At 43.3% G+C, this 72,089-nt stretch overlaps 2 protein-coding genes across 2 annotated transcripts; one reads left to right on the forward strand and one right to left on the reverse strand.

The window, feature by feature from the left end:
- Nucleotides 1–3,702: 3,702 nt before the first annotated feature.
- Nucleotides 3,703–11,564, reverse strand: LOC137323194 (angiopoietin-related protein 5-like). The gene is made up of 6 exons (XM_067986702.1): nucleotides 11,466–11,564; nucleotides 10,684–10,700; nucleotides 8,932–9,104; nucleotides 7,484–7,572; nucleotides 6,550–6,646; nucleotides 3,703–3,935 (listed from the first exon to the last, which is right to left on the reverse strand). The coding sequence occupies exons 1-6, from the start codon at nucleotides 11,562–11,564 to the stop codon at nucleotides 3,703–3,705; spliced, it is 708 nt and encodes a 235-aa protein (XP_067842803.1).
- A 12,459-nt stretch (nucleotides 11,565–24,023) lies between these two features.
- LOC137322540 (neurite extension and migration factor-like) lies at nucleotides 24,024–51,531 on the forward strand. Its single transcript, XM_067985462.1, has 2 exons — nucleotides 24,024–24,171; nucleotides 47,790–51,531. Exon 2 carries the CDS (start codon nucleotides 47,991–47,993, stop codon nucleotides 51,495–51,497), a length of 3,507 nt encoding a protein of 1,168 aa, XP_067841563.1. The 5' UTR covers nucleotides 24,024–24,171; nucleotides 47,790–47,990; the 3' UTR covers nucleotides 51,498–51,531.
- The last annotated feature ends 20,558 nt before the right edge of the window (nucleotides 51,532–72,089 follow it).

A 72,089-nucleotide genomic window follows, 5' to 3' on the forward strand; every position in this document is an offset into this window, starting at 1 on the left:
GGGTGGGTTGGAGCCGGGCTCCGGACCCGCTCCGGGATTCCCCAATTTTACGAGTCCCCCGCCCCCAACGCACCCGCTTGGCCATCCTAAAATCGACCCCATTGTGTCCTCATCGCAACTTGCTTTTCCACCTATCTTTGTATCATCAGCAAATATGGCCACAAGACACTCTCTTCCTTCATCCAAGTCATTGATATATATTGTAAATAGTTGAGGCCCCAGCACTGATCCCTGCGACACCCCACTAGTTACAGATTGCCATTTTGAGAAAGACCCTTTTATCCCGACTCTATGTTTTCTGTTAGTTAGCCAATCCTCTATCCATGCCAGTATATTACACCCAACACCATGAGCTCTTACCTTGTGCAGTAATCTTTTATGTGGCACCTTATCGGATGCCTTTTGGAAATCCAAATATACTGCATCCATTGGTTGCCCTTTATCCACCCTGCCCATTACTTCCTCAAAGAACTCTAATAAATTTGTCAGACATGATTTCTCCTTCATAAAACCATGTTGACTCTCCTTGATTGTATTATGAGTCTCCAAATTTCCTGCTACTATTTCCTTAATCATGGATTCTAGCATTTTCCCAATGACAGATGTTAGGCTAACTGATCTATAGTTACCTGCTCTCTGTCTCACTCCCTTCTTGAATAGGGGTGTTACGTTTGCGGTTTTCCAATCCACTGGGACCTTTCCAGAATCTAGTGAATTCTGGAAGATTACAACCAATGCTTCCACTAGCTCTGTAGCCACTTCCTTTAAGACCCTCGGATGCAAGCCATCAGGTCCAGAGGACTTGTCAGCCTTTAGACCCATTAGTTTACCTAGTACTTTTTCTCTAATGACAGTGATTGTTTTTAGTTCCTCCCTCCCCTTTGCCCCTTGATTTTCTACTATTATTGGTATGTTATTAGTGTCTTCTACACCCCACCCGATTCTAATCTCCACTGAAGTCAATGGTCAATAATATTGGCCTTCCACACAATCACGTGGGTTTCCCGCCCAACAAATTAGGTTCAATTTCCTCCCATTAATTCTGTTTCTCTCTCCACAGATGCTGCTTAACGTGCTAACTGTTTCTAGCATTTTCTGTTTTTTTTCAGATTTCCAGCATCTACAGTGTTTTGTTTTTGCATTGGTATTGAGGGAGTTATTTAACAGATCTCCTTTTCTTTAAGGAGCTTCCTGTTCTACTGAACTCCTGGAAAGAGTTTTTTTTTTACAATCAGTTTCTCTTTGATATTGGAAATAATAACTGGACTGCTTATCTCCTCACAGAAATATTTCCTTCATAAACTCATGCACAACTCAAAAAAAACTGGCACAACCCCCCCCCCCCCAGCTAACTAGCAAGTTAAACAACAACCAAAACCTCGAAGAAGCCCTGTGTATAAGCCTAGGACCAGGCCGCTGCTTCACAGTGACTGAATAAGTTAAGTTGTATTTTATTACATGGGATTCCTAGATTTTCACTAGTGTTTCAAAATACATTTCACAATTTGGACCCTTTGTCTGTGAAAAATGGAACCTAACATCCTTACCTGTATTGTGAAAACAAGTGGTTATTCTGAGACTGCAGTGGGACGTGAGCTCGTTGTAAATTCAGATACAGGGACAGTCAATACATCCTGCAGTTATATTGCAGGGAAAAACTGAAGTAAAGAAAATGCATTTTTCACAGTGGCATAAGATAATTGCATTAGTTAAAATAATTAAGTGTTAATTATCCTGGGTACGTTGTTGAAACTCACCTAGATATCAAGGCTTCTAAACATACTCTCAAAGGCACAGGGAGTTGGCACTCACCTATGACAGTTATCTAAGTTACAGAAACCAAAAAATCTAAAGGAAGAAGAGTAGAAGAGACTCAAGATATAACAGTCTGATCTGAACCATCAGGAAAAATGCATCCAAAATAACTTCAACAATGGTATAGGAAAAATGCATCCAAATAATTTCACTAAAAAACATGTGCTCTTTTATGTTTGACTTACCTAAGCAGTTTACGTTTAATGGTACTTCCACTCAAACATTGGGAGATTCAGCAGGAATACTAAAGGCCCTGATCAGTATGTAGCATGCATGTGAAATGAGGTGAAATAACCTAGGCGTATCGTGTAAAGGAAAATATTAACAGGGTAGCTTAAAATTGGAACTGGATGGGAGCGACCACTGCCCAATTTTCCAGTCTCCAAGACCAAATCCCATTTGTAGTACTAATATTTCCAGGCAGGACATTTACCTTAATATGTAGCATAATGGATAAAGTATATACAACTGTAAACAAGACAGTATTTTAGATGGGTTAAAAAAAGGTGACCTATTCTGTGGGCTGTATTGTATCAATGAATGACTAGAATTCAAGAACATAAACAGAGCTTGAGATATTTAATCTTTTCTAATTTTATAAAGTCTCAGAATTTAGATTTACAATCCTAATCATTCACCTGCATTTATTGTATAGTATGTTGTTATTAATAAATTTCTGGTAAAATGATCAGGTATGAAAGGATTTAAAAAACTACAGTGTAATGAATGAATATGATTAAGATTGCTATTGGTCAGCAGTATATTGGTTTACAATGTGAAATATATATGAAGCATAGGAAACCAACCACCTAAGAAGTGGCATTAAAAATGAAAGGAGGAATTAAAGCTGTTAAAGATTGTGTTAATATGAATACAATAATATTGTCCCTAAGTATTAACTTTACAATTTCAGAATCTTAGTCAATGGCAGGTTGATCATCCCTATAAATGTGAACTGGATGGCAGGAGATTCATTGAAACTGACTTGATCTTGAGCGGTACCCCATTTTGTCTCCATGGGGTAAATTTTAACGTCGAGCTGGGAAGAGAGCGAGGTGGGGGCAGTTTCCAGATGGGAAACCTGGAAGTATGAGTTTCCCGGGCGTCCTTACAATTTTGAGGTAAGAACATCTTTCAGTTTTTTTCAGTAGGTTTCCCGTCCAACAGCCAGCCAGATTGACAGGCTGGCTCTCAGTTGGACAGGAGAGTAGCCAGGGAGTGGATGCCACTAGGTAAGTCTTGGGGGGGGGGGGGGGGGGGAGATTGGTCATCACGGTGGGGGTGGGGGGAGGTGGGCAGTCATCGGGGTTGGCGCTCATCAGGGGGGTCGGTCATCAGGGGCTCAGTCATGTGGGGTCGGATATCGGGGGGGGGTCAGTCATCAGGGGCTCTGTCATGGGGGGGGGGGTCGGACATCACGGGGGGTTGGAGCTCGTGGGGGGTAGGTTGGAGCTTGTGGAGGGATCAGAGATTTTGGGGTGGGGTCAGACTTGGAGGGGGTGGCCGGCTGATCACGTGTGTCGGATCGCAGCAGGTAAGCTTGTTGGGCCTGGTGGAAACACTCCTGCTCCTCCTGCAATAAAGCACTTATCTGTTGATCCGGATCTTCTCTCCTCCTCTTATGTGGTGTGAAGCAGAAGGCCCAGGAATCCCGGCCCCCAGGAGTTAAAAATAAAAATGTTGTTAAAATGGAGGTCCGTAGCCTCCTTAAAAGATTTCACTGACCGACCCGTCTCCTGAGAGCAAGTTGGTCGCCCACCCCTCGACTTGCCTCCATTAAAACCGGAAGTAGGCAGGTTGGAGGAAAGTTGGGGTCGGGTTTTACTTTTTTACAATTTTTACCTTACCACCCACCCCCAACCCACCGGTTCTTGGGGTTAAAGTCTCCTAAAGAATATGGGAAGTATATGATTTTTCTGTCACTGGGTAAGCCCCATTCAGGTTGGCCAGGTCACATTGATTGTACCACCTGCCAGTTTTATTCTGATGAACACTGCAGCTGTCCACAGAACTTCCTTGTATATTACACTGCGGTTTGCAACCATCATTGTCACGATCAAATGTACTGAAGAGCATTCCATTCTCATTGTCCTGTGTTCCAAACCCTTGAAAAGCATCCCCTGGAAAATCAGGGAAAATATGTCATGAAGAATCCAATGAAGCTAAAAGCTTTGTGTGAAAATGTGGCTTCTTTGCATTGTTATTTTGTGCATATAATAGAGAATTAAATCTAATTCAAGAAATGAATACTGTATTTTTGAAAATCTGCTCACCCATATGGCCTACTACTAACATCTATGCACTTTATTACTAAAAAAATAAAAATAAAAAGTTGTTTGTAGGTGTATTGGAAAAGTGTACATGATCCCTTCTTGATTTGGAGCTTGTCTGTTGTGGTGCCATTCTACATGTACTTGTGACTGTGTCCTGAGTATCCATTATTCTACATGTTTTCCATTAATAATTTAGAGATAGAGGTTAACAGCATGCCTTTCACTTTTGTTACATATTCATGTTATATTATTTCTCTGAAGTAAGTATACCTAAACCACAACTCTAAAGAAATTAAAAAACAGCAAAAGAATGCTGCCATCATAAAATATATCAATCTTGTATTCCAGGGGTAATATCCCCTGATGAAAGGCTTGGTTACACAATTTACCAATAAACTAATACCATCCCCAAAGAATAGTTTAATTCTCACTTAAGAAGAAACCATCAAGTTTCCTTGCTCGGTAGTAATAATAGAAGTCACTGGATTCTGAGGTCCTCATACTCCATTAGGAGTTTCATTAAATTATACTGTTTGGCTACGTAAGAACAGTGATTAAACTTCAAAACTAATCCATTTGTTGTAAAGGTTTTGGGATGCCTTGAGAATGTGAAAGACTCTATGGGCATGATTTTAACAGTGAAAAATGGGTGGGGTGGGGGTAGGGGGGGCATTGAAAATTTCAACCATTTCAGACCTGCCCCCAACATTTCCGTTTTTCACCGGGGCGTGACGAGGGCTGGGCGACCAACCCTCTCCCAGGAGGCGGGTCGTGCCTTAAAACCTTTTGAGGAGGCTTCAGGCCTCCATTTCTCTAAGTTTCCAATTTCAACCCGGGGGGCTGGGATTCTTGGGTCTTCTCTTTTACAGACCCTAATCCCCGATCGCAGACCCCCGACCCCGATCATGGACCCGTGACCCCAATCCCCGATCCCCCCTCCCAACGATCGCCGACCCCCGACCCCGATCGCAGACCCACGACCCCGATCCCCGATCCTCCTCCCAATGATCGTGGACCCCCGCGATGACCCCAATCCCGATCCCTCCCCCCATGACTGATGACCCCATGCCAACTGATGCCACATGCCAACTTATGCCCATGCCCACCCATGCCCGTGTGCCCACCCATGCCCCTGTGCCCATCTGTGCCCACCCAACCCCCCATGCCCCCTATGCCTCCCCCCATCCATACAAGCAAAGACTTACCTGAAGACTTATCTGAACACATCCTCTCCCTGGCTGGTCTCCTGTCTGACTGAGACCAGCCTGTCTATCAGGCTGGCCAGTCGGGCGGCAAACCGACAAAAAAAAATAAAAGACGTCCCTACGTCAAAAAGCAAGGACATCTGGAAAACCCGCAATTTGACCCCCCCACCCCCTTCCCGACTTCCCTTCCCGGATCAAAATCATGCCCTGTATAAATGCAAGTTCTTTCTCATTGGGATCCAGTTTTGAGAACATGAAAATCAAAGCACAATATCAGACCCACGTTTTATTCCCTAAATCCTTCTGCTAACAAATCAATTAAAAATACACAAAAATCATTGTACTTTCCTAAAGGTACATTTGTTTTAATCTATAAAATGGATTCCTGATCTGGATTAGTTTGTTGTGAAGCACATATATTTTTTGGCTTTCTAGCTCATGAAATCCAGAATCAAGAGGAGATAAAAGCTTTGTCCAAGTCCCTGTTAGAAGATTAACATATATAAAAGTCTTGTGTTGGGGCAGTGTAGGGCATTGCTGGTACACTGAAGTAATAAGTAAGTGAAACTCTTGATGCAAAGTGGATGGAAGAAAGTCATCCTTTACCTTAATAAGCATCAATAAATAACAAATTAATATATCTAAATTATAAATGAGAATTGGTAAAACTGAATGATTCACATAACCATGTGACATACTTGTCACATTTACTTTGAGAATGCTACCATAGACAAGCACTTTTAATTCATAATTAACATAACAATAGTTCATTTTTATCATTTAATTCACAATTAAAAATTCACTCAATATCTTTGTTATAATGTTGTAATCAATTTAAATTTTAAATTTTCCCATACCCAACATTGACTACCAGGAATGCATGGGCACTCCTAGCATCTAGTGTTGGTATGGCATTAATGATGGCTATTATGTCATGTGATATTTCCTCATTATTAATGCATCACATGAATACACATGCCCATGTTTCACCTGATGTCTTCAATGATTGGCATCACTTCCAGTGGAAAATCCTAGAAGTGGGCAGGCTGTGGGGAGCCAGCAGAATGGCTTTCTGCCCAAATTTCCATTCCCATCCACTCCAGATCCAGCCAAAATCGGGAAGACACTGAACAAAAGGTTGGTCCTAATACAAGAAATACTGATTTCATACATATCAATAAATACAGTAGTCTAGCATCAGTACATCAAATATGGTTTCAGAGCATTTGTAGCACTGACTGACTGCTGCCACACACCATGTGACTGTACTGGTCTGGTAGGAAATTGCTTAATATTGGTTGCCAGAAAGTGTGAATTTAAAAGAAGGACTCTGCTCATCAGTGCCCTTACCTGTTAAAAGGTTCGTACATTCATTGCAAAGAGCTGGAGATACTACATCACCTATATTTAGAAAAATTAAAGGAGTTTTTACAATAAATACTATTCCACCTTCCAGTTTTATAATCCTGAACACTCTAATATTACCAAATTAAACAATCCCTTAAAATCCCCTGAACATTTACCTGAGGAAGGAGGAAGCCTCCGAAAGCTTGTGAATTTAAAATAAAATTGCTGGACTATAACTTGGTGTTGTAAAATTGTTTACAATTGTCAACCCCAGTCCATCACCGGCATCTCCACATCTTAAAATAACTTGGCTAGAACTACACTGATGACTCAGTTGGTAATTGCACTACCCTGAATGGAACAGAGCATTGTAAAGCAAAAAGGTCTCCATGTCGATCTCCAGTCTGTGCTACAGATGGCCTCATTACTTCTGGGTTGGGGAGAGGGGCATCAACCAGTGTTCCCACTCTTGATTGCTGGAAAGTATAGATACTGGGCTCAAACAACAGTTGACACCAGGCTTACATATGAAAAAGCACCATTTGGCAAGGTATTTTAGTATAGCCAATATCACTGGCACATTATTGTAGCTTAGTCAACATGTTCAAGATGGGGGTGGAATTGTCCTTTTATTTTTAAAACTATGATGGCCTACTAGTGTGGGAGGGGGAAATGTAAAATTTCTTTTGCGTACCATTTTATAAATGCACTTACGATTTTGCTACACCCAGAAATCCTCCCACTTGGCTGTGTTATTATCTACTTCACACTTATATAACCACAAAAATCGAACTAACTGTATCAAAATAAATAGAATATATGTAGTGGTAGTGATGTTATAAGGTTTGCAAGATAGTCCAAGGATTTTTGCTGATTTTCCATCATATTTCGAATAAGTTTTGTGTGTGAAACAATAGTTGCAAGCAGATTTCCTTTAAAAAAAAAGTAAGTTTATTTATTTATTCTTTACAGTAATTAACCTCTTGGACCTATTTCAAAACTACAGTTTCAGGAGAAACTTTTTTTACACAAAGGTTTCTGAGGCTGCGGAATGCATTACTAGAGTGTGAATATTGAAGAATAGGTTAGATAGGTGGTTGAACAAAAGGGGAAATAAAGGGTAATGGGAACAAGGCAGGCATGTGTGGAGTTTAAACACCAACACAATCTGGTTGGGCCAAACAGCCTGTTTCCGTGTTGTAATTTCTTTGTAATTCTATATAAATGGACTTAAGCCTACACCATACCATAGTCCACACTTCATGTAATATGTATGGAATATCAGTGGCATGACTCCACACGACAATTCTCCTACCTATGGAACTCTCTTCCATACAGTATTGTTGCCTGGAACTCTTCCGTAAGCAGAAATTCAAACCATCATCTGTTGAAGTAGGATTTCTCGAAGGCATGTTAGGTTATACAAAATCTGTGCACTGCATGCTGGTACTCCAGTACAATTTCTCTAAGTTTTTGTGTGCCCAGCAACCACTAGGGTCAATTCTGTCCTTCTTACAGCTGTCTCCAGCTGCAACCTTGTTTGCCACCTATGGCAAAAATGTTTTTTCTGACAGTGAGCACAGCAAAGCAAAGATAGAAAATTGTACAGGATTGTGACTTCTTGCCAGAAAATATGTTCATGTAGCTTTTAGCTTCGCAAGAATACAAGTTTCACTATAAGTCAAGGCCAGACCAATGTAGTACATCAAAAACAAATCGTTGAAATCTCAAACCATTTTTATTTATAGTATGGCTGAATTATCGTCTATATGTTTGCAACTCCAAAATTGGCTCATATTTTGGAGTCTTGAACATTTAAATTTAAAATATAAGCTTTAAATCCCAATTCAAATTTTCTGTATCGGAACCTATGTCAGAATATTGAGTCTGTTGTTGAACTGGGAAAAACTGAACTCTATAAATAAGTACAGTGATGTCTTATTAACCTAACCTTTGCTAATTCAATCAGTTAGCAAAAATTGACATCACATTGGTGTAATTTTCATGTGAACTATACTTGCTTATTCAACAGTTTAATATAAGCACTTTGCAGTCATCAAAAAGATTAGATTTAGCTATTACTGTACATTCATACATCACATACAGATTACATTTAAGGGGAAGATAAACACATGAGGGAGAAGGGAATAGAAGGATATGTTGATAGGTTTAGATGAAGAAGGGTGGGAGGAGGCTCACGTGGAGCATAAACACCGGCAAGGACCTGTAGGGCCGAATGGCCTGTTTCTGTGCTGTACGTTCTTTGTAATTCTTTGTAATGCATTACATACTGCACATATAAGATTTTTCTTCTTTTGACATTCTTCCTGACATCTCACATGGCATGACACAGTCCCTGGTTTTGTTTGGAACACTTGTGGGAATGTGGTGGCTTCTGGCTATGGAGTCAGCTTCATTTCTACATGGTTGATTGAAGTTTGCTACAGAGCTGTTTAAACATGAGGGGGAGAAAAAATTGGATAGGGGCCATTCTTGGGCGTAGGTAGCGTGATGTGCTATTATCCCATGCCCAGTGACCCCTGCGCAGGCAGGATGCAAGTTTCAGCCCACCTGAGGACTCACCTGCAAGTCAGGTCTTGCATGTGGAATCAATGCAATTCACACTTTTCACCACCAGGGGGAGCTCAATCTTTTAAAGGGAGGGTGTTTCTTAGAAATCTCTTAAAGGTAGTTGGTACCTGTTATTTGCTGAAAATAACAGTCTACTGTCTGAACGGAGATCAGACATCGCAGATGTAAAACACAGATGCAAATCCCATCCCTATATTTATACACTGATGAGTTATGTTAAAACATTGAATAAAGGTTGCACACCACTAAATCCCACATCCTCCAATCTGCACACCAGACCTCACCAATCTGCCAATTTGAGTTGGTACCAGGCTGGCGAGAGTGCGCGAATCAAGGTTCTCTTCTGATGCACTAGAGGCCTTGGTGCAAGAGGTGTACAGAAGGAGGACATTCCATATTCACAGTGGGGGCTGGGGGGGGGCAAGAGGCCCTCCAGACATATATCCAAAAGGCAGTGAGAGGCAGCGGGGAACGAGGTCAATGCCAGGCACACAGCATCATGAATATGGATGCAGTGCAGGAAGAAGTTCAATGCTTTGACATGAGTGGTCAAGGTGAATGAGGTCAACTGTCAAGTGGCGTCTCCTACCAACTGCACCACGCACTACACCCCCCATCACCCACATACCAATAAACTCTTTCCATCAGTACTCAACTCTTCCAACTCTTACCATTACACATTACCACTGTTGCAAGCCACCCACCCACAACTCACAGGCCACACACACTGGCAGCTAATCAACCATGACAGGCACATCACCCAGAAACATGTCCCGCTTTCTTGCAGGAGAAGGTGGCATGTATCAGGAGACAGCAAGTGGCACTGGCATTTAGCCCCTTGAGCCTGCTCCATCGTTCAATGAGATCATGGTGGACCTGTGACCTAACTCCATATATCCGCCTTAGCCCCATATCCCTTAATACCCTTGGTTCACAGAAACCTATCAATCTCAGATTTAACATTCACAAGTGAACTAGCATCAACTGCCATCTGCAGAAGAGTGTTCCAAACGTCTCCCACCCTTTGCATGTAGAAGCATTTCCTAACTTCACTCCTGCATGTCCTGACTCTAGGTGTTGGGCTATGTCCCCGCGTCCTAGTATTCAAGTCTAGGAAACCTCCAAAAACAGTTACAATTGTTTTGACAACCAGAAGCAATAATCCAGCCACTAACCTGTAAATCCTGCATGGTCCCTTTCAATAGCGCTGGCGGGGGGGGTCCTCCAGGCACCCTAAGACACATTCAGATGGTCGGTGTTAAGACTGTGCATTGAGTTAAGCGTTAAGTCCCAAAATGGTGTCTATCACTTTAAATCAGCGTCGCACACTGATTGAAACCATTTTCTCCCTACTTTACATGATTCCAGCATTCGTTATCTGCGCCTGCGCTAACTTCAATACCAAGATGGGCAAAACAATGGGCGCTACATGGCCCAATTTAGCGCCTGAAATGACTTCTCCAGTACCCTGTTTAGGAGAGAAATATTTAAATTGCTGTTATCTGCACAGTGGCTGATTCTCTACCTTAATAATAAGAAAGCTGGTCTTATGTTTGATCTTTCTAGTAATTTTCAAATTATATAAGCAAATGCACTTAACTTAAACTGTTTCATCACATTAGTTGGCAAGTAACAAATTTTAATACACACAAAACAGAGCAGCAAATTGTTGTACCACTCACCTCAATGGCACCCCAGATGCACCCTAAACATCACGGATGTTTGGGGCCAGTACCTCCAACAATTTAGCATTCTGTCATTACCGCAGTCTAGATTTGTATTCTAATTCTTGGAGTGGAGCATAAACCCACAATCTTCTGATTCAGAAGCAAGTGTACTGCTAGTTGAGCCAAGCTAACACTTAACTAAAAAATTGGAAAGATATCAAATAAAAAGGCAGAAACATCAGATAAAAGAATCGAAGAGAAAAAAGACTAAGATTAGTAGTAATTATGACTTAACTAAAGTGCAAGAAATAATCAGAAACAGAGCAATATGAAGGAAAGAATGTCTGTGCATGATACGTTTTTTAAAAAACTAGGTTGACATTTTTTTTAACTAGTGTAAGAATGTATTCGACCACCAATGTGAAATACCACTTACATATACCACTACTTAATCTGAAATATGAACTAAGAAAATTAAGTTTCATAACATCATCATTGTAAAGTTGAGGGTATTCATAAGCATAAAACTCAAGAACTGCTAAATGGCAGATTAAAGTTTTTGTTACCGTGGAATTAAGCGACACCGTGTTGATTCCCACAGATGAAGCTTCGGAGATGAAACAGATAAGGATTTGTATGATCATTGTAATCTCCCATGGCCTCATTTTTTTGAGCTCAATCATTAACTTTCTGCAGTAAAGTTCTGGTTCAAGCACAATTTTTCTGATAAAATGGTTGTTTGGCATCTGAGCAGGAGGGAATGTGGCCAACAGCAGATTTGCATCTGGCTGTAATAAGAAAAGTATTTGAATTGCATTATTTTTCAAACTAAGTACAAAATTAAATATACAACAACGCTGTGGAAATTTATACCTATAGATCTTTTACTTCTAATCACACCCATTCTGGACTTCTGCTTTCAAATTTGTACAGTAACAATACAAAGCAATAGGATATTGAATTCTCAAAACCTTAATAAGCAAAAAGGACTCTTTTTAATGTTGAAAACATTAAACACAGATGCTGAATTAACTCTTAATAGAGGTAGAATGAAACAACAACAGGGTTTTTTTAAACTTATTTCTTCCCCTTCTTTCAACAAGATTGTTACAATTCGGGCTTGCTCCCAATACTTTTTATTAGTTCTCACTGCAAAAGGCAGTGCTCGTACTTCCAAAGATCTGAAATTTATCCTTAACCATTTAGTATCTGGGATAAAGTATACCACATGTCAAATAAGTCTCCCTTTTATTGTAATCTTGCTACTGGATCGTACATAGCATTCTACTACATCTCAAAATTACTTCACATAAACAAGGAATATGCATGAATTGTTAAACAGTCCAATACAATGCTTTAAGTCTGGAAACAGTTCACAATAGGGTAATCAAACAAATTAGTGAGACAAGATCCTTTGGATTCTTCTTGCAGTCTTAAGATGAAGTACTTCTCAGTGAACTTATTCCTCGGCAAAAACAGAATAGTCTGAATGAATTACAGTAGCGCAAGAGTATGGCATCTAATGAACTGCTAACGTGAAATGTGCTGTTTTTTCTACTCATGGAAAGTTACTTTCCGCAGGGGTTCTCCCGTTTGTTTACATCATTTTTCCAGGGTTTCTGTCCTTTCAAATAGAATCATAGAAAGGTTACAGCACAGAAGGAGGCCATTTAGTCCATCGAGCCCCTGTCGGCTCTTTGTAAGAGCAATCCAGTTAGTCCCATTCCGCCGCTCTTTCCCTGTAGCCCTGCAATTTTTTTCCCTTCAAGTATTTATCCAATTTCTTTTTGAAAGCCACTCAGAGGGTGGTGAACCTGTGGAGTTCTCTACCACAGAAGGCAGTTGAGGGCAAGTCATTAGATGTATTCAAGAAGGAGATAGATATATTTCTTAATGCTAAAGGGTGTATAAAGAAATGTTATCTTGTGAAGTTTACTTTTTTTAATATTGGCACATAAAATTTATTGATTAGCACCACTTCCACGTCTTGGCCATTATTATGTCCCGAGTGTGAAGTGGCCCTTTCATTTGCTTTGTGATGAATACCAATAGATCACGGTACCCATTAAGCAAACGTGCAATGGGTGTATGCATGGTTGAAGGACTGTTTTGTGCAAGGGGCAGTGGGGGGTTGATGGTGGTGGTGGTTGTGCCAGCCGGCCTGTGTATTTCAACGTCTCTTTTTTGCCACTGTTACTAGGAGAAACCTGTGAGAGATGAGGGCATCCCTGGCACTAATATGTGTGGCTGGTTTGGCGATGGGTGCCTCATCTTTTTATTCCTCCTCCTCCTCCTCTTCTCAATGTTGTCACCATCAGAGGATGTTTGACAAGCACCTTTGTCCTCCTCCACCTCTAAACCTCTCTGCTGCACAATGATCCTTCCCCCAAAGCGTTGCTCCCAACTTCTGCCCCTTTCCCCTTCATTAGAATCTATTTCCTCTTTCCTCTATTGCCCTCCATTTACCTCCCACTTCATTGCCATCAATTTTCCCCAACCCTCTACTCTTCATTTCCCCATCCCTTTCATCTTTACTGCTATCCACTCCCCTCTCCTCATCCTATCCATTTCATGCATTCTTCTCTCTGCCCTCACCATAGAACCATAGAAAAGATACAGCACAGAAGGGAGCCATTCGGCCCATCATGTCCGTGCTGGCTCAAAGAACAACCAGGTGCACATTCTAATCCCACCTTCCAGCACCCAGTCCGTAGCCCTGCAGCTTACTGCACTTTAGGTGCAGGTCCAGGTACTTTTTAAAAGAGTTGAGGGACCCTGCCTCTACCACCAATTCGGGCAGCGAATTCCATACACCCACTACCCTCTGGGTAAAAAAGTTTTTCCTCATGTCCCTTCCAATCCTTCCGCCAATCAGCTTAAATCTATGTCCTCTAGTTCTTGAACTCTCTGCTAGGGGAAACAGGTACTTCCTGCCTACTCTATCTGGGCCCCTCATAATTTTGTACACCTCAATCAAGTCACCCCTCAGCCTCCTCTGCTCCAAGGAAAACAATCCCAGCCTATCCAATCTCTCCTCGTAGCTGCAATTTTCAAGCCTTGGCAACATTATTGTAAATATTCTCTGCACTCTCCAGAGCAATTACGTCCTTGTTATGTATTCTGCCCCTTCCCGTCCCCTTGCCATGCATGCATTTTGCCCCTTCCCTTGTCATGCATTCAGGTCCCTCTTGCCTTTTTTGCATTCAGCTCCCCTCCCTTATAGTTTGTCTCCATTCACCCCCTCGTACTTGAAGGAGAACAGGTTCAAACAAGTAAAAGGTAAACCAAGGACTGATATCAGGAAATTCCTCACACGAATACATGGAATAGACCTCCAGATAGAGTGGTGACTTGGAATCATTTAAGAAACAATTGGATGCTGAAATGGGGACTTTAGGATCTTCTGGATGGATGAACTAAGCTGGGCCAAACGGCCATCTTCATAACAAGATAGATGAATAAATGGCACAAATAGAGATAAATGAGTTTGATCTAGTAGCCATTACTGACACGTGGTTGCAGTGTGACAAAGGTTGGGAACTAAAAATTCCAGGGTAGTTGACTTTTGGAAAAGATAGGCAAAATGGAAAAGGAGTGGGGTAGCCTTGATAATAAAGGATGAGATAAAGAGAGTAGTGAGAAAGGATCTTAGCTCAGAAAATCAGGATGTAGAATCAGTATAGGTGGAGCTAAAAAATAACAAGGAGCAGAAAACACTGGTGGGAGTAGTTTATAGGCCCCCTAACAGTAGATATAGTGTTGGACAGAGTATAAATCAGGAAATTAGAGGAGTATGTAACAAGGGTAATGCAATAATCGTGGGGGATTTTAATCTTCATACAGACTGGGAAAACCAAAAGTAGTTCATGGAATGCATTCAAGACAGTTTTCTAGAACAATATGTCAAGGAACCAACCAGGGAACAGGTTATTTTAGATCAAGTATTGTGTTTTTTTTAATTTGTTCATGGGATGTGGGCATCGCTGGCAAGGCCAGCATTTATTGCCCATCCCTAATTGCCCTTGAGAAGATGGTGGTGAGCCCCCTTCTTGAACCGCTACGGTCCGTGTGGTGAAGGTTCTCCCACAGTACTGTTAGGAAGGGAGTTCCAGGATTTTGACCCAGCGACGATGATATATTTCCAAGTCAGGATGGTGTGTGACTTGGAGGGGAACGTGCAGGTGGTGGTGTTCCCATGTGCCTGCTGCTCTTGTCCTTCTAGGTGGTAGAGGTCGCAAGTTTGGGAGGTGCTGTTGAAGAAGCCTTGGCGAGTTGCTGCAGTGCATCCTGTGGATGGTACACACTGCAGCCACGGTACAGGCTGTTGCTTGACTAGTCTGTGGGACAGCACTCCCAATTTTGGTACAAGTCCCCAGATGTTACTGAGGAGGACTTTGCAGGGTTGACTGGGCTTGGTTTGCTTTTGTCATGTCTGGTGCCTGGTGGTCCGTCCGGTTTTATTCTTGTTATGACTTTTTTTAGTGAGATTGTATAACTGAGTGGCTTGTTAGGCCATTTCAGAGGGCAATTAAGAATCAACCACATTGCTGTGGGTCTGGAGTCACATATAGGCCAGACGGGGTGAGGACAGCAGGTTTCCTTCCCTAAAGGACATTAGTGAACCAGATGGGTTTTTACGACAATCTGGTAGTTTCATGGCCGTCTTTTTCACTGATATTAGTATTTTAATTCCAGATTTTATTTCATTAATTGAATTTAATTTAATTAAATTTAAATTCCCCAGCTACCATGGCAGGATTTGAACTCATGACTCCAGATTACTAATCCAGTAACATAACCCCTATGCTACCGTAATGAGACAGAGTTAATTAGTAACCTTATAGTTAAGGATCCTCTGGGGCAGAGTGATCATAATATGATAGAATTACATATTGAGTTTGTGAGTGATGGAGTTAAGTCCGAAACTAGGTTTTTAAATTTAAACAATGCCAATTACGTTGATATGAGGGATGAGTTGGCTAAGGTAGATTGGGAAATTAGATTTTTAAAAATGATGGTAGATAAGCAATGGTGAACATTTAAAGAAATAATTCATAATTCTCAATGAATATACATTCCCTTGAGGAATAAAACCTCCACGGGAAAAGTGATCCAACCAGGGCTAACTAGAGAAGTTAAGGATAGTATTAGCTTACAAAGTTGCTAAAAAGAGTAGTAAGCCTGAGGATTGGGAGGATTTTAGAAATCAGCAAAGGATGACCAAGAAATTGAAGATGAGGGAGAAAATTGAATAGGAGAGTAAACGCACAAGAAATATAAAAACAGCTTATATATAAGAGCTTCTACAAATATGTAAAAAGGAAGAGATCAACGAAAGTAAACATGGGTCCTTTACAGGCAGAAACAGGAGAAATTATAATGGGGAATAAGGAAATGGCAGAGACGTTAAATAAATGTTTTATATCTGTCTTCACAGTAGAAGACACAAAAAACATACCAGAAATAGTGGGGAACCAAGAGTCTAATGAGAGTGAGGAACTTAAAGTAATTAAGATTAAAGAAAAAGTGCTGGAGAAATTAATGGGACTAAAAGCCGACAAATCCCCTGGACCTGATGGCCTACATCCTAGGGTTTTAAAAGAGGTGGCTAGAGAGATAGTGGATGCATTGGTTTTGATCTTCCAGAATTCCTTAGATTCTAGAAGGGTCCCTGTGGATTGGAAGGTAGCAAATTTAACCCCGCTATTCAAGAAGGGAGAGAGAGAGAAAACAGGGAACTATAGACCAGTTAGCCTGACATCAGTAGGAGGGAAAATGCTAGAATCTATTATCAAGGACATGGTAACAGGGCACTTAGAAAATCATAATATGATTAGGGAGAGTCAACATGGTTTTATGAAAGGGAAATTGTGTTTGACAAATCTATTAGAGTTTTTTGAGGGTGTAACTAGCAGGGTAGATAAAGGGGAACCGGTAGATATCGTATATTGGGACTTTCAAAGGCATTCGATAAGGTGCCACACAAGAGATTATTACACAAGATTAGGGTTCATGGGATTGGGGGTAATATATTAGCATGGATAGAGGATTGGTTAACGAACAGAAAACAGAGAGTAGGAATAAACGGGTCATTTTCGGGTTGGCAGGTTGTGCCGCAAGAATCAGTGCTTGGGCCTCAGCTGTTTACGATATATATCAATGACTTAGATGAAGGGATCGAGTGTAATGTATCCAAGTTTGCTGACGATTCAAAGCTAGATGGGAAAGTAAGCTGTGAGGAGGACGCAATGAGGCTGCAAAGGGATATAGACAGGTTAAGTGAGTGGCGTGAAGGTGGCAGATGGAGTATAATGTGGGGAAATGTGAAATTATCCACTTTGGTAGGAAAAATGGAAAAGCAGATTATTTTTTAAAAGGAGAGACTAAGAAATGTTGGTATTCAGAGGGATTTGGATGTCCTTGTACACAAGTCACAGAAAGTTAACATGCAATTAGAAAGGCAAATGGTATGTTAGCCTTCCTTCCTTGAGTATCAGAGTAAGGATATCTTGCTGCAATTATATAGGGATCTGGTGAGACCACACCTGGAGTACTGTGTACAGTTTTGGTCTCCTTACCTAAGGAAGGATATACTGGCCTTAGAGGGGGGCAACAAAGGTTCACTAGATTGATTCCTGGGATGAGAGGGCTGTCCTACGAGGAGAGATTGAGTAGAATGGGCTGATACTCTCTGGAATTTAGAAGAATGAGAGGTGATCTCATTGAAACATATAAGATTCTAAGAGGGCTTGATAGGATAGATGCTGAGAGGCTGTTTCCCATCGCTGGAGAGTCTAGAACTAGGGGTCATAGTCTCAAGATCAGGGGTCAGCCATTTAGGACCGAGATGAGGAAAAATTTCTTCACTCAGAGGGTTTTGAATCTTTGGAATTCTCTATCCCAGAGGGCAGTGGGTGCTCAGTCATTGAGTATATTCAAGACCGAGATTGATAGATTTTTGGACACTAAGGGAATCAAGGGATATGGGGATAGGGCGGGAAAGTGGAGTTAAGGTCGAAGATCAGCCGTGATCTTATTGAATGGCGGAGCAGGCTCAAGGGGCCATATCGCCTACTCCTGCTCCTTTTTGTTATATTCTTTTCCACAGTTATTTTGTGATCTTGTGAAATGTCTATTGAGACAGATACTGTAACATAATTTTAAAAGTATTTGAAAAAGAAGAATATGAAAAGAAATGGGGGATAGGCTGAGAGTGGGAGTCGAAGAGCTCGCAGCAGCATAGATGCAATGGGCTGAATGGCCTTCTTCTGTGCTATAATTTCTATGGCAGGAGAGAGTGAAAAAACAATGAAAATAGCAAGCAGAAAGAAAAACAAAAACAGATAAAGCAAAGAATAGGGAACAGATCCTGCTCCTCATCTCATCAGCTGTTTTGCTGATATCTTGCGAGGTTTTGGAATGAGTTTGTCCCATTCATAAGAACATAAGAAATAGGAGCAGGAGTAGGCCAATCGGCCCCTCGAGCCTGCTCCGCCATTCAATAAGATCATGGCTGATCTGATCCTAACCTCAAATCTAAATTCATGTCCAATTTCCTGCCCGCTCCCCGTAACCCCTAATTCCCTTTACTTCTAGGAAACTGTCTATTTCTGTTTTAAATTTATTTAATGATGTAGCTTCCACAGCTTCCTGGGGCAGCAAATTCCACAGACCTACTACCCTCTGAGTGAAGAAGTTTCTCCTCATCTCAGTTTTGAAAGAGCAGCCCCTTATTCTAAGATTATGCCCCCTAGTTCTAGTTTCACCCATCCTTGGGAACATCCTTACCGCATCCACCTGATCAAGCCCCTTCACTAAGATCGCCTCTCATTCTTCTGAACTCCAATGAGTAGAGTCCCAATCTACTCAACCTCTCCTCATATGTCCCCCCCCTCATCCCCGGTATTAGCCGAGTGAACCTTCTTTGTACTGCCTCGAGAGCAAGTATGTCTTTTCTTAAGTATGGACACCAAAACTGTATGCAGTATTCCAGGTGCGGTCTCACCAATACCTTATATAACTGCAGCAATACCTCCCTGTTTTTATATTCTATCCCCCTAGCAATAAAAGCCAACATTCCATTGGCCTTCTTGATCTGATCTGAGTGTTGAGTTGACAAGCTATATGTATGCTGGTCATTTAAAAGATTGAAAATTGGAATGTGACTTGTTTTAAATAAATGTCTTCCACTTATTCAGCTTAACCTACCTTTTCCAAACCCATTTTCAAAAACATAAATGTATGTTGGTAACTGGTAACTTTCATCCAGATGAGGAACCACATAAATTTACAGCACAGGAGGAGGCCATTCATCTCATTGTTTCTGTGCCGGCTCTTAGCTACAGCAATCCAAAACAAATTCCACTCTCCTGTTCTCCCCCATAGCCCTGTATCGTTCTCTGCTTCAAATATTTATCCTACTTTCCCTTAAAAGATGCAACTATCTCTGACTCAACTACTTCCTATGACAAAGCATCCCATACTCTAATAACCTTGTGCATAAAAAAATTCCCTAAACTCTTTCCTCGTGCTCTTAGTAACAATTTTAAGTTGATGACCTTTTGTCACTGACTCCCCAACCAGAGGAAATAGTTTTTCCCTATTCACCCTATTAAAACACTTGTAAACAATTTTACAACACCAAGTTATAGTCCAGCAATTTTATTTTAAATTCACAAGCTTTCGGAGGCTTCCTCCTTCCTCAGGTAAATGTTCAGGAGCTCCTCGAAGCCTACGCATTTATACATATAGAACAATACATGGTGTTTACAGAATGCCCCTGCAACTGCCCGTTGCCAAGGCAATCACCGTGTTCAGACAGAGAGGTGTCACCTGCAGAACCCCCGAATACACATTCAACAAAAAAACAAACAGGAAAAAAAAAACAGAGAGAGGCAGAAACATCCGGAAGGCAGAGAAAGCCAGCAAATGACCCATTATATTAAAAACAGATAACATTTGTTCGCTGGTGGGGTAACGTGTAGCGTGACATGAACCCAAGATCCCGGTTGAGGCCGTCCTCATGGGTGCGGAACTTGGCTATCAATTTCTGCTCGACGATTTTGCGTTGTCGTGTGTCTCGAAGGCCGCCTTGGAGTACGCTTACCCGAAGGTCGGTGGATGAATGTCCATGACTGCTGAAGTGTTCCCCGACTGGGAGGGAACCCTCCTGTTTGGCGATTGTTGCGCGGTGTCCGTTCATCCGTTGTCGCAGCGTCTGCATGGTCTCGCCAATGTACCATGCTCTGGGGCATCCTGTTTGTTTTTTTGTTGACCCCCAGGATGTTGATGGTGGGGGATTCGGTGATGGTAATGCCGTTGAATGTCAGGGGGAGGTGGTTAGACTCTCTCTTGTTGGAGATGGTCATTGCCTGGCACTTATCTGGCACGAATGTTACTTGCCACTTATGAGCCCAAGCCTGGATGTTGTCCAGGTCTTGCTGCATGCGGGCTCGGGCTGCTTCATTATTTGAGGGGTTGCGAATGGAACTGAACACTGTGCAGTCATCAGCGAACATCCCCATTTCTGACCTTATGATGGAGGGAAGGTCATTGATGAAGCAGCTGAAGATGGTTGGGTCTAGGACACTGCCCTGAGGAACTCCTGCAGCAATGTCCTGGGGCTGAGATGATTGGCCTCCAACAACCACTACCATCTTCCTTTGTGCTAGGTATGACTCCAGCCACTGGAGAGTTTTCCCCCTGATTCCCATTGACTTCAATTTTACTAGGGCTCCTTGGTGCCACACTCGGTCAAATGCTGCCTTGATGTCGAGGGCAGTCACTCTCACCTCACCTCAAACCTACAAACAGCAATGTGATAATGACCAGATAATCTGTTTTAGTGATGTTGGTTGAGGGATAACTATTGTCAGTTATTGACCATGGCACTATTTCGAAGAGTAGGGGAGTTCTGGAACTCCCCTACTCTTCGAAATAGTGCCATGGGATCTTTTATGTCCACCTGGTTTAACATCTCATCCGAAAGACAGCACCGCCAACAGTGCAGCACTCCCTCAGAACTGTACTGATGTGTCGGCCCAGCTTATGTGCTCAAGTCTGTGGTGTGGGATGAACCTATGACCTTCTGACACAGAGGTGAGAGTGCTACCACAAGACAGTACACAGCACAAAGGAGAAGAACGGGACCAGGGGAGGAACACCCAACATAATTGCCCTAAGCCAGGTGGAACAGGAAGCCATGGAAATCAGTAGTCCAGGAGCTCTGATCATTGGGAAAGATGAGGCTGGCATGAGCAGGGTGTCTGGATATTACTTGTAACCCTTCATTTCCCTCAGCAAAGATGCGGCAAGCTTCACTATTTCAACCTGCATTCTCAAGACTGTCATCTGCAAATGTCTAGCCTTTATCTGCCATCCTAACTTTTGTCCCATTTTCTTCTAGGTCCTTCACAGCATATCTGAAGAATGAATGCTGAAATCTGAAATAAAAACAAAATGCTAAACCCATGCAATTCTGAAGGGTTTCACAAAAAATATTTTTGCATTTTCTGTTTTTACTTTAGATTGCTTTCCTTTTTTCAGATTATCAAGGTAAATAGGCAGGGAGCAGTACCTGAGTTGCTTAGGATTCCATAATCCATTGTTTGAACTTCAACCTATATTAAGATATTGGATTTCTAGCCCTTCTAAAGTGAGTTTTTTCCTTTTCTTACCGACTTTTTATGCCCCTGTCTAAAAACCACCAGAAAGAAAGAAGACAATTATGGTTATATAGCCCCCAGTAGACAAAGTTCCACTCTGCATTGAGTTTCTGAATTCAAGTTAATTATGTGAAATAGAAATAATGGCAGACCCAACACTTAACCCTTAGGTACCCCACTCAGTACTTGCGCCCCCCCCCACCCCCGCCCCGAGACATAACTCCTCTCATGAGTACTTGTTTTTTTACCCTTCAGCCAATTTATTATCCATTCTCAGGGTTTACCATGAATCCCTACAGCTTTGAGTCTAACTCGAACAAACTTCTGGATAAAGGAAAGTGGTCAAAGTTGCAGCTGATGCCAAACTAGGAGGGACAGTGGAATCATAGGAAGCAGCCAAGAAATTACAGAATGAGTTGGATAAAATATGTAAGTGAGCATAAAAATTGCAGGCAAAATTTAATGCAGGCAAATGTAAAGTACTGCACATAGGAAGAAAAAGAACAAGCAACACAAATACACCACCAATGATGTTGATATAGCTAAACATTAAGCCAAAAAAAACTAGGAACTGGGCACTCAACAACAAAGCCAGTAGAATGTTGAACTACACAGCTAAAACAGTGGAATACAAGTCAGAGGAAGTTGTGACCGAATCATATAATGCTTTGGGCAGACTGTCCCCTTGAGGATTGTGTCCATTTCTGGTTTTTGAAACACAAGGGTGATATTCAAGCATTGGATGCAGTGCAGAAAAGAGCCACAAAGCTAATTTCGGGTGTTCAAGGTCTGAGTTATGAAGAAACTTGGGCTTTTAAACCTGGAAAGGAGATGTCGAAGAGGTAATCTTATAGAGGTATGTAAGACAGTTAAGGAAATGGAAAGGTAAATCTGGAATATAACTTTAAGTTAAATGGCCATAGTAAGTAAAAGGGACATATATTTAAACTAGCAAGTTTAGGACTGATATCAGGAAATTCTTTGCACAAAATGGTCAACATATGGAATAGACTTCCAGGTTTTTTTTATCTGTTCATGGGATGTGAGCGTCGCTGGCAAGGCCAGCATTTATTACCCATCTCTAATTGCCCTTGAGAAGGTGTTGGTGAGCCACTTTCTTGAACTGCTACATTCTGTGTGGTGAAGGTTCTCCCACAGTGCTGTTAGGTAGGGAGTTCCAGGATTTTGACCCAGTGACGATAAAGGAACAGCAATATATTTCCAAGTCGGGATGGTGTGTGACTTGGAGGGGAACGTGCAGGTGGTGTTGTTCCCATATGCCTACTGCCCTTGTCCTTCTAGGTGGTAGAAGTCACGGGTTTGGGAGATGCTGTCGAAGAAACCTTGGCAAGTTGCTGCAGCGTATCCTGTGGATGGTACATACTGCAGCCACGGTGCGCCGGGAGTGAATGTTTAGGATGGTGGATGGGGTACCAATCAAGCAGGCTGCTTTGTCCTGGATGGTGTTGAGCTTCTTGAGTGTTGTTGGAGCTGCACTCGTCCAGGCAAGTGGAGAATATTCCATCACACTCCTAACTTGTGCCTTGTAGATGGTGGAAAGGCTTTGGGGGGTCAGGAGGTGAGTCACTTGCCACAGAATACCCAGTCTCTGACCTGCTCTTGTAGCCACAGTATTTATGTAGCTGGTCCAGTTAAGGTTCTGGTCAATCATGGACCCCAGGATGTTGATGGTGGGGGATTCAGCGATGGTAATGGCATTGAATGTCAAGGGGAGGTGACGAAAATTCTGGAACGTTTTAAGAAACAATTGGATACTGAAATTAATGGCGTTTTTCTAGTTGGATAAAATAAGATGGGCCGATGGCCATTTTCATCCTTAACTATCTTGTGATGCTGTATCATGTCTGTCAGCAAGCACTTCACTTACAATGAATTACTTTCAAGTGTAGCGACTATTGTTATATAGACAAACGCAACAACCATTTTGTGCACAAGATTCCACAAACCACACTGAGATGAATGACCAGTTAATCAGTTTTGGTGATGGTGAGTGAAGGAGGAATGTTTGACAGGATAGTATGAGAGCTCCCTTATCTTTATTCATTCAAGTACTCTTATCTTCAAACAGCAATTAGGTATAAAACATATTGATGCTTAATGACGTAAAATGAAAACCACAACTTTATGCTACTAATGTATCATTTTCAATCAACTGAAACAGTTTTTAAAAATGTACAATTTCAGCATGAGCCGTTGTCATTCATCCTTTGAGCAGACTCTTTAAATAATGCAAAGCACGATGGGCAGTAATAAATTGACCCGTTTGCGCTACGCATGACTGTTGCGCTCTGGGAGTTGTAGTCCCGCAGCAAACAAAAACTCTTTAAACCTCACCCTTCGAGGCCGCCAAGAACTGCAGCTCCCGAAATGCAAAGCGTCCCCTTCTCTTTTGCCAACTCTGCCTCCGCCTTCTCCCCGCCCCTGCCCTCCTGCCGGGTGGTCCGTGGTCGTTGGAACAGAGCGGGGTCCCGCAGTTAGTGCCGCTGTGTTGCGCGAGCGGATTTTGAAAATAACGGCGGTTAATACGAGGGGGAGGCGGTTGTGTGGTACGACAAAAAGTTGGAGAGAGGCGCGTGGTGAAGCTGAGGTGAGCCCCCGAGCGGCAGTTAGAGTGTCTGTGGGACAGGGAGGGGGCGGCGTTGGCTCAACCTCTTTGTGTGTCGCTGATGGACGGCGACTCCGAGGAACGTGCCCCTCGCCTCGCTGAACGCGCTGCTGCAACCCAGCCTCCGCAGTGGAGGGGAGGGGGGACTGCAGCAGCAGCCCCATTCCTCCCAACCCGACTCGTGTAAAACTCGCTTTTTACATCAGTGGCGGGGGGCGGGGGGGATCATGGGGCAGCCGAGGGGGCAGAGAGAACGGACCCCACGGACTTTAATGGACCTCTTGCAGGGGCAGAGCGATGCACAATGAAGTTTAAAACGCTGCACAATGTATTCGGCTGGAAGTGTTTCTTTATAGTTTATACAAAGGCTGCCTCTTTTTCAGCGGGAAAGCTGTGATAAGTTTTTATTTTATTGTGAAAGTTTTAACGGGTGCTGCTTTTTGTGGTGGCGATTCAAGTTTTCACTGTCCGCTTGATTTGACCGTCGTTACAATAATTTTATTTTAATGGTTGGTGCAAACATTACCACATTTGGATACTTGAACCTGCGACGCAAGGGTCTTTGGTGCACACAATACTATTCTCCTAAGAATAATACATATTTCCAAAAAAATAGACATTTTAAGACAGATATATGATTCTGCTGATGGGTTTATGATTATTACGGGATTGTTTTTGTAGAATCTTTCCTTCGGTAGCACGTGGAGCATATGTGTCAATTGAAGTAAATTCCTTTTTATGAAGCTGTCAGATCTAAACAACACATTCTTTTTGTTCTTCCTCATTAACCAAGAACCCATATAAACACGCCTTTGTACCCCAATATGTTTTGAATGGTACCTAAAGGAAGATGCAACAGGATCTCTAGAAATTCACAATGCAGTTACAATTGCATTGTTATTCTAAGAAAATAGCGCAGTATGGATGGAGTCTGGTCACAGTGAACTTTATTCAAATATATTTATGTGGATGAGGTTGACCACCTGCATTATATGAAGGGAAGGATCTATAAATGTAACAGATAATTTATAAAGTAGAAATTGTTTTATAGTGCATTCATTTACCTAAATTAAGAGGTACTGTAGTGCAGTTTTTATACTGAAATTGCATCCTTTGAAACTATATTAATTACTGTAACACTCAACACATTATTGGCTGTGATTCTCAGTTTTTAATTATTAATGATTCAGTATTGCTTAAAAGTAAAGAAAAAATGCACTGGAACTAGAGAAGTGCTCAGTCATTGATAATATTATAATATGAATAGTTGAATTGTCCAATACAATATTTATCCAAAGCAAAATACTGCAGATGCTGGAAATCTGAAATACTCAGCAAGTCGGGCAGCAGCTGTAGATAAAGAGCAGTTATCGTTTCAGGTTGATGACCCTTTGTCAGAACTGGAAGAAGTTGAAGATTAAACAGTTTTTATGCAAGTACAGAGCCTGGGAAGGGGGTGGGAGGGGGAGAGGAAAGAACAAAAGGAAGATCTCGGATAGGGTAGACAGCAGGATTGATTAAATTACAAATGGGATGATGGTGCAAGGCAAGGGGGTGATAATGGGACAAGTAAAGAAACAAAAGATAGGTCTAGAGGAGTTGTAAATGGCAATATCAGAACCATTAACAGCACTTGCTGTCTGAAAAAATGGGAGCAGTGGTTGTGATCTGAAGTTATTGAAATCAGTGTTAAGTCCAAAAGGTTGTAAAGTGCCTCATCGAAAGATGAGGGTGCTGTTCCTCGAACTTCCATTGAGCTTCATTGGAACAGTGTGAGAGGTCAGAGTGGGAGTGGGACATGGAATTAAAATGGCAAGCAACTAGCAGATCGGGGTCACACTTGAGGAGTGAGCGGAGGTGTTCAACAAAGCGATCACCCAATCTGCGCAGATTGGGTGATCACTGCTGAACACCTCCGCTTAGTTGGCAAACGTGATCCTGACCTGCCGGTCGCTTGCCGTTTTAATTCTCCGTCCCACTCCCACTCTGACCTCACTGTCCTCGGCCTCTTGCACTGTTCTGGCAGGACGGACCTACCAGAGGTGGTGGTACAGTGACATACAGTAAGGAGGGAGTGGCCCTGGGAGTCCTCAACATTGACTCCGGACCCCATGAAATCTCATGGCATCAGGTCAAACAAGGGCAAGGAAACCTGCTGATTACCACCTACTGCCCTCCCTCAGCTGATGAATTAGTCCTTCTCCATGTTGAGCACCACTTGGAGGAAGCACTGAGAGTAGCAAGGACTCTGAATGTACTCTGGGTGGGGGACTTCAATGTCCATCACCAAGAGTGGCTCGGTAGCACCACTACTAACCGAGCTGGCCGAGTCCTGAAGGACATAGCTGCCAGACTGGGCCTGCGGCAGGTGGTGAGCGAACCAACACGAGGGAAAAACCAACTTGACCTCGTCCTCACCAACCTACCTGTCGCAGATGCATCTGTCCATGACAGTATTGGTAAGAGTGACCACCGCACAGTCCTTGGGGAGACGAAGTCTCATCTTCATACTGAGGACACCAACGTGTTGTGTGGCACTACCACCGTGCTAAATGGGATAGATTCAGAACAGATCTAGCAGCTCAAAACTGGGCATCCATGAGGTGCTGTGGGCCATTTGCAGCAGCAGAATTGTATTCCAGCACAATCTGTAACCTCATGGCCTGGCATATTCCTCACTCTACCATTACCAACAAGCCAGGGGATCAACCCTGGTTCAATGAGGCGTGTAGAGGAGCATGCCAGGAGCAGCACCAGGCATACCAAAAAATGAGGTGCCAACCTGGTAAAGCAACAACACAGGACTACAATGTATGCTAAACAGCAGAAGCAACATGCTATAGACAGAGCTAAGCAATTCCACCACCAACAGATCAGATCAAAGCTCAGCAGTCCTGCCACATCCAGTCATGAATGGTGGTGGACAATTAAACAGCTAAAAGGAGAAGGAGGCTCTGTGAACATCCCCATCCTCAATGATGGCAGAGTCCAGCACATGAGTGCAAAATACAAGGCTGAAGTGTTTGCAACCATCTTCAGCCAGAAGGGCCGAGTGGATGATCCATCTCGACTTCCTCCCGAGATCCCCACCATCACAGAAGACAGTCTTCAGCCAATTCGATACACTCCACGTGATATCAAAAAACGGCTGAGTGCACTGGATACAGCAAAGGCTATGGGTCCTGACCACATCACGGCTGTGGAACTGAAGACTTGTGCTCCAGAACTAGCCGCGCCTCTAGCCGAGCTGTTCCAGTACAGCTACAATACTGGCATCTACCCAACAATGTGGAAAATTGCTCAGGTATGTCCTGTCCACAAAAAGCAGGACAAATCCAATCCAGCCAGTTACTGCCCCATCAATCTACTCCCAATCATCGGCAAAGTGATGGAAGGTGTCGTCAGCAGTGCTATCAAGCGGCACTTACCAATGACCTGCTCACCGATGCTCAGTTTGGGTTCTGGCGGGATCACTCTGCTCCAGACCTCATTACAGCCTTGGTCCAAACATGGACAAAAGAGCTGAATTCCAGAGGTGAGGTGAAAGTGACTGCCCTTGACATGAAGGCAGCATTTGACCAAGTGTGGCACCAAGGAGCCCTAGTAAAATTGAAGTCAATGGGAATCAGGGGGAAAACTCTCCAGGCATACCTAGCACAAAGGAAGATGGTAGTGGTTGTTGGAGGCCAATCATCTCAGCCCCAGGACATTGCTGCAGGAGTTCCTCAGGGCAGCGTCCTAGGCCCAACCATCATCATTTGCTTCATCAATGACCTTCCCTCAATCACAAGGTCAGAAATGGGGATGTTTGCTGATGATTGCTCAGTGTTCAGTTCCATTCGCAATCCCTCTGATAATGAAGCAGTCCATACCCGTGTGAGAGAGAGAACTGGACTGAGTTCTGTTGTGATATTGAGAGTCAACATCCAGGCTTGGGCTGATAAGTGGCAAGTAACATTCGTGCCAGGCAATGACCATCTCCAACAAGAGAGAGTCTAGCCACCTCCCCTTGACATTCAACGGCATTACCGTTGCTGAATCCCCCACCATCAACATCCTGGGGGTCACCATTGACCAGAAACTTAACTGGACCAGCCACATAAATACTGTGTCTACATGAGCAGGTCAGAGGCTGGGTATTCTGTGGCAAGTGACTCACCTCCTGACTCCCCAAAGCCTTTCCACCATCTACAAGGCACAAGTCAGCAATGGGATGGAGTACTCTCCACTTGCCTGGATGAGTGCAGCTCCAACAACACTCAAGAAGCTCGAAACCAACCAGGACAAAGCAGCATGCTTGATTGGCACCCCATCAACCATCCTAAACATTCACTCCCTTGACCACCCATGCACCGTAGCTGCAGTGTGTAACATCTACAGGGATGCACTGCAGCAACTCCCAAACCTCTACCACCTGCAAGGACAAGTGCAGGAACATGGGACCAACACCACCTGCACGTTCCCCTCCAAGTCACACACCATCCCGACTTCGAAATATATTGCTGTTCCTTCATCGTCGCTGGGTCAAAATCCTGGAACTCCCTACCTAACAGCACTGTGGGAGAACCTTCACCACACGGACTGCAGCGGTTCAAGAAGGTGGCTCACCACCACCTTCTCAAGGCCAATTAGGGATGGGCAATAAATGCTGGCCCTGCCAGCAACGCCCGTATCCCATGAACGAATAAAACAAAATTCAGGAATAAACTTAAGGATTATCTGTACAGCAACTAGTAAACAGCAGCAACATGGCTTCAGAGGGGAATTGTCCTCCCTGTATGTCCTTGATTTCTTTGAGGAAGCGACAATCCAAGTCGACTGTGGTAAATCCTACGACATTGTGTACTTAGACTTCCAAAAACTGAAAGGTTAGTCATCAAACTTCAATTGTAAACAATTTTACAACACCAAGTTATAGTCCAACAAATTTATTTTAAATTCCACAAGCTTTCGGAGGCTTCCTCCTTAGGTGAACGGTGTGGAAATGAAATTTTCGAATCCTTTGCATTTGAAAATCACAGAACAATGCCTGGTGATTACTGCCCGTTGCCAAGGCAATCACAGTGAGCAGACAGAAAGGTGTCACCTAAAAGGCCACCAAATATACAAACCCCCCAAAAAAAAGAGAGAGAGAGAAGGAAGACAGTCAATGACCCGTTATATTAAAAACATAACATTTGTATATTCCGAAAGCTTGTGGAATTTAAAATAAATTTGTTGGACTATAACTTGGTGTTGTAAAATTGTTTACAATTGTCAACCCCAGTCCATCACCGGCATCTCCACATCAAACTTCAAATTATGGGGATTCTGGCCAAAAATTGGATATGAATATGAAAATGGCTGAAGGTTAGAAAAACAATGCATTGGAAGGGTGATGACAGCTGGGGTGGTTACTGAGTGGTATGCCTGAAGACTCAGTAGTAGGACTGCTGCTCTTTTTACCTCAATGATTTGGTATCAGAAACTCAATGCAAATTGATCATATTTTGAGATCCTAACACTCTTGGAAGGGGCAATCTTCTGTGCCTCTCGAGCATTCTCTAAAGGGCCCATCAAGGCACCTGTCACTACCTCCTTACAATCCCAACTGCATCATCCTCTCTCACTGATCTTCCCACCCAGCACACCCACTGCTTGCTAATCTTACTAATCTCTTTGTCCCGCTCACCCCACCAATCACTGCTCTATCTAATTCTGCCACCATATTAACAATTACTGGCTCTCTCCGCATTTCCCTTCAGAATGACCGTTCGCTTGTAAAGAAGGCCCTTGTCGTCCACAACCTTATGGATGGTTGCATTCACACCTTGGCTTTGACTGAAACTTCGCTCAAGGATGACGTTACCTTGCCCAGTATTGAAGCCTCTCCACTCGGCTATACTTGACACCAGCTGTCCCGGCCAAACTGCAGTGGTGGCAGAATGGCCCTTATTACCAAATCACACCTTGATCTCTCCCTTTACTTGTCTGGCACCTGCACCTCCTTCAACCTTGTTCCACCCCTCTTACGTCTCCTTTAAAATCCTTGTTCATTTACCACCCAAGCCTGCCCCCCAAGTCCCATATCAAGTTTCTCCCTGAGATTGCCTCCCTTCTTACAGCACTCAGTGCAGAGGCTGAGGGAGGTATCATCCATGGTGATTTTAATCTCCATCTCAACTCACCTAGCCATCTCTCCTTTTGAATTTTTTGTCCTCCTGTTCTTCCTAAACTTCTCTCCATATAAACTCCTACCCATATTTATAGCCTGCCATCTCACATGGCCTCTACTCCCATGGTGTCGATCACAGACATGGCCATCCCCGACCACTTGTATCCCTCACCATCCACATCCCCCTACCCCCTTTCAACACCTCTTACTCCAAGTCACTTATAGCCCTCCGAGCTGTGTAGGCTTTGGCTTTCCATTTGCTATATTACTTCTGAAGCTGTCGATCACTACCTCACTTCCACTTTTGATGCCATTGTTCCCAGTAAAACCGTTACTCTCCCATCCTGGTTATTTCCCTAGGTATGCCCTCTATAATGGCTCCCTCAAGTCCAAGGGGCACAGACTTGAGTGTATCTGGTTCAGCCATCCCTCACCAGATCTGGCTGGACCACATCAAGCACTATCTGGCCTCACTCTGCTTTGCCAAAACCACCCACCACTCCAGGATCATCCTGGAGAGCAAAGATAACTCCTGGCTTCTTTTCTCCCCACCAACTCTCCTAAAACCCCTCTCCCGTGCCCCTTCCACTCTCACCTCCAACAAGTGCCAACTCACTGCCTGAAACGATGGTAGAGGCAGAAACCCTCAACTCATTTTTAAAAAAGTACTTGGATGTTCACTGGAAGTGCCATAATCTACAGGGCTATGGATCAAGTGCTGGAAAGTGGGATTAAGCTGGATAGCTCTTTTTCCGCTGGCACAGACACAAATGGCCTCTTTCTGTGCCGTAACTTTTTATGATTCTATGAAGTGTGAGAAGCTCATGGACTTCTTTGTCACTAAGATTGAGACCAACTGTTCAGTTGCCTCTGCTGCTTCCTCACCAAGCCAAACCTCCCCCCAGCTTTCCCACTACCATAACCCTGAACCTCTTTCTCTCGCTAGTTTCTCTCTTGTCTCCCCTGTTATTGTCTCTGAGCTCATCTTGTCTATCAAACCCACCTCCTGCTCCCTTGACCCCATTTCTAGTAAACTGCTGACCACCCAACTTCCCTTTGTGGTCCCCATGCTAGCTGACATTGTAAATGATTCACTCTCCTCGGGTACTGTCCCCCTCTCTTTCAAAATCACCATCATAACCCCCCCTACCCCTCAAAAAATCCTCTCCTTGCAAACTACTACCTCATCTCCCACCTCCCTTTTCTCTCCAAAGTCCTTGAACATGTTGCCTCCCAATCTGTTCCCATTTTCCTGGAACTCCATGTTTCAATGTCTCCAATCAGGTTTCTGCCCCATCGCAGCACTGAAACGGCACTTATCAAAGTCACAAATTACATTCTCTGTGACTAACCATGGTGCATTTTTTCTTCTTGTCTGCCTCGACCTGTCTGCAGTCTTTGACACTGTCAACCACACCACCCTCCTTCAACATCTCCCCTCCATTGTTCAGCTCAGTGGCACTGCCCTTGCTTGGTTCCACTTTTACCTATTTAATTGTGGCCAGTACATCTTCAGCAATGGCTTCTCGTCCTACCTTTGCACCCGCACTATTACATCTAGAGTCCCCTAAGGAAATATTCTTGGCCCCCTCCTCTTCCTCAATACTGCTCCTTGGCAAGATCTTCCGAAGACATGCGGTAAGCCTCCAACTGTAAGCTGATGACACCCAGCTCTACCTTTCTACCACCTCCTTTGACCCCTCCACTGCCTCTGTGCTGTCAGAGTGCTTGTCCAACATACAGTCCTGGATGTGCCGCAGTTTCCTCCAGTTAAACATTGGGAAGACCGAAGCCATCGTCTTCGGCCCAGCCACAAACTCCTTACCCTCACCGATTCCAGCGCTCCTCCCGGCCACTGTCTCAGGCTGAATCAGATTGTTCATAATCTCGGCATTCTGTTTGACCCAGTATACTCTCCATCACAAAGACCGCCTACTTCCATCTTCATAACAGCAACTCTGCCTCAGCTGATCTTTTGCTGAAACCTTCATCTATGCTTTAGTCACCTCCAGACTCAACTATTCCACGGCTTTCCTGGCCAGTCTACTATATTGGACCCTCTCTAAATTTCAGCTCATCAGAAAACCTATCCCGCACCCAGTCACACTCGCCCATCACCTCTGTTCTTGCTGTCCTACATTGGCTTCCGGTCCCCCGACACCTCCAATTTAAAATTCTCATCCTTGTGTTTAAATCCCTTAATTGCCTTGCCCCTCCCTATCTCTGTAACCTCCTCCAGCCGTACACCCCCCCGAACTCCATCCATCTGACTTTGGCCTTTTGTGCATTCTCCCATCGCTTCGCCACTCCATTGGCAGCCATCCCTTCAGCTGTCTAAGCCCCACGCTCCCTAATCTCTGTCTCCTACCTCCTAACCAATTTCTTGTCCAAGCCAATAGATTGCTTCCAATTCCATGCTCTCTCATTTTTGTTAACTGTCTCTTATGTGGAACCTTTTCAAATGCCTTCTGAAAGTCCACATAAATAACATCCATAGACACTCCCATATCTACCATATTTGTTACCTCAAAAAATTCAACTCGGTTGGTTAGACATGATTTACCCTTTACAAATCCATGCTGGCATCTCTCTGATCAGCTCATATTTGTCCAAATGCTCAGTTATTCTGTCCCTAATAACAGATTCTAGTAATTTCCCCACACTGTAGTTAGATAGGGGCAATAGTTGGAGAGGAGGGATGGGTAAGGATGAATTTTTTGAAAAGAGGGCTGAAGGTGGAACTTTTGCAGCGGAGAGGGAAGGTGCCAGAGGAAAGGACATTGGGGGACAGGGAGCTGGTGTTTGGTAAGTGAGGATGCAGTGATGGGTGAGCAGTGCTTAATGCAGGTCAAGATGTTGATACCCTGTGTTTTGGACAAGTTGGGGTCTATAGAAGGTGGATGATGGAAGAGCGTTTGAGTAATTGAATCTGGAGCTGAAAAAAGCACAGATAAGGATTTCAGTTGGAGCTGAGGTAGGGGTGGAGAAGGGCAATGTTGCTGATATGGAAGTAAACTATCTTAATGATGTGAGTGTGTGGGATATGAAGCTCAGCTGAGGATAAAACACAATGATAAGGTGAACGATCGGGGAGTGGAGTTTATCCTGTGAAACCAAACACAATGGTATCAGTTTTCCTGATAATCAGCCAAAAAAAGTTATGACTCATTAAAGACTTAATGTTGGACAGACATATCAGCATACACATGGGGCTCGATATTGCCAGGGCTGCGGGTTCGCGGCGGGGGGACTATTGGGCGCGTGGGTAACATGCCCGGCGAAGTCAGTCTGCCCCGTGCGCGATCGCAGCCTAATTGGATCCACTTACCTGGTCTTCCGGGTTCCCCACTGCTGAGCTGCGCGTCGGGCAGACTGCGCATGCACAGTAAGGTCTGTCAGCTGGAGGAGCTCTATTTAAAGGGGCAGTCCTCCACTGACTGATGCTGCAACAAATAGGAAAAATTACAGCATGGAGCAGCCCAGGGGGAAGGCTGCTCCCAGTTTAATGATGCCTCACTCCAGGTATCATTAGATGGGGTGAGGAGGAGGGGGAGGACAGAGATCAGAGAGGAAGCAGCCTGCCACTACCACCAGGAAGGCCTGGCTCGAGGTGGCAGAGGAGGTCACCTGCACCACCAACATATCGCCCACCTGCATACAGTGCAGGAGGCGCTGCAATGACCTAAGTAGGTCAGCGAAAGTGAGTACACTTACTCATTCCCCTACATTCCGTCTGCCACATCACCGCCCCCACCCCACATCTCCTTCTGCACTGCCAACACTACTCTGTCACATCACCCCTCACACCCCATCCTCATCTTACCTGCACTTACTCACCTCGCCAGTACTCATCCCGCCACTACCACTCAACCCAATCCTCATCCAATCTCATGGCTCTATCTCATACTCACCCTCTCATGCATCTCTTTCACGGTCGGCCGCACTCAACCTGCCACGACCTGTGCTGCAGCCACAGGGCATGCATCACATATGTGCAGTAGGAAGCGTAAGGCAAATGTGTTGTGAGCATGAAGGGGATGCACAAGGGTGTTTGAGGGTTTGTCATGGTTTTTACTTCGATTGATTTCTGACCAACTCACATCACATATTATATTGGCACCACTACTGCCACGTCTTTGCGAATCTTGTCTGGTTTGTGCAATAATGCCCTTTCCTGAGGATCACAATGAAGACCCACACCTGATGCCACCCATTGTGTAGTGGGTGTAGGTGTATTTGCAGGGCTGTTTTGTGCAGATGACCGAGACACGTCGGCGATGTCCCCAGTGGCACCCTGGAAGGATGCGGAGGAGAAGTTGTTGAGGGCAGTGGTGACTTTGACAGCGACAGGTAAGAAGATGGTGCTCGGGCCAGCCGGGAGCAGCTCAGCATGAAGGAGGCTGCAGATGTCCACGACTACATGTCGAGTGACTCTGAGCCTCCGTGTGCACTGCTGCTCAGAGAGGTCCAGGAAGCTGAGCCTCGGTCTGTGGATCCTGTGGCGAGGGTAGTGCCCCCTGCGACGTATCTCTCTCTGCGGTTGCCCTCCCTCCTGCTGTGCAATTGGATGTGTCACAGCACTGAGTTGTGGAGCTCCACGTGTCAGAGGTGGAGGCGAGGCTGGAGATGCTGTTCGCCCTCCGAGGAGGTCGTGACTGCAGCTACGGCGGCCCCCATCCGGAAGATGTACATCTGAGGGGGTCCGCAAGTTGGTGAATTTGATTGTCAGGAGGAGGGTGGTGGAGGCCAAACTTTGTCCCAAGTGACAGAGTGGCCTCCTGCAATGAGTGAGGGTCTCCCCCCGCCCCCAACCTGTCAAATGGACCTTTGCAGCTGCCACAGGCTGATAGCTGCAACACGTCCATTTCAACTGGGAGTGTTTTCCCCCAGTATGGGAAACAGTCCCAGTTGTTTCTAAAATCCCACCCCTCCCGACATATTCCCTTAATCAGGTCTGTTAATGACCTGAAATAGCTAGATAAATATTGTTAAGTGGCACCCCGCCGGCTTTAATTGCCTGCGGGAGTCCCACATGTGGGGGCTGCGCGCGCACGTCGGCGCGTCTGTGGGGAACCTGGAAGTGGGCGGGTTGGAGCCGGGCTCCCGACCCGCTCCGGGATTCCCTGATTTTCGGAGGCCCCCCCCTGCCAGGAACGCACCCGATAGCGGGTGCTAAAATGGAGCCCATGGAAGCTGATCCCATGCCTGTATATGGATATCACCAATAGATCGTATATAGATAAAGAGGAGGAGGGCCAAGGATAGATCCTTAAACTCTGAGGTGATGGAGTGGGAGAGGGAGGAGAGCTTATTGCTGGTGATGTGTTGGCTTCATCCAGATAGGTAAGAATGGATCACGCAAGGACAATCCCATGGAACTGGGTATTGGGGGAGATGACTTGGCTAACAGTGTGAAATGCTGTGGAAAGGTCAGACAGGGCAAGGAGGGTTAATGGAGCCGATTTTTGGGTATGCGGGGGGGGGGGCTCCGAAAATCGCTAAAATGCCGAGCGGGTTCGGGGCCTGGCTCCAACCCGCTAACTTCCAGGTTCCCCAGTGACGCATCCGGGTTGCGGGAGTCCCACCGGCAATTAAAGCCGGCGGGATGATAATTTGCATAGTTTGTCCGATAGTTGAGATACTTGAACTACTTGAATGACGAGACATTTTGACAGGGGTGCGATTTTGAAGCATCCTCAGCGTGTTTCCCGTGCTGTGGGAAACACTCCCTGTTGCAACAGACGTGTTTCAGCCAGCAGCCAGCGGGAGATGCAAATGCTTATTTGACAGGTGGGGAGAAAACATCATTTATTGCAGCAGGGCCCTCTGTCACTTCAGACAAAATTTTGGCTGCAAGACCTTTGTGTTTTCACTCAAAATTCTTACTTTCCACCCAAAACTCTGCTGTGCAAACATATTTATCTACTTTGCGGACCCCCTCAAACTCTCCGTCAGGATGGGGCGAGGCACCATTTCATCTGAGGACGAGCAACATCACCAAGCACGGCGTCCACCTCCGCCACGTGGAGCTCCACAACACAGTGCCACGCCACAGGCACTTGCACAAGAGCACAGAAGGCAACAACAGAGAGAGAGAGCGACGTCACAGGAGGCACTACCCTCGCAACAGTGTCAACAGACCGAGGCTCAGCTTCCTGGACCTCTCTGAGGAGCAGTGCATACGGTGACTCAGTGTCAGTCGCCAGGTAGTCACGGACATCTGCAGCCTCCCTCACGCCGAGCTGCTCCCGGCTGGGCCGAGCAGCATCTCCTTACCTGTCGCTGTTAAAGTCACCACTGCCCTCAACTTCTTCACTTCCGGATCATTCCAGGGTGCCACCGGGGACATCACCGGGGTCTTGCAGTCGTCTGTACACAAGAGCATAAGGCAGGTCACTGACTGCTTGTTTCACAGGGCCTCGAACTAGGTCAACTTCCCCATGGACGCCCTCAGCCAGACGGAGAGGGCAGTGGGATTCCACGCTGTGGCTGGCTTCCCAGGGGTGTAGGGTGTAATCAGTTGCACCCATATAGCAATACAAGCACCTCCACACGAGCCGGGACTGTTCATCAACAGGAAGGTCTATTACTCCATCAACACTCAGCTCATTTGTGACCACCGCAAGAGATTCCTTCACGTGTGCGCCAGATACCCTGGCAGCTGCCACGATTCCTTCAGCGTCCGGGAGTCCAACATCCCGCCCCTCTTCCACGCACCGAACATGCGTAAGGGCTGGCTCCTCGGGGACAAGGGATACCCCCTGCACACATGGCTCATGATACCTCTGAGGAACCCCATCACCGACCAACAGCGTCGATATAACGACAGCCACATCGCTACCAGGTCTACAACTGAGCATGCTATAGGGCTGTTCAAGATGCGCTTCAGGTGCCTTGATTGTTCTGGGGGAGCGCTTCAATATGCACCAGAGTGGGACGCTTTATAGTCGTGTGCTGTGCCCTGCACAACATGACACAACAGAGAGGGGTGCCGCTCGAGGAGGCCGCATCCACATCTGCCACCCACATTGAGGAGGAGGAGGCGGATGAGGAGGAGCAGGAACAACCCATGGGCAGAGCAGTGGCTCACCTGGCTGCTCACGAGGCCAGGGAGTCACTAATATGTGAATGGTTCTCCTAACATCAGACAGTGTGAACAGTCCAGTCCGCAGCGCCCACACCAGCTCCCCCCCCCTGCACAAAGCAGTCCTGCAACTACACATACACCCACTATAGAGTGACCCAATGGATGGCATCAAGTGTGGGCATTCATGGTGAACCTCATGAAAGGGCGTTATTACAGAAGCCAGTCAAGCAAGGCCAAGACGTGGCAGTAGTGGTGACAATAATAATAATTAATTATTTAATCCTCTTTGTGCTTACAAAACCTTTGTCTTTCGCTTCCAACTACTTCTACATGGTGTATCCTCTGTGGTTGCAGCAGAGGTACAGGCAGGTTGCTCTTGTTCATACCTTGACCGATTAGATGCTTTGGGCCTACGCCCTCTGGGTTTCGGTGCCCATGAGGGCCCCTCCAAAGACTGCTCCACCTGTACCTGTGCAGGGCAGGCTCTGCCACCTGGAGAAGAGGCAGCATTGTGGGTACTGGTTGAGAGGGGGGTAATGGGTGAGATGTGGGGGCACTTTGAGTGACGTCCCCAATTCCATGTCCCCTTTCGCCTTCATCCCTCCCCTGGGCCAGACCCACACCACTCCACTGGACAACAGCTACAACACTGGCATCTACCCAACAATGTGGAAAATTGCCCAGGTATGTCCTGTCCACAAAAAGCAGCACAAATCCAATCTGGCCAATTACCGCCCCATCGGTCTACTCTCAATCATCAGCAAAATGATGGAAGGTGTCATCAACAGTGCTATCAAGCGGCACTTACTCACCAATAACCTGCTCACCGATGCTCAGTTCGGGTTCCGCCAGGACCACTTGGCTCCAGACCTCATGACAGCCTTGGTCCAAACATGGACAAAAGAGCTGAATTCCAGAAGTGAGATGAGAGTGACTGCCCTTGACATCAAGTCAGCATTTGACCGATTGTGGCACCAAGGAGCCCTAGTAAAATTGAAGTCAATAGGAATTAGGGGGAAAACTCTCCAGTGGCTGAGGTCATACCTAGCACAAAGGAAGATGGTAGTGGTTGTTGGAGGCCAATCATCTCAGCCCCAGGGCATTGCTGCAGGAGTTCGTCAGGGCAGTGTCCGAGACCCAACCATCTTCAGCTTGGGAACATAGGAACAGGAGTAGGCCATTCAGCCCTCGTGCCTGCTCCGCCATTTGATAAGACCATGGCCGATCTGTGATCTAACTCCATATACCTACCTTTGGCCCATATCCCTTAATACCTTTGGTTGCCAATGACCTTCCCTCCATCATAAGGTCAGAAATGGGGATGTTCGTTGATGATTGCACAGTGTTCAGTTCCATTCGCAATCCCTCAAATAATGAAGCAGTCCGAGCCCGCATGCAGCAAGACCTGGACAACATCCAGGCTTGGGCTCATAAGTGGCAAGTAACATTCGCGCCAGACAAATGCCAGGCAATGACCATCTCCAATAAGAGAGAGTCTAACCACCTCCCCTTGACATTCAACGGCATTACCATCGCTGAATCCCCCACCATCAATATCCTGGGGGTCACCATTGACCAGAAACTTAACTGGACCAGCCATATAAATACTGTGGCTACAAGAGCAGGTCAGAGGCTGGGTATTCTGTGGCGAGTGACTCACCTGACTCCCCAAAGCCTTTCCACCATCTACAAGGCACAAGTCAGGAATGTGATGGAATACTCTCCACTTGCCTGGATGAGTGCAGCTCCAACAACACTCAAGAAGCTCGACGCCATCCAGGACAAAGGAGCCCACTTGATTGGCACCCCATCCACCACCCTAAACATTCACTCCCTTCACCACCGGCGCACTGTGGCTGCAGTCTGTACCATCCACAGGATGCACTGCAGCAACTCGCCAAGGCTTCTTCAACAGCACCTCCCAAACCCGCGACCTCTACCACCCAGAAGGACCAGAGCAGCAGGCACATGGGAACAACACCACCTGCACGTTCCCCTCCAAGTCACACACCATCCCGACTTGGAAATATATCGCCATTCCTTCATCGTCGCTGGGTCAAAATCCTGGAACTCCCTTCCTAACAGCACTGTGGGAGAACCTTCACCACACGGACTGCAGCAGTTCAAGAAGGCGGCTCACCACCACCTTCTCAAGGGCAATTAGGGATGGGCAATAAATGCTGGCCTCGCCAGCGAAGCCCACATCCCATGAACGAATAAAAAAAAAAATGTGTGAAGCCTTGTAAGGCCAGTTCTAGTGTATCTGCCTGCCTGTTTAAGGCGGCAGAATGTTGTTCACCCTGAGTCCGAACGGCTGTTGTCAGGTTCTGAATGGACTCGTTTGTGAGCCGTGCTTGAAACTCCATGGAGGCTAGCCTTCCCTCTATCACAGACATTCCCGCACTCAGCCGCGACACCATCTCAGAGATGCCCTCATGTCCTGTCACAGTATCTCAGAGATTCCCTCCCGTACCTGTGCCACCATTCCATTCGTGCAGGAGTTGGACTCCTCCATCCTCTGCGCGATTGTGGAAGTGCGCGTGGTACCTGTTCCAGCACCTCGCAAATGTGCTGCTGCCCCTCGATCATTCTCCTTTTAAAGGATGGCCCCCAGGGTTCAGCATCTGTGTCCAGCTGAGCAGAGCCTGGAGAGGAGTGGTCCCACCGACGCGGACTCTCCACAGCTGCCCCTGCCACCAGTGTCTGCTCGTGCTCGTGTGTGGTAACTCACCATGTGCGACCCCAACTAACTGCGCACTGGGACCCACCGAGGTATGTGTATCTTCGCTGGTGGATGGCTCACTCAGATGTGACGGTGCACCCTCAGAGGCCGGCAGGTCCTCTGAGGAATCGCCCTCCACTGTCACAGCGGTCGCTGAAGGCCCTGTAAGAGAACAGAAGGCAACATTAAGCAGGATCACAGATGTGTCATGTTGTGACGAGCATACTGAGGTGCTGAAGATGTAAAGGCATATTAACATCAATTCATATTGTGTGTGTTGAATGTTAAAGTTATGTCACCAGATGTTTGTCGGGTGCCAGTCTCGGCGTCCCCAACGGACAGGCACTCAAGGGTGCAGTTCAGCTCCAACGCTTCCTACTCCGTGTCTGTGAGGACGACGATCTGTTGCGGCCCCCCTCCAGTCCTCGCCCTCTCCCGTGCATTCTGAGCTCTCTTCTATAAGGAGAGAAAGTACAGACGCATGAGTGAGTGATGCTGACGTGGCCAACCGATTAATGCATTGGCTTGGGTGTGGCTGACCGTGAAAGAGATGCATCAGAGGGTGAATAGACTGAGCGATGACATTACAGAATCATAGAAAATAGGAGCAAGAGTAGGCCATTCGGCACTTCGGGCCTGCTCAGCCATTCAAAATGATCATGGTTGATCGTCTAACTCAGTACCTTATTCCCGCTTTTTCCCCATATCCCTTGATCCCTTTAGCATTAAGAAATATATCTATCTCCTTGAATACATCTAATGACTTGGCCTCCACTGCCTTCTGTGGTAGAGAATTCCACAGGTTCACCACCCTCTGAGTGAAGAAATTTCTCCTCATCTCGGTTCTAAATGGCATACCCCGTATCCTGAGACTGTGACCCCTGGTTATGGATTCCCCATCCATCGGGAACATCCTCCCTGCATCTAGTCTGTCTAGTCCTGTTAGAATTTTATATGTTTCGATGAGATCACCTCTCATTCTTCTAAACTCTATGAATATAGGCCTAGTCGACCCAATCTCTCCTCATACGTTGGTCCTGCCATCCCAGGAATCAGTCTGGTAAACCTTCGTTGCACTCCCTCCATGGCAAGGACATCCTTCCTCAGATAAGGAGACCAAAACTGCACACAATACTCCAGATGTGGTCTCACCAAGGCCATGTACAACTGCAGTAAGACATCCCTGTTCCTGTACTCAAATCCTCTTGAAGTGAAGGCCAACATACCATTCGCCTTCCTAACTGCTTGCTGTATCTGAATGCTCGCTTTCAGCGACTGGTGTACAAGGTCACTCAGGTCTCGTTGCACCTCCCCTTTTCCCAATCTATCACCATTCAGATAATGATCTGTCTTTCTGTTTTTACAAGTGGATAACCTCACATTTACCCACGTTATACTGCATCTGCCATGTTCTTGCCCACTCACCCAACTTGTCTAAATCACATTGGAGCCTCTTTGCAACCTCTTCACAGCTCACATTCCACCCCAGCTTTGAAATGTTACATTCAGTTCCCTCATCCAAATCATTGATATATATTGTGAATAGCTGGGGCCCAAGCACTGATCCCTGCGGTACACCATTAGTCACTGCATGTCACCCGGAAAAAGACCCGTTTATTCCTACTCTCTGTTTCCTGTCTGTCAACCAATTCTCAATCCATGCCAGTATATTCCCCCCAATCCCATGTGCTTTAATTTTGCACACTTATCGCTTGTGTGGGACCTTATCAAAAGCCTTCTGAAAATCCAAGTACACCACATCGACTGGTTCTCCCCTATCTATTCTATTAGTTACCTCCTCAAAAAACTCCAGTAGATTTGTTAAGCATGATTTCCCTTTCATAAACCCATGCTGACTTTGTCCAATCCCGTTAATGCCTTCCAAGTGTTCTCTAGCATTTCCCCACTACTGATGTTAGGCTAACTGGTCTGTAATTCCCTGTTTTTTTCTCCCTCCTTTTTTTAAATAGTGGGGTCACATTTGCCACCCTCCAATCTGTAGGAACTGTTTCAGAGTCAATAGAATTTTAAGATGATCACTAATGCATCCACTATTTCTAGGGCCACTTCCTTTAGTACTCTGGGATGTAGATTATCAGGCCCTGGGGATTTGTCAGCCTTTAGCCAAATTAATTTCCCTAGCACTAATTTTTTACTAATACTGATTTCCTTCAGTTCCTCCCTCTCACTGGACCCTTGGTTCCCTAACATTTCCGGGAGGTTATTTGTGTCCTCCTTTGTGAAGACAGAACCAAAGTATGTGTTTAATTGTTCTTCCATTTCTTTGTTCCCCATTATAATTTCCCCCATTTCTGACTGCAAGGGACCTACATTTGTCTTCACTAATCTTTTTCTCTTGATATATTTATAGAAGCTTTTACAGTCAATTTTTATGTTCCCTGCTAGTTTACTCTCATACTCTATTTTTCCCCTCTTAATGGGCTCTATTTTAGCACCCGCTATCGGGTGTGTTCCTGGCTGGGGGGGCTCCGAAAATCGGGGAATCCCGGAGCGGGTCGGGAGCCCGGCTCCAACCCGCCCACTTCCGGGTTCCCTACAGATGTGCCGACGTGCACGCGCAGCCCCCGCATGTGGGACTCCCGCAGGCAATTAAAGCCGGCGGGGTGCCACTTAACAAGTATTTACCTTGCTATTTCAGGTCATTAACAGACCTGATTAAGGGAATAGGTCAGGAGGGGTGGGATTTTAGAAACAACTGGGACTGTTTCCCATACTGGGGCAAACACTCTCAGTTGAAGTGGACGTGTTGCAGCTATCAGCTTGTGGCAGCTGCAAAGGTTCATTTGACAGGTGGGGGGGCGGAGACCCTCACTCATTGCAGGAGGCCACTCTGTCACTTGGGACAAAGTTTGGCCTCCACCACCCCCCTCCTGACAATCAAATTCACCAACTTGCACACTTACCCCGGGGTCCAGAGACATGTACCTACCTTGCAGACCCCCTCAGATGTACATCTTCCGGATGGGGGCCGCCGTAGCTGCAGTCATGACCTCCTCAGAGGGCGAACAGCATCACCAGCCTCGCTGGCCAAGCCGTCCACCTCTGACACGTGGAGCTCCACAACACAGTGCTGTGACACATCCACCTGCACAGCAGGAGAGAGGGCAACCGCAGAGAGAGATGCGTCGCAGGGGGCACTACGCTCGCCACAGGGTCCACAGACCGAGGCTCAGCTTCCTGGACCTCTCTCAGCAGCAGTGCACACGGAGGCTCAGAGTCACTCGACATGTAGTCGTGGACATCTGCAGCCTCCTTTATGCCGAGCTGCCCCTGGCTGGCCCGAGCACCATCTTCTTACCTGTCGCTGTCAAAGTCGTCGCTGTCAAAGTCACCACTGCCCTCAACAACTTCTCCGCATCCTTCCAGGGTGCCACCGGGGACATCGCCGACATCTCTCAATCGACTGCACAAAAGAGCCCTGCAAATACACCTACACCCACTTTGCAGTGACACGATAGGTGGCATCAGGTGTGGATCTTCATTGTGATCCTCAGGAAAGGGCATTATTGCACAAACCAGACAAGATTCGCAAAGATGTGGCAGTAGTGGTGCCAATATAATATGTGATGTGAGTTGATCAGAAATTAAATATAAGTAAAAACCATGACAAACCCTCAAACACACTTGTGCATCCCCTTCATGCATACAACACATTTGGCTTACGCTTCCTACTGCACATATGTGATGCATGCCCTGTGGCTGCAGCACAGGTAGTGGCAGGTTGAGTGAGGCTGACTGTGAAAGAGATGCATGAGAGGGTGAGTATGAGATAGAGCCATGAGATTGTATGAAGATTGGGTTGAGTGGTAGTGGCAGGATGAGTACTGGCGAGGTGAGTAAGTGCAGGTAAGATGAGGATGAGGTTTGAGTGTGTGTGAGGGGTAATGTGACAGAGTAGTGTTGGCAGTGCAGAAGGAGATGTGGGGACGGTGATGTGGCAGACGGAGTGTAGAGGAATGAGTAAGTGTACTCACTTTGGCTGACCTACTTAGGTCTTTGCAGTGCCTCCTGCACTGTATGCAGGTGGGCAATATGTTGGTGGTGCAGGTGACCTCCTCTGCCACCTCGAGCCAGGCCTTCCTGGTGGCAGAGGCAGGCCGCTTCCTCCCGCCCGCCGGGGGGAGGATCTCTGTCCTCCCCCTCCTCCTCACCCCATCAAATGATACCTGGAGTGAGGCATCATTAAACCTGGGAGTAGCCTTCCCCCTGGGCTGCTCCATGCTGTAATTTTTCCTATTTGTTGCAGCATCAGTCAGTGGAGGACTGCCCCTTTAAATAGAGCTCCTCCAGCTGACAGACCTTACTGCGCATGCGCAGTCCGCCTGACGCGCAGATCAGCAGCGGGGAACCCGGAAGACCAGGTAAGTGGATCCAATTAGGCTGCGATCACGCACGGGGCAGACTGATTTCGCTGGGTGCGTTACCCATGCGCCCAAAAGTGTCCCCCCCCCCCCCCCCCCCCCCACTGCCGCGAACCCGCATCCCTGGAAATATCGAGCCCAATCAATCTCTTTGTTCTCCTTTGCTGAATTCTAAACTGCTCCCAATCCTCAGGCTTGCCGCTTTTTCTGGCTATTTTATATGTCTCCTCTTTGGATCTAATACTATCCCTAATTTCTTTTGTAAGCCACGGTTGAGCCACCTTTCCTGTTATGAGGATTGGGTTGAGTGGTCGTGGTGGGGTGACTAATGGGGGGGTGAGGAAGTGCAGGTAAGTTGAGGATGAGCCTTAAGTGGGTGTGATGTGATAGAGTAGTGTTGGCAGTGCAGAATGAGTTGGGGGGTGAGGGCGGTGATGTGGAAGATGGAATGTAGGAGAATCAATAAGTATACTCACTTTGGCTGACCTAGTTAGGTCATTGAAGTGCTTCCTGCACTGGATCCAGGTGCGGGAGATGATGATGATGATGATGATGCTGCTGCTGATGACCTCCTCTGCCACCTCTAACCAGGCCTTCTTGGTGGCAGAGGCAGGCCACTTCCTCCCGTCTGCTGGGCAGAAGGCATCCCTCCTCCTCCTCACCCCATCCAGTAGCACCTGGAGTGAGGCATCACTGAATCTAGGAGCAGCCTTTCCCCTGTGCTGCTGCATTGTGTTGTGTGGGTGTTTGCTCCAGGAGCAGCCATTGGAAGACTGCCCCTTTAAATAGAACTCCTCCAGCCTGTGATGCGGGTGCGCAGTCCGCCGCTGCGCAGCTTTCAGACGGCAAAACCAGAAGCTATGTTAAGTGGCTCCAATTGACCCGTGATCACGTGGGGAATGGACAGATTTTATTGGGTGGGTTACCCACGCGCCCAATCGCCCCCCCCCCCCCACTGCTGCCATCCCGCCTCCCCGCTAATATCGGGTCCCATGCATCATAATCACAGATTCTGATTTTGACGAGCCATTTCAATGTTATGAGGTGTGAAAGTCAGACTGGAGGGATTTGAAGAGGGAATTGCAGGAAAGATGGACACTTAGATGAGAGGCAATGACATGCTCAAAGGCCTTGGGAAAGGAAAGTTAGATACGGGGCAATAGTTGGAGAGGATAGATGGGTAAGGATGAGTTTTTTGAAAAGGGGGCTGAAGGTAGAACTTCTGCAGCAAAGAGGGATGGTGCGAGAGGAAAGGAAACTGTTAACAATGTCGCTGGCCAGAAGATGATATTTATTTTGCCATAGCCAAAAGCATTTAATTGGATTTAGCAGTGTTAAGATGGGTAGCTGAATTGTGTTTAGCGAAGTTGACAGTAAGTATGGCTGTTGCTTTTAGTAAGGTATAGAATGAGCTTGGAAGTATTGTTAATTATCTAGAGATTAATTTACTTCAGTTGGCAAGTTGGTTTGTGGCTTTCTTTGACCTGCTGGAGTACTCCAAAAGCAACAATTGGCCTCAGAGGATATGTTCAATGTTAAATCTGTTTATCTAGATCGCCAGCAAAATCCTTATCAACTGGCCAAATATTTTTGCCTTACTATGTTATGATATGTGTATAAATGTAATTTAAAAGTTAGCTTTTCAAATGATGAATGTACTGCTAGATGAACCATATTTTTCTAGCTTTGAAGAGAAAGGATCCCCTGTTAAGCAATTGAAGCAGGGAATGGAAAAGAAGTATTTTATTTTCCCTCTACCTTGTCACAATATGTCTTAACTGCAATCGAGAGAATGTCTTAACTGAATCTCCTACTGCACCAGCATGAATATTTTTTCATTTCTCCCATTAACTATTCTTAAGATGCTTGATTTGAATTTGTGTTGATTTGTGGAAAGTTTGTGCTGTGGACCTGTGCCCGGTTGTAAATGGGTGGAGACGGCTCACAATTATTCCCGAATGACCTTTGTAGCCAGCAGAGAACAGACATGACCTATCGGTCTGGGCAAGATTTATATTGGAGTCCCAGAGGTGAAGAGGTAGCATGCTAATGTAAAGAACCCATTTCCCCAACCAAATTATTATTTAACTATCCCATCTTTCATCACTTGTGCACCACATAACCTCACTTACACAATAAACATAGAATGCCATTACATGTGGCAGTCTGGGCTCATCAAAGGCAGCACCTGAATCTACTGAGATTCCTTTGTTACATAATTGCATTCACTATTCAATTTTGGGGAGGGGGGAGGAAGAGAGCAGCTGACTTCAAAGTGTTCTGAGAGCCTCTCCGTAGCTACCCAACCCTGAGAAACCACACTACAGACGGGGATTGCAAATTTCCTAATCTTAGCTTGGTTTACTGGGGTTGGATGGGTCCACAGTGGTATTAATCAGGTTTGAAGTCTACCCCTGTGCCCTCTAAGCTGTTTGCAATGGAGACACTTTAGGATGCAGGGCACAGTTTCCCTTAATTGACAGATTGGCGTAACAGGAAGAAAGATCCCATTTGAACTGTCTACATGCAGGCAAGATAATTAAAGTTTTCAAAAAAGGTATCACTTTCTTTTATAAAAGAAAAACTTTTCTCCTTTTATTAAAGACTACATTTTCCTTCCGCTTTAAGTATAAATAAGTTTAAAAGAAAGCTTAAATATTTCCCAAGAAAGTCAAAGCAAATCTGCTGTTTACACATTTTACTTTGGTTTACTTGGTTATTTCGGGGAAAGAGCGGGGAAATGGGACTAACTGGATTGCTCTTACAAAGAGCCGGCACAGGCTCGATGGGCCGAATGGCCTCCTGTGCTGTAACAATTCTATGATGAATATAGGTTTTCCAGCATGAACGCATTAACTTTGACATGGGTGCCCCAAGAAGGATCTCACATAGAACTTGCGAAACTGTTGCAAAAGGTTTCGTATATAATCTCTCATCTGGACTAACAGTTCATTCAGAAAAGCTGAGCAAATACATTTACTGAAATGACCAACTTCTACTAAAGAGCTTAAAATGTGTATCTTCATCTGCCTGTAACCATCCTCAAGAGATGATTTTAAAATATTTTTTAAAGACTTGAAGATTTTAGCAATTGTAATATTTGTTATTGGTGTGATTCACTTACTTTTAATATTTTTTGTGTGTATGGTGTTTGAAAGATTTTGTTCCAAAAGATGTATAAATATTATGTACTTAAGTTGGATAACCTAGATGCTTTTTTAAGTACATAACATTTTGATTGTTTTTCTTTTTTAGAAGCTTTACACATATCAAGGGATGGATAAGTGTACACTGTATGATATCTAGGGTGATCAGCAACTTAACTATGAAGACAGCTAAAGAAAATGGAATTTTTTCAGACTGGTGCTACCTTATCAATATCCTCCTTTCTTCAATCAGTATAATTTTTCTCTTCACAAGCCTCTATATTTAGCAAAATATTTTGCAGAATTTGCTATGGAACCTAAGGACTTTTCTTGTATTAATGAAAAGCCCTGTGAAATTCAACAGATAGCTGAAGGTATTTCTGAAACAAATGAAATTGAATGTTGTGAATTTGGAGCCAAATGGAGAATGTGCAAAAATAAGAAACTGAACAAGGAAACCACTATGGTCTCTGAAACACACTCTTCAGTTTTTCAGACTGAAGATACTATTTCTGACCAAATGTTGAATTTTTCTTTAAATGGAATAACATGTGAAGACAAATTTGATGGTGCAAAAATTGATCAATCAGATACCACTACCAATACTCACGAAGGTTTGTTCACGGAAAAATATAATGTAGATGATGCATTACTACCTATTCCGAGCCAGAACTGGAGTTACTTTGAATCTTTTATAAATGAAAACAAGGAAGAATTTTTAGATCTCTGTACAACAAATGACTTTTCAACTAACTTAATCAGTGAAGAAGACAGTGACAGTTTTTTGTTTGATGATGAATCGACACTAAGTAGTGATGTATGCTCACTGAAGATAAGGTATGAATCTTTTCAGGACAATGTAAGAGAGAAAACTAATGCTTTTCAAGACGATGCGCAGCTTCATTTTTTTCCCAGTACCCGATGTAATGGAACCAAAAAAGATGTGAAAACCCCCATAAAAAAGAATTCTGCTTCTGTTCAAGAAAAGAGAAGGGAACTTGACAGTTCAGAACATCGCACATTGTATGAATTAGAAAGTAACAAATGTCTTCTGTCAGGTGTTTTTATGGATAACTGGAAAGACAGTGAGAATTCAATAGATTCAGTCTGTTTATCCTCCATTCTAAATGAAGATAGAGGAAATTGGAAGCTATTAAGGAAAAGTACTGAAAGATATTCAAATCAAACCAATTATACCTTGAGGGCTAAACGGCAAATCCGGTACAGTGACGATTATTTATATGACATTGATTCTTTAGAGACTATGAAAACTTTGGGCAAAAAGGATCACGTTGCAGATACTCCACGGGAAGATGATGATGACTGGTGCCCTCGGAAAAGGAAAAAAATTGGGAAAAAGGAACCGCCTGTTATTATCAAATACATAATTGTTAATCGGTTTAAAGGCCACAAAAACATGCATGTAAAAATCAGTAGATTAGATTGCACAGAGAGACAAGTATTATTGACTGATGAAGTGGTAAAAAAATATAAAAAGCTTTCGCCACTTAAGGAATTTTGGTCTCCAATTCCTAATGATTGTAATGTGTATCATAACCAAGAAAAAGATGATAGAAAACTAAAAATCTGTTCTGGTGCTGGAATGTCTGGTGCTGGAATGTCTTATATGTTCTTTGCTTCTAAAAATAAAAAACAACAAACACTTGCTAATGGGATGTCATCAATTAAAATAGGACACACTTTGCGTCACCAAAAAGACAGTGTCATTGAAACAGATGCTACAAATACAGAAGTACCCAAGAAAGTACAAAAATACGATAAGTCGGTTTATGAATTTACAGATGAAATAGAACTAAAGCGCATCACCATTCGGACTGTGAGTAAGGCCAATCAGTTAAGAGTCATGCATGAAGACTTAAAAAAGCTAAAGAAGAAACAAAACATACTTTCAAAGAAAAGGAAAGTAAATGTTCAGGATGGTAAAGATACCAGTGGTAGAAATTCTTTAAAGAGTACAAATGAAAAGCCTCAAGTTCCAAATGCAGACACGCACAAAACTCCAGATCAGTGGAATTCTACTTCTTCACCTAATTTCAACACTGCTAGTTTAAATTCCCCAACATTCAGTGACAAAGTCGAAGCACATAGTGGTTTACTTTCTCCAGTTCCAGCTACTAGCTGCCCAGAGTGGCCTGTACCATCTGCTTACAATACACACTCGGCTCCAGAAATTCTTGGAGGATATTTCCGGTCTCTGCTGGATGGGGATGATTCCTCAGTTAATGAAAACTTCCAACTTTCCTCCCAGTATTCCTGTGCCAGTGGGCAGTTCAACAAAGTTATAACAGAAAACCCATTCTCTTCTCCACGGCAAAGACAAACTGATGACACCTCCACAGGGTGCAATAGCGGCGAATCAAATACATTTCATTTGGAAGAAAAGCCAAACATCCAAGAAGTTTGGAAATTAGAGACTATTCAGAATGTACATCCACACAGGGTAATGGGAAAAGATCCATTTCCCTTGTGCGCAGTTGACTCAGAAAGTGAAAGATTGGTGCAGGTTGAAGTTGAAAATCAATCAATTGTAAACAGTAACTTAAATCAATGTGGCTCGAAGACTTACAGCATTCAAAATGAAATAAATTCTAACTTCAATCAAAAAATATTAAATGAAGAAACAAACCAAATGTTTCCTTCAAAAGACTCCCTTTGCATTTTAGACATTTCAAACTTTACACCAGCAAAAGTAAAGCAGGGGTCTTGGTCTGAATTTTCACAGGCATATACACCGAAAATCCTCTCTAAAACAGGCAAGTCTGATATGAAGTCTTTGGAGCAGTGCAGCCATGATCAGCTTTCCGGTAAAGCTACATCACCAAATTTGTGTGTAGACCAGTGGCAGATTTGTAGTGAACTGAACAGTACAAATATCCAAACTTACTGCACTAACAGTGACCCAACATGTGTTTCATTTTCACAATGTGCACAATCTTCTGTCCATTTACAGGCTTTTGACCATGTGAATTCAAGTAATTACAAATATTCCAAAGCTAATAAGGCAATAAATGTTGCTAGAAAAAGACTTGCAAAATCAAATGCAGGTCAGTGGGACAGAAAATCTCTTCCGAAGGACAAGAATTGCAAAACTGAGATCAAAACCATAAAAATAGAGAATGTTGAAAAGGACGATGCATCATCAGAAAATTATGAAACTGTTGAAGTTCAGGGAAACTCTTCAGATGCATTATATGCCGATCAAATATGCCAAACTGAAAAAGCCTATAAACCCACAAAAGGGTTTACTAATAAAGATTTAGAAATGTGTGCAAAGCTTGTGAAGAAAGGTTTAATGAATGCAAAAAACAAACTTCCTATAAAGGAAGAAAAACTGAATGGAAAAGCTAAATACTGGGTTGCTTCTCCAGAGTCCTATGAGGATGTATCTAGCGACACTCCTAGAGGTAGCAGATTATCAAATGGTGATCAAAGAGAATTTGAGGAACCTGGTAATATCCTTTCCAACATAGTCTCTGGAATGGCAGCAGTTAAGCGGTTTATGATGGCCTCAGTGGAACCAATCTTGCATCATGGGGAAGTTGTTCTCCCTGCTGTAAATCAATCTTTGGAAGTGCAAAATAGTTCGAAATGGAAACCCAAACCAATGCAGATGTTGCACATTGGTACAAAAGATCTGAAAAATAAGCCACAGCATGTTTCTGAATGTAACCCAAGCAATGTAGGTCTTAATAATTACGCTATGAATCACATTGCATCTTGCTGTGTTCAAAGTGTGTCTGGTTCTTGTGTACAAGTAGCTGACTGCAGCTGTCCAAGCAGTGCACTTTGTGAATGAAGAAGGAAAAATATATAATGTGAACTTTATCAAATTTGTATTGCCTCTACACACAGCAGCGATGTTATGTCCTGTTTATATACTTGCAGACCCTGAGCTGATTAACTATTACTCAGCACAGCTCCGTTGAAGTAAGGTTCAGTGTGCCAAGTATTTTGAGACCTTTCCCACCAAAATGTACAATGTCTTAAATAGATGTGGTACAAGAATTACAGGAAGTTTTTTTTGGTACATATCTCTCTTTGAAAAGTCTGCCTTTTTGATATACTTAAGAAAATATCATACCATGGGAAATCTAGGACATACTTTTGAAAGTATCCTCAATGAGCTCTGCTTCCAGCTTTGACACTAATACAGACTGTTTAATTTGTGTACCTAAGATATTGTGATACATTAACACATTAAATATAAGACTGGGATACATTTTTTAATATTGTATTTACAATTCAACTTATGTACTTAGACTAAATTTGGTCAAGTAATCTGCAGATTATCATTAAGAAAGGACACCTTTTTAATAGTCAAGCTGTCACTGTCTAGCTTTACTGTAAATTAAATTAATTGCCCTGATTTAACTGTCTTGCCGATTGCAGAATTATCCTTTTTGTCTTGATCAATCTGCTTCTCTATGCAACTTTTAAGAATGAAGTTGTAGTTGATCATTCATTCCTAGGCCTCAGTCAGTCTGAGCTAAATACTTCACTACTTCATCAGGAACATTTTGACCAAAATAATTGATTTTAGAAAGAAAACTATGGTGAATATTGTGCATACTTTAAGAATTTTATAATTGTGAGAACATTGTGCAATATGTTTTTGTTCTCCCTCATATTTGTGCTAAAACCCCTATAAATAGATAAGTGATCTATTTATTCTGATTTATTTGACAAAACTTTTATTGCAGAGATTTGCTTGACCATTGTGATGTTACAACCCATGTTAACCTCAGCAGAAAATTCTTCTTTCCCCTGTAACACAAAGCATGAAAACTAATTCAGATAAAATATAAACTAAGTAGGTAGAGTTGTATGTGGGTTTGGGGAATGTGTCCCTACTGTGACCATAGGCTGTGAATGTATGTAGATAGACCAAAAGAGGTTGCCCGGAAATTCATTGCTGGGGGAAATAGTCCAGAAAATTTCAACCTTTGAGTTTAAAACTGAATCCTTTTACAGTCACAGTAAACCACTCTGCTATACTTCTAGTACAGAATACATGTTGAAGCACTTCATACAATTTCCATTTCACTTGAGGCTAACTGAAAAAGATATCATTTCATCACTCAGGATATATGCCATTACCTTCACTTGTAGAATTAAAAAAAAACATTCTTAATGCCTCAACTTGCTGCATTATCATTCCTTCTTATAGAATCATAGAATCTTGATTGTTTCATTGTTGCCTGTCTTGAATGAAAGCATAATTTAATTTAATGAGTGACCTAATAACAATGCAGGTTTGTTGTTCGAGTTGTGGTGAGTACAACATTGATATATAAATTATATTCTTCATTTCTTTGTGCACTCTAGCCAATATGAAAATTCTAATAATCAGAGGCAGATAATTTTAAGAGTTAACTACATTGCTAAGCAGAGTGCAGATTGGCTCCAGGGACATTCCTATGAACTCTGATTTTTCCCTTGGTGTCTTTCAGTTGTACCATCTCAATGCAAAATATATCCTACCAGTAACATTATGTCTGCCTGAGTGTACATTCTCCCATGGAAGTGTAATTGGGTACTACCAAGCTAGCAAGTTTCAATGTACTGTGACACTTGTAGATTAATAGGAAACAGCAGTCTCAACCATTTGCAAGTGTTATATTTCTTCAGTATTTATAAAAGTGAAAACTTTTTGAATTCCTTTCCTACAAAGAATCATACAGCACAGAAGGAGGCATTTGGCTCGTTGTGTCTGTGCCAACTCTTTGAAAGAGCTATCCAATTAGTCTCACTTCCCTGCTGTTTCCCCACAGCTCTGCAAATTTTTCCTTTTCAAGTATATATCCAATTCCCTTTTGAAAGTGACTGTTGAATTTGCTTCCACCACCCTTTCAGACAGTACATTCCAACATGCTGCATAAATAAAATCTCATTTCCCTTCTGGTTCTTTTGCCATTATCTGCAATCTGTGTCCACTGGTTACTGACCCTCCTGCCAGTGGAAACAGTTTCTCCTTATTTACTCTATCAAAACTCTTCATAATTTTGAACACCTCTTTTAAATGCCCCCTTTACCTTCTCTGCTCGAAGAAGAACAATCCCAGATTCTCTAGTCTCTCCACATAACTGATGTCCCTCATCTCTGATATCATTCTAGTAAATCTCCTCTGCACCCTCTGCCTTGACATCCTTCCTAAAGTGTGGTGCCCAGAATTGGACACAATACTCCAGCTGAAGCCTAACCAGTGATTTATACAAATTTAACATAACTTCGTTGCTTTTGTACTCCATGCCTCTATTTATAAAACCAAGGACCATGAATGCTTTTTTAACAGCCTTACTTGGTGTGTTTTTACATTTATGGGTTTTATAGGGAAAAAAATCCAAGAAATACATTGACAGGAAAAAAGTTACAAGACAGAAGTGTGACTGAATACTGGCTCCGTCTGCACAACCCAAATTTCACATTTTGCAGTTTGAAGGCAAAAGGAATAACCTGCATTAAAAGTGTTTTGTTACTTGTACTTTAAATTCAGACTATTTCATTGTATAATTGACTTGCTATGCTATTTGGTGGATTCAAAGCTAAATTCTTCAAGAAGGTTTACTTATTCTGGTATTTTACAAGTATTCATCCATGCAGAACCTGAGGGCATAGGTTTAAAATTAACTCACCTCAAAGTAGAGGAAATCTACCCTCTGCTCCCTCCCCTTACATAGAATGGTGGACGCGTGGAACAGACTTTACAAAGATGTTGATGCCATTTACTTTAAAATAGAGGTGCATCATTTTTTTTGGTTGAGAACAAGATTGAGGGTTGTACAAGAAAAATATAAACTGACGTGATCAAATAGTGCACAAGATACGGTGGGAGAAGGATATTGTCTGTGGAGACCAGCAGTCCAGTATTCAATAGTAAAGATATTCTGGAGTTCTTGATTACATTTTGGGGGTTAGGAAATTTGCTTCTAGAGATTGAATAGGTGGTGTAGGGCCTATGATAGAATAAATTGTACATGACATTTGGGTGCACTTAAATCGAATTGAATGGTCGGTCTTGTTTGTTTTCCTGTGATCTTAATGTTGCACTGTTGGGTTTCTAACACTAGATGTCCACTGTGAGTACCAGAATGGGCCCAGTTTTTCTACGGCATTTGTAAAATAGGTTAAGTGTTTGTTTAACATTTCTCTGGAATCTCTAATCTGTCCATATGGTATGTTTGTTGTTGGAACTATTTCTATTCCTAGTTTTCCTGATTAGTGCATCACTAATTTTAAAATTATCAACATTTATTAAACTGGCTCACAGCATACTTTTTAATTATTTAACTTTTAAAAATTATACTTGCCTTCATTTTTATTAACTGGCTTAAAAGCTACTGGTTTCTCATTAACTTAACGTTTATGCCCTGTTTTCACTGAACCACTTTGGCTTGATTTTCCTTAGTGTTGCATTATTAGAAATAGCTCTCACGCAGGTAAGTGCGCAGTGTACCACAGAATAAAACTAACTTCAGCTTTTACATAACTGGGGTTTATTGCTTCATTTGTCCAGGTAAAGTTTATTTTTCCCCTGAAAGGTCAAGTGCCCTTTGACATTGGCAGTCAATGCAATTTCCTATCTCCATTCCGGCCTGTGCCTATGGGCTGTTGCCAGTGTGTAGATTGATATACTGCTGCTCCTTTTTGTTTCCATGTGCTCTCTGTACAAGAAGTAGGGAAATTTCCACAGCACCATATTTGAGATCAGGAACTTGATTTGTGGGACCCGCATCCCACTGTTCAGCAGCATGGTGGTGCTCTAACAAGTGACCTTAAATAGAAAGAACATGTCCTATAATAAGGCAAATGTCTGTTTACCAAAAAGGTATATTGGTAATATGTGTGTGTTTATTTAATTATAGATATATAGTTTGTTTTTGGAAAAAAAATTTGCCTCCCACCTAAAATTTAATTTATCTGATCACATTTGACTTTACCTTAGTTTGGCAATAGATTAGCCTTAAAACTTCCCATTGTAAAGTAATGTTTTTAGTTGAGATGCTCTACTCAGCAGCTAGTTGCTATGCATAACCAGGGAGTGTTTGATGTCTAGAAACATTTATCAAACTGAGCACAGAGGGGGAAAAAAATAAAATGCATTTTCAGTTTTGATAGCCCATTCTCGCATGTGTCCTATCCTATAGTCCAGCAGCAAAATGTTTCTGGTACTTCCTGAAAGGCAAGGATTTAAAATGATCACACCTCTAACAAGACTGGAGATCAATATAATTGTTCTTCCCTCTTCCAGAATAGAGCTGTCTTCCAGATCATTGTTTTTACTGCCTTATCAATCCATCTTATATTCATAGATTCAATTTTGCATTCATCACTTCCTATTCTCTTTTCCCTCTCACCCCTCCCAATTTCCTACAGCACCCTGGTCCTATTCCTTTGCAGATTTCTAGCAAAAGGTGGAATGTATAAAAGGGTCACATAGTCCCAAATTCCTCCTCCCTCCTTATGGGGAAGTAAATTGACTCCATGTAATATTTCCTGATTTCTTGACAGCGGTCTCTTATACAAGCCACAAATTCTCACAGCTTTATGGTTATTTCCAATTTAGGATGTGAAGATTTTACTACCTTGTTTCCAGTTTCGCTGAGATGACACTAAAGAAGCAGACTTCATGACCCAGATGCAATTAATGTACTTCATTTTTTTTTGTCAACAGGGATTGTTCAACTGAGATTGATCTTCACATATTTATACGGTCTCATACAAACAATTTCTAGACTTATTTTATACACTAATCACACTTTACAGATCGGCTTATTATATCCTTGTTATTCTGTGTTAATCTTCCTTTCAGGTGCTGTTCCATACAGTTAGACTAGCTGTTTCTTGTACAATTTTATCACCTTTAGGATCAACAGATATGATTTCCGTATTGTTTAAACGGTCATGCATTTCTAGCAGTTCTATGTTTTTTTGTTGCAAGAACCATTTACATTCAGGAAACTGGTATATTGGGGACAGGTTCGGGAAATCACCTAATGGTTTTGAAATGACAGTTCCATACACCATTTTGTTTCGCCTAATTAATCAATATTTTATGATCTCTGTCCCTTGAATTAAATTATCTAAATTCACTAAATCCTCTCTTCGCTACCAGTTTTATTTTTGTGTTTTTTTTGGCTCAGAATCTGTTCTATCTATGCTCATAGCCATCATCTTTCTTTGCATTATGCCCATCATCACCTCTGCCACCTCCTTGCATTCCATTACTATTTCCTCCTACAGATCAGAATATTGTCTCAAGTGTTGTTTTAACTACTTGGGATGATTGTAAAGCAAAAAGGGAGTGAATGTTTGAACAGTTATTGAGATACAATTTAATGAAATAGTGAAGCAACACAAACTATTGTGGCAAAGTATGCATTGTGTCCTGGCAGTAGTGTGTCTTTTTAAGGTCGGGTGGCACTGGATTGGCTCCCAGCCCAATCAAAAGTTGCAGCCCCCATTTAGGATCATAGGACTTGCTAGACAAGAGGAGACTAAAGACCATCTAGTTCACCTTCATTAGTGATACAATGATAATAGAATTGTTGACTAATCATAGCAATCAATCTCTATCAATTAGTCTACAACAGACCCAGGCATGAGACAAGGAAAACTCCAGTCGTGGAGAACTTTGGGAACCATAGGTCCAAAGTCACCTGTTCCTCCCAAGCATGCTACACTATGTCATGTCTCAAAATACTCACATTACTCCCAAAATATTATTTTCCAAAAGAAATCTAATTTGCATTTGAATGAATTAAATTTATCTGCTTTCACTGTCTCCCTAGGGAGTCTGTTCCATTCATTGACCACTCACTTACTAAAAGATGTTTCCGTGGATTAGTTTTCAGTTTACTCCCCTTCAACTGCAGGCCGTGTCCTCTGGTTCTACTGTTCTGGAATAGGTGAAATAGCTTGTCATGGTCTACATTATCTAGTCCCATTAGAATCCTGAAAACAGAATTCATATCACTTCTCAACCTCTTTTCCAGTGAGAACATTCCCAATTTACATATTCACTCCTCATAATCCAATGCTTCCATCACTCAATCATTCTTGTTGCTCCTTATCCAATAAGGATAGCTGCAATATCCATTTCATACTGTGGCAACCAGAACTGTACACAGTATTCTAATTGCAGTTGCGTCAATGATTTATAAACTGACTATTTCAGCTCAATATTGACCTTTTAATACATCCCAACGTCTGACTTGTTTTACTCACTGTCACTGAGCATTGTTAGAATAGCTTCAATTTATTGTCAGTCAGGATCCCCAGATCCCTATCATTTTCCAGGCCCATTATTTTTTTTCCATTTAAGTAATAGACCCTTCCTGGATCTTTTTCTCCCCATGTGCTTCACTTTGCGTTTCTCTACGTTGAATTTCATCTGCCACCTGGCTGCCCAATTCCCAAGTATATTCAAATCCTCTTGCAGCTTATCTTGTTCATCTTAGTGAGTAGTTGCTGGGCGGCACAAGCAGTCCTTGGTGTCTACAGATTGACTTTGAAGGAAGAAAACTTAAATGTGGGTCTCCAGAAGAATAGGAAATTTGAACTCTTTTAAATGGTATCACGTTTATTACATACACATGGGAGGTGTACTTGGTACAAAAAGTACTCCTATTCTTTCCTTCCTGTGTAACATTGATGTTTACCCTAAGCTTTGGATCTGCCAAATCTTTCTTCCTTGCCAAGGTTAACTTGCTATTCTAGTTAATTAGTTTCACCTCATAAAAAAAAAATGAATCATCACATTAATTAACATCCACCTGCAGCAACTACTTAGATTTCTCTAGCACTCCTTGTGTAGAGAAATTTCTGGGAGGGTGGAGAGAAGAAAAATATTTACATTATATGCACTATGATATTCAACCTTTTGAGATAATTTTCTGTAAACCTAAAGTGTTACCAAAGAGACTAAGATTAATGAACACGAGCAAAAAAATTTGATATCATGATATGTAAAAAATACGCCAATATTTAAAGGAATCTAAACTTAAACTATCATTGGCACTATATTCCTTGATATTACACATACTATATCAATAGTGAATCAATGGAAGTCTTTGTTAATTGAAGCATATATATTAATTTTGGTTTTAATACAAATTCTGGTACCTTAACAACTTTTGGATAACTTGGATTCTTGATTATTTCCTGTTCATGTAAACAGATGTATGATATAAGTAGTTAAAAACAATTTCCACATGAAGCAAATCACCTAAACCTCAGAGAATGGCTCAACTGCAAAGTGTAATTTTTTAAGTTTGCAAAAGTTACAGTATTTAAAACACGTGTAACCAATTTAGTAGCAAGCACTCAATAAAATTATGTTGCTTCACAGGAGCTACTCTGATTTTTTTTTTAAGTATTAGCTTGGCTCCCACTAAGACAGAAGGTTGTAGGTTCAAGCCACATTACATACGACCATATAATCTAGATTGACATTTCAGTACAGTGCTGAAGTACTACATTGTCTTTCAGATGTGATAGTAAATCAAGGTTCTGTCTGCCTGCTCAGGTGGACGCAAAAGATCCCAAAGCAATATTCAAAGAGCAGAGAGTTCTGGATTTGCATTCCTCCCTCAACCAACACCACCTTGCCTGATCATTTATTCATTTGCTGTTTGTGGAGCCTTGCTGTGCGCGAATTGGCTGCCATGTTTGCATACCTCATAGTGACTGCACTTCAAAAATAATACATTGGTTGTAAATTGCTTTGGGATGTCCTGAGGATATGATATAGCATTATCTAAATGTAAGTTCTTTCTTTCACACTGATTCGATTCTCTTCTGTAAAGCATGCTTTTTAATCTGTTGTACTTCTTTATGACTTAAGGCTGTTGAACTTTTGTGATTCCCACAGACACTACATTTAGAGTTAAATCCAGTTGTCCTGAAATAACTTTTTTTAGGGCTATTGATGTGCCATGTTACTGTTTTTTGCATATTTTGTTAGTTCCATCTCTTTAGGAATATGAACTAATAACAATTGTTTCCTATTCACAACAATTCCAAAATCTTACTTTGTTATCTTAGTTGTAATTATAAGTTGATTATGAGCATTAGCCCCTTCCCCAGAGTGAAACATGGTATTATTTGAGAAGTCGAAGGAGTCATCCATCTTTTGCCACTTTTTTTTAACCAATTAAAGAATTACGGCAAAAACACAAATATTAAAGGACAGTGCTAATGTATATTCTGTTTTATATTAGCCATCTGAATAGATCAGTTTATTTATAGCGGTTTAGTCACAGACAAAATCATGATTTAGAAATCTTATCCCATCCACAGCTTTTGGTGCTTCTGAACTTGTGGCCCAATTTAATTTTGTCTTTTTGTATTTTGAACTACTGACGAGTCTTGCATCTTCTGTGTACTTTCATTTGCACTTTTGTACTCCATTTGTAAACCTAACTATGCACATCCATTTTTTGGGAATTCTAACAAGTACAGACTTTTTGATGCTAGTTTGTCATCAAAGTGCTGCTTGACTAGTCTTCAGTAGACTATTTTTGTTAAATCCGCTCCGGTTAATAGCCTAGCATTGATGCAGTTCCAGTGTGAGTAAAGTGCAACAGTCTATGAATGAATCATCTATTAATATCCAATATTATAATGTTTTAATTAAAAGGGTTTAATTTTTGCAAGATGAAATTATGTTTCAGATATATTTAGCAAAGCCTCCAAAAGGTGGAATACTGTGAATTCTTTATACAATTTGCATTGTGCCAATTTTTGTATATACAGGTATTTTAAAAGTATTTTTTGTAGAAATATGTTCATACTTGTGAGCTGCCTCTTCTACTCAGGGTTGCATTTTTTTTAGAAGACTGGAACAACTACTGAATACACTAAGATTGAACCATCGGTACTGGGATCTAGGAAGAACATTCCATTATGTACCTGTGCTTGCAATGCTGAAAAAGGGCACTGTAGTAGTGTAACCTTGTAGTAATTTTATGTCCTTTATTCATAGTTTATAATCAGTTATAATGTTATTTGACAAGTAGTTTGAACTGTTAGCAAACTTTTTAAAATTGTACTTTATTTGTTACATGACTTGTTTTTTAAAAAAAAGCCTGATCAAATAAAATATGACTTGTACCTGGGGTGTGGACTATGTATGTTTATAGCAATTCTGACTGATTACCGCCACTAGAACCCCCCTAACGTCTTCCCCCACATATAGTTACCTAACTTTTAAAATAGCAGCTTGTATGCATTTGTGCAGTTAGCATTGACTTTGTGCTAATTGCAAATAGTGTTTCAAAGTTGCAGGGCCCTCACAAAACTCGTGATCTTTCAGGACTTGAAACAAACAAATCAACACCAAATTTGGGTATTAAAAATTGTGACCTGGTAACTCTTGGATATTGGACTTACAAACTGCACTTTGCAAAGATGGTGGTTCTGAGCCCATAGATAACATACCAATAGAAAAGTAACATTTTCAATTTTCAGACATAAAGTAATGCCTGTATAATAAGATAGTACATGTCTCCCAACCCATACTTTGCTTTTCAGCATCTTAGTTTTAATTTCTTTTGTTGCTTGAACAGCCTTGGCTTAGTGGTAGCAAGTCATGGGTTCAAGCCCCACTCTAGAGATTTGAGCACATAATCTATGCAGACACTTCAGTGTAGTACTGAGGGAGCACTACACTGTTGGAGGTGCCATCTTTTGGATGAGACATTAAACCCTGTCAGCCCCCTCAGGTGAACATAAAAGATCCCATGGCACTTTTTGAAGAAGAGCAGGGGAGTTTTCCAGGTATCCTGATCAATATTTATTCCTTAACCAACAACATCAAAAAATAGATTATCTAATCATTGCTGTTTGTGGAACCTTGAGTGCAAATTGGCTACTGCATTTCTCTATGTTACAATTGTGACTACACTTCAAAAGTACTTTATTGGCTCTGAAGCACTTTGGGATGCCCTGAGGTCATTAAAGGTGCTATAGAAATGCAAGTTTGTTCTTTCTAGAATAATAAGAGGAATCTTACAATCTTGAACTTTGCCTGTTTGAATTTGTTCAGGGCTCTGTGGTCTAAGGGCCTCAGATTTTTGGGGATCACAAAGCAACATGAATAAAGTCTGTCCATAGTTGAACCTGATCTATAGCTGAAGTTGATAGAGGACTGGGGTGTCCTGAAATGATTCAGCTGAAAGATCCCCTGTAAATTGGGAGGTTGGTCAGAAAATGGATAGGGTAGCTCCACCTGATGACTCCCAAACCGAAGTATGGTTTATAAGTTTTAGGCAATGTGTTGTGATAGCTTCCTATTAGATTACCTAGTGGAATGGGGGAAAGTGGGTTATTGCTGAGAGTCATGTTTAAAGATTTCTTTTGGAGAATGTATTTGGGAATGAGTTATATTCATAATATCATAGTAGGTACAGCACAGGAAGAGGCCATTTGGCCCATCGAGTCTGTTCCGGCTCTTTGAAAGAGCTATCCAATTAGTCTCTTTCCCCATATCCCTGTAAATTTTTTCCCTTCAAGTATTTATTCAATGTAGGCATCCGACTACGCCAACTTTCCCATCAAGCCACCTTCCGTGCTGTAACCTTTCTATGATTCTATCGACGACATCAGCCAGACTGAGAGGGCTGTGGTTTTCCACTCTCTGGCTGGCTTCCCATGGGCACAGGGTGCAATTGATTGCACACATGTAGCGATCCGAGGACTTGCACATGAGCCAGGACTGTTCATCAACCGCAAAGGATATCACTCCATCAATGCGCAGCTGGTTTGCAACCACCAGAAGAGGCTTTTGCAGGTGTGTGCCAAATTCCCTGGCAGCTGCCATGATTCCTTCGTTCTGCACAAATCCAACATCCGGGCCCTCTTCCACACACAAGACAGACTTAATGGCTGACTCCTTGGAGACAAGGGATACCCCCTGCAGACATGGCTCATGACACCTGTGAGGACCCCACCAGCAAAGCACAGCAGCGGCACAACAACAGTCACATCACCACAAGGTCTGTCATTGAACAAGCTATGGGACTACTGAAGATATGTTTCAGGTGCCTAAATACATCTGGGGGAACCCTTCAGTACTCACCAGCGAAGGTATGTAGAATAATAATTGTGTGTTGCGTCCTGCACAACATCACTCAACAGAGAGGGTTACCAGTGATGAGGTCCCATGTGCTCATAAAGTATCCACACCTGCCATCAACATTGAAAAAGAGGAGGAGGAGGGGGACGATGGGTGAACCATCGGCAGAGCAGCGTCTCACCTGGTTGCTCTGATGCCAGGGAGTCACTAATATTTGATAGATTCTCATGGGGAGATCTGCAAAGTGGTGATAGTCAAGTACTCAGACCACTTGGACTGACCACTACAACCACCAACACCAGCAACCGCCACCCCCCGCCCCAAGGTTGCACAAAACAGTCCTACAACTACATACTTACACCCAATGTAAACGCACCCAATGGATGGCATCAAGTCTCACTGTTCATGATGAAGCACATGAAAGGGCGCTTTCACAAAAGGAACTCAAGAATGGGCAAGAAGTGGCAATGATGGTGAATTGGTACCCGCAATGCTGCCTCCTCTCCAGATGGCCAAGTCTGCCCGTGCACAGGTGCAGGTGGAACTATCTTTGGCGGGGCCCTCACGGGCTCCAAAACCCAGAGATTATAGGCCAAAAGCATCGAAGCAGTTAGGGCATGAATCTGAGCAACCTGCCACTATCTCTGCTGAAGCCACAGGGGATGCACCATGTAGAAGCGGAAAGAAGTGGAAGTCTAAGGTTTTGCAATCACCAAAGGCATGCACAAGTGTGTCTGACAGAGTATCATGTTTTTCATTTATATTTGTCTTTTGTTGAATGCACATTAAATGTTATGATTCTCACCACCACTGCCACGTCTTGCCCATTCTTGAATTCCTTTTGTGACAGACCCACCGACGCGGACTCCCCACCGCTGCCCCTGCTACCAGTGTCTGCTCGTGCTCACTTGTGTGTGGTGACTCACCAGGTGTCAACCCAACTGCATCTCTAATAAGACCCACCAAGGTGTGAGTATCTGTGCTGGTGGATGGCTCTCTAAGATGTAACGGTGCACCCTCAGAGGCAAAGAGCTCTTCTGAGGAATCGCCCTCGCCCATGTCTTCAGTCATTGGAATAGAACATGCAGCAATATTAAGATTGATTGCAGAAGTAAAGGTTGCAATGAGCATACTGAGGTGTGCAGCAGGTTAATCACTGATAACAACAATTCATGTTGTGTGTGAGGGATGTTAAGGTTCTGTCACCAGATGTTTGCAGAGTACCAGTCTCGGCATCCCGAAGGCCAGGCACTCCACCGTTTGGCTTATTTCCAAGCCCTCCTCCTCTGCCTCTGTAAGGGCCGTGATTTGTGAAGGCCTCCCTCCAGTCTGACTCCTCTCACTTGCATTTTGCACTCTCTTCTACAAAGGGAGAAAGTACAGATGTGTGAGTGAGTAAGGGTGACGAGGTCACCCGATGGATGCATTGCCCTGGGTCAGGCTGACAATGAATGAGATGCATCAGAGGGTGACTATCAGACAGATTGATCACATTGCATCAGGATTGGGTTGAGTGGGCGAGGTGGGTACAGAAATGGGGGGGAGGGGGGGCGAAGAAGTGCACAGAAAGTGAAGGTACATTGACAATGAGCATAAGTGGATGTGAGGAGTGATGTGATGGAGTAAGCTTCGCAGGGCAGTGTGAGGGGAGGTAATGTTCATCACAATGCAGGTGAATCAGTAACTGTACTCACTTTTCCTGACCTGGTTAGGTCATTAAATCGCTTCCTGCACTGCAGCCACGACCGGGTCACCGTGCACCTGCTGCTGACTTGTTCTGCCACCTCCAGCCACGTCCAGAAGAACCAGGTTTCTTCCTCCTGTCAGGTGGGTATAGCACCTCCCTCCTGTTTCTGACAGCAGCCAGTAGTGTCTTCAGGTTGGCGTCTCTGAGCCTGGGTGCAGGCTTTGCTCTAGGACGTTCCATTGTGATTTTTCCTCCTTTCTCCTTCAAAATGCATTGTTGCATTAGCCTTTTAAATAGTGGGCTTTAAATCGTGTCATGCGGGTGCGCAGTACACCCGCTGTGCAGCTTGAGGACACGAAACCCGGAAGTTGAGTTGTGGCTTCAATTAAGTCCCGATCGCTCAGGACCACGCACAATTTTTTTTTTACAGGTTTCCACCCGCTTATTGACCGCCCCACTAAGGTCCCACCTTATTGTTAAAATTTAGGCCCTGATATCCAGTTCTGATCATAAGGGGGTCTTATTGTCCTGGGTTATTCTATTTCATAATTTTGATACAGGTCAGTATGGGTACAAGCTTGAATGTAAGACACTTGGAGCCATTGTGGGAGTGACGAGAACTGCTGTAATCAAGATTTTCTATGACAGAGCTGAACATTGTAACAATTGGTGGCGGTGGTAACAATTGATTTACGCTGGTGACAATGGCAATTCAAAACATTTAAAATTTAAAAGTGAATGGAACAGAAGCAGTGACACCTTAAAATGTTGACCAGATCAAAAGCGATGGAAATTGAAATGGCATGATTAGCAGTGGAAGAGAAAGTAAGAGAGAGAGAAAGAATTTCAGCCAGTGGAGCTAGAGTATTAGTTGAGAAAAAGCTTCAGCTGGAGAAAGAACGAGAGTAACATAGACAGGAAAAAGGGCAAGAACGAGAAGAACAGAATTGAGGAAGAGATGGAATGATGCAAATTCAAAAAGAGGGAGAGGTTGTGCCAATATGAGGCCATTGAGGAAAAAGCACTCTTGAACCGGCAAAGAAACCTTCATCAGCCATGAGTCCAATAAGTGAGGTTGGGGAGTATGGACCCACCATTTTATTGAATCAAATCTGAAACCAAATTTTAAAGAGGGAACTGATATAGATCATTTTATTCAGGCATTTGAATTGTTAACTGGTCACAAATGGGAAAAAAATGAATGGACCAGCCAACTTGCGACATCACTAAGCAGAAAGGTGTTCATGACATTTTCTGGTGTCAATCTTGAGATCACATGGAGTATGATGTTGGAAAGTATGCTGTTCTATGATTTAACATCTGAAGCATAGAGGAAGAAATTTAAGCAATTAAGAAAGGATCCATTCAGTACTTGTAGAAAAATGGTTATCCAGCTTGAAGACATGGCAGGAAAGCAAAGGCATTTCAGATGATTAAGATCCTTGCCATTTAATGTTAAGGAACATATTTCTGGAAATAGTTCCAGATGATTAAAAAATCTGGTTACTTAACCAAGAGTATAAAACTCCACCAGCTATATTGCTTTATAGTCTTGTGAGCACACATAAGCCATTGCACGGATTGGAGACCAGATGCCTCATGGCATCCCATAGATGAACCGTTCAGCAAGCCAGCTGCCCACCCTGCCCAGGGCGAGGCCAGAAAGGAGTAACCAAGTAGAAAGAAAAAAACTTGCAGTTATATAGTGCCTTTCACAACCTCAAGATGTCTCAAAGTTCTTCACAGCCAATTAAGTATTTTTTGAAATGTAGTGCCTGTTATAATGAAGGGAAATGTGGCAGCCAATTTGCAAACACAGGTGCTCTTTCACAATTGTACATGGCAGACTGGTGAAGGATTTCCATTACATTAAGGGAAAATTTGCCTGCAATCAGAGACAGTGGCAAGTGTTTCGCTGGAATATTTGTTATGCAGGGATCATGGAAGTGAGAGTTTATTCATCCATGCTGCTTGAAATTTTAATAATGCAGGTTCAGAAGGGGTTATGGATAAGCAGCTCAGGAAAGAAGAGATCAGGGCGATGCAGCACAGGATTAGCGTTATTGGTCCAGTATTGGCTGGCCAAGTTGTCCAATGTCTAGGGCTCCCCAACTTGAAGAATCTCGGTACTGAGGTGATTTCAGGTGGAGGGCCTGCCAGGTCATTCCTGAGCTCTGCGGTGGGGAGACAGCAAGTGTATGCCAAATGATTTTAGCAGCTTGTATACGACAAGCCATGGAGGGGTGGAGGAGGTGCAGCTAGCCAAACACACCTGAGGGCTCAGGCAATGGCAGAAAGAAAGCTCACCCTTACCACAGACTGAATTTGAAAAGATATTGTGTCCTGGGAGAGCGTGTTTAGTCAGACAGGGGTACTTGCACACAAGGGCCTACCTTGGGGGAGTGAGATATAACATGTTTGGTATTTTTTGACCATTTTTTCACAAAATAGATTTGGGAATGAGTTTTGTTTGTGTTCTTTTTGGAAATGGTCGGTGGTTCAGGCTTAATGGAAGTTGCATGTCAACTGGAGGCTTAGAACATTGAAGCAGACATGAGGGTGCAGTTTAATCCACCATATCAAAGAGTGGGAACTGTGACAGAATCAGTACTGGCCAGTCCAGCAATATTCGCTTCACTCAGTTGAGTGGATTCGTATTTTTTTTTAATTTTTGTTTTTCTTTAAGATAGATGGACGTGCATTTGTGGTGTTCTCCAGGGGTCAGTACTAGGACCACTGCTTTTCTTGGTATATATTAATGGCTTGGACTTGGATGTACAGGGCACAATTTCCAAATTTGCAGATGACACAAAACTTGGAAGTGTAGTGAACAGTGAGGAGGATAGTAATAGGCTTCAAGAGGATATAGACAGGCTGGTGGAATGGGCGGACATGTGGCAAATGAAATTTAACACAGAAAAATGCGAGGTGATACGTTTCGGTAGGAAGAATGAGGAGAGGCAATATAAACTAAAGGGCACAATTCTAAAAGGGGTACAGGAACAGAGAGATTGGGGGGTATATGTACACAAATCGTTGAAGGTGGCAGGGCAGTTTGAGAAGGCGGTTAAAAAAGCATATGGGATCCTGGCTTTATAAATAGAGGCATAGAGAACAAAAGTATGGAAGTCATGATGAACCTTTATAAAACGCTTGTTCGGCCACAGCTGGAGTATTGTGTCCAGTTCTGGGCACTGTACTTTAGGAAAGATATGAAAGGCTTATAGAGGGTGCATAAGAGATTTACTAGAATGATTCCAGGGATGAGGGACTTTAGTTATGTGGATAGACTGGAGAAGCTGGGGTTGTTTTCCTTGGAACAGGGAAGGTTAAGAGGAGATTTGATAGAGGTATTCAAAATCATGAAGGGTCTATACAGAGTAGATAGAAACTGTTCCCATTGGCAGAAGGGTCAAGAACCAGAGGACATAGATTTAAAGCGATTGGCAAAAGAACCAAAGGTGACATGAGGAAAAACCTTTTTATGCAGCGAGTGTTTAGGATCTGGAATACACTGCCAGAGGGGATGGTGGAGGCAGATTCAATCATGGCCTTCAAAAGGGACCTGGACAAGTACTTGAAAGGAAAAAAATATGCAGGGCTAAGGAGATAGGTAGGGGGAGTGGGCCTAGCTATATTACTCTTGCATAGAGCCGGCACGGACTCGATGGGCCGAATGGCCTACTTCCTTGCTGAAACCTTTCTATGATTCTAATAATGCATATGCTTTGGATAATCTCTTCAAATTTTTAATGAAAAATAGTTCCAATAATTTAGACTGTGATACAGTGTCATCTCTATCAATTGTGACAATATTTAATTGAAATGACATTGTGTGGCATAAATGAGATTTAAATGTTAAGACAGTGTTGAAAATAAATATTTTGTAGATTTTTCAAAGAAATTAAGTACCTTTTATTTTTTTAAATACATTTTATCTTAAATAATGGAAGAGTCAAAGCTGATCATGTAAAGGTGGAGTTGTGTGCAAAGTTGAATAGGTTGGAAGATGTGCAAGTCCTTTTTTGATTTTCTCCCATGTTTTCATTTTCTTTTCTATGTCCATTCATCTTGAACTGATACTTTACCTCATCACTTTCTGTCACTTTATATTGCTACAACTCTGGGGTCATTTTTTTGTCTAATTCTCTTTGGAGGTAAAATTCCTCATGCGGATAAATTTAGTGAAAGTCAACATGAGTACAAAATGAGATTTCCCATTTTTGGCTTGGACTTTTCACTAAAACCAGCATAAGGAATTTCACTCCAGTTTTTATTTCTTCCCAAATTTGCTGTGTATTCATGTTTTGCTTATTCCTAGATCTGTGCCATGCCTTTCAGTTGTCATTCTTCCTTAACTTTAAAATACAAAACCTTAACTTCCCTGGTGTCAGCAGCACAAAAATTATGTGCAGAGAGAGTTGATCAAAGACTTTAAGGAGTACAAAGGTTTCTCTGCTTCCAGAATCATGGAATCACAATCTATAGAATGTAACTGGTAAGAGTTTAATAATATCACCATAATTGTAGACTAATGTCCTGGAGTTTTCACTTGATTACCTTTGGAGGTCATGAAAGGAAGAATTTCAGAAAATGTATGAAGTCTTCCCCTTGGTTATTTACTTGCCTGAAGAGATTCAAGAAAGGAGGGAGAGAGAAAACAGGGTACTACAGACCAGATAGCCCGACATCAGTCATCGGGCAAACGCTGGAATCCATTATTAAGGAAATGGTAACAGGGCACTTAGAAAATCATAATATGATTAGGCAGAGTCAACATGGTTTTATGAAAGGGAAATCGTGTTTGTCAAATCCATTAAAGTTTTTTGAGGATGTAACTAGCAGGGTAGATGAAGGGGAACCAGTGAATGTAGTATATTTGGATTTTGAAAAGGCATTTAATAAAATGCCTAACAAAAGGTTGTTACACAAGATAAGGGCTCTTGGGATTCGGGGTAATATATTAGCATGGATTCAGGATTGGTTAACAGACAGTAAACAGAGAATAGGAATAAACTAGTCATTTTCAGGTTGGCAGGCTGTAACTAGTGGGGTGCCGCAAGGATCAGAGCTTGGGCCTCAGCTATTTACAATTTATATTAATGACTTAGATGAAGGGACCGAGTGTAATGTGACCAAGTTTGTTGACAATATAAAGCTAGATGGGAAAGTAAGCTGTGAGGAGGACACAAAGAGTTTGCAAAAGGATATGGACAGGTTAAGTGAGTGGGCAAGAAGGTGGCAGCTGGATTATAATGTGGGGAAATGTGAGGTTATTCACTTTAGGTAGGAAGAATAGAAAAACAGAATATTTTTTAAATGGTGAGAAACTATTAAATGTTGGTGTTCAGAGAGATTTGGGTGTCCTGGTACACGAAACGCAAAAATTTAACATGCAGGTACAGCAAGAAATTAAGAAGGCAAATGGCATGTTGGCCTTTATTGCAAGGGGGTTGGAGTACACGAGTAAAGAAGTCTTGCTACAATTGTTCAGGGCTTTGGGAGACCACATCTGGAATACTGTGTACAGTTTTGGTCTCTACCTAAGGAAGAATATACTTGCCTTAGAGGCACGCAACAAAGGTTCACTAGATCGATCCCTGGGACGAGAGGATTGTCCTTTGAGGAGAGATTGAATAAAATGGGCCTATATTCTTTGGAGTTTAGAAGAATGAGCAGTGATCTCATTGAAACGTACAAAATTCTTAGAGGGCTTGACAGGGTAGATGCTGAGAGGCTGTTTCCCCTGACTGGAGAGTCTAGAACTAGGAGGCATAGTCTCAGGATAAGGGCTACTTAGGACTGAGATGAGGAGAAATTTCTTCACTCAGAGGGTGCTGAATATTTGGAATTCTCTACCCCAGGGGATTGTGGATGCTCAGTCATTGAGTATATTCAAGGCTGAGAGCGATAGATTTTTGGACTCTAAGGGAATGTGGGGATTGGGCGGAAAAGTGGAGTTGAGGTCGAAGATCAGCCAGGATCTTATTGAATGGTACAGCAGGCTCAAGGGGCCGTATGGCCTACTCCTGCTCCTATTTCTTATGTTCTTATTAAATTGTGTACTGTCCCTGCTTGTGCATGTTTTGTTGGAATGAGTGTGTTTAATAGGCTCAATTCCTTTTATATATTTTGTATTTCCTTAATTTTCTTAACTTCCTACAAATGAAAAACTTTGTTTTGTATGTGAAATTCTAGGTAATGATCCAAATCTACCACCGTGCTAAATGGGATAGATTCAGAACAGAACTAGCAGCTCAAAACTGGGCATCCATGAGGCGCTATGGGCCATCAGCAGCAGCAGAATTGTATTCCAGCACAATCTGTAACCTCATAGCCCGGCATATTCCTCACTCTACCATTACCAACAAGCCAGTGGATCAACCCTGGTTCAATGAGGAGTGTAGAAGAGCATGCCAAGAGCAGCACCAGGCATACCGAAAAATGAGGTGCCAACCTGGTGAAGCTACAACTCAGGACTACATGCATGCTAAACAGCGGAAGCAACATACTATAGATAGAGTTAAGTGATTCCACAACCAACGGATCAGATCAAAGCTCTGCAGTCCTGCCACATCCAGTCGTGAATGGTGGTGGACAATTAAACAACTAACGGGAGGAGGAGGAGGCTCTGCAAACATCCCCATCCTCAATGATGGCGGAGTCCAGCACGTGAGTGCAAAAGACAAGGCTGAAGCGTTTGCAACCATCTTCAGCCAGAAGTGCTGAGTGGACGATCCATCTCGGCCTCCTCCCAATGTCCCCACCATCACAGAAGCCAGTCTTCAGCCAATTCGATTCACTCCACGTGATATCAAGAAACGGCTGAGTGCACTGGATACACCAAAGGCTATGGGCCCCGACAACATCCCAGCTGTAGTGCTGAAGACTTGTGCTCCAGAATTAGCTGAGCCTCTAACCAAGCTGTTCCAGTACAGCTACAACACTGGCATCCACCCGACAATGTGGAAAATTGCCCAGGTATGTCCTGGCCACAAAAAGCAGGACAAATCCAATCCGGCCAATTACCACCCCATCAGTCTACTCTCAATCATCAGCAAAGTGATGGAAGGTGTCGTCAACAGTGCTATCAAGCAGCACTTACTCACCAATAACCTGCTCATCGATGCTCAGTTTGGTTTCCCCCAGGACCACTTGGCTCCAGACCTCATTACAGCCTTGGTCCAAAAATGGACAAAAGAGCTGAATTCCAGAGGTGAGGTGAGAGTGACTGCCCTTGACATCAAGGCAGCATTTGACCGAGTGTGGCACCAAGGAGCCCTAGTAAAATTGACGTCAATGGGAATCAGGGGGAAAACTCTTCAGTGGCTGAAGTCATACATAGCACAAAGGAAGATGGTAGTGGTTGTTCGAGGCCAATCACCTCAGCCCCTGGGCATTGCTGCAGGAGTTCCTCAGGACAGTGTCCTAGGCCCAACCATCTTCAGCTGCTTCATCAATGACCTTCCCTCCATCATAAGGTCAGAAATGGGGATGTTCACTGATGATTGCACAGTGTTCAGTTCCATTCGCAACCCCTCAAATAATGAAGCAGTCCGAGCCCACATGCAGCAAGATCTGGACAACATCCAGGCTTGGGCTCATAAGTGGCAAGTAACATTCGTGCC

This window comes from Heptranchias perlo, chromosome 6, assembly GCF_035084215.1.
Source record: "Heptranchias perlo isolate sHepPer1 chromosome 6, sHepPer1.hap1, whole genome shotgun sequence".
NCBI classification, from domain to species: Eukaryota; Metazoa; Chordata; class Chondrichthyes; order Hexanchiformes; family Hexanchidae; genus Heptranchias; species Heptranchias perlo.

Bases quoted from the DNA above. Each gene is read 5' to 3' on its own strand.
- LOC137323194 (XM_067986702.1), bottom strand. From the start codon at position 11,564: ATGAGGCCATGGGAGATTACAATGATCATACAAATCCTTATCTGTTTC. The intron at 7,573-8,931 runs GTATGTAATGCA...TTTTTTTTAAAG, and splicing joins AGAAAAATCTTATATGTGCA to GAAATCTGCTTGCAACTATT. The intron at 6,647-7,483 runs CTTATAACATCA...CGAACCTTTTAA, and splicing joins CCTTGGACTATCTTGCAAAC to CAGGTAAGGGCACTGATGAG.
- LOC137322540 (XM_067985462.1), top strand. From the start codon at position 47,991: ATGGAACCTAAGGACTTTTCTTGTATTAATGAAAAGCCCTGTGAAATT.